This window comes from Callorhinchus milii, unplaced genomic scaffold, assembly GCF_018977255.1.
Source record: "Callorhinchus milii isolate IMCB2004 unplaced genomic scaffold, IMCB_Cmil_1.0 Scaffold2, whole genome shotgun sequence".
NCBI lineage: Eukaryota > Metazoa > Chordata > Chondrichthyes > Chimaeriformes > Callorhinchidae > Callorhinchus > Callorhinchus milii.
The window spans coordinates 62,038,698-62,110,786 of NW_024704743.1; the positions used below are offsets into that span (position 1 = coordinate 62,038,698).

The 72,089-nt window shown below is 41.5% G+C and overlaps 2 protein-coding genes across 6 annotated transcripts in view; one reads left to right on the top strand and one right to left on the bottom strand.

The window, feature by feature from the left end:
* Positions 1-6,379, bottom strand: part of fastkd3 (FAST kinase domains 3) — an 11,486-nt gene extending 5,107 nt beyond the window's left edge. The window contains exons 1-2 of the mRNA XM_042332251.1: positions 6,279-6,379; positions 1,310-2,777 (exon numbers count right to left, since the gene is read on the bottom strand). Coding sequence (XP_042188185.1) covers positions 1,310-2,747 — 1,438 coding nt within the window. The 5' untranslated portion in view covers positions 2,748-2,777; positions 6,279-6,379. The remainder of the gene's footprint in view (positions 1-1,309; positions 2,778-6,278) is intronic.
* Positions 6,380-12,463: 6,084 nt separating this feature from the next.
* mtrr (5-methyltetrahydrofolate-homocysteine methyltransferase reductase) lies at positions 12,464-53,726 on the top strand. 5 transcript variants are annotated; one of them, XM_007905298.2, is made up of 16 exons: positions 12,464-12,527; positions 13,351-13,517; positions 16,534-16,690; positions 17,412-17,565; positions 18,033-18,150; positions 21,054-21,450; positions 23,961-24,086; positions 24,458-24,611; positions 26,521-26,609; positions 27,416-27,596; positions 34,456-34,498; positions 35,525-35,726; positions 37,093-37,211; positions 48,705-48,797; positions 49,337-49,519; positions 51,706-53,726. In XM_007905298.2, the coding sequence occupies exons 3-16, from the start codon at positions 16,547-16,549 to the stop codon at positions 51,848-51,850; spliced, it is 2,148 nt and encodes a 715-aa protein (XP_007903489.1). In that variant the 5' UTR covers positions 12,464-12,527; positions 13,351-13,517; positions 16,534-16,546; the 3' UTR covers positions 51,851-53,726. The 5 variants fall into 5 exon arrangements, with proteins under 5 accessions (XP_007903489.1, XP_007903490.1, XP_007903491.1 ...); XM_007905299.2 differs by lacking the exon at positions 13,351-13,517; XM_007905300.2 differs by lacking the exons at positions 12,464-12,527; positions 13,351-13,517 and adding an exon at positions 13,644-13,888.
* The last annotated feature ends 18,363 nt before the right edge of the window (positions 53,727-72,089 follow it).

The window sequence follows — 72,089 nt, forward strand, 5'->3', positions numbered from 1 at the left end:
GAGTGAAGTAAGAAAGAAAACCAGCACATCTCACTTTTAGATTTGGAGTGGCGAGGGAATGAGATAAACTTTGAGGCAACCTTCCCTCAATCTCAATTTTCCCTTGTTGCTGAAAGTTGCTAATAGAGTAGCAGCATCCGATGGTGTGGAAGCAAGTTGCCAAGTGGTGCAGGAAGACCAGGATGAAAAGCAGCAATTTAATGCAAAATTCCAGACGAGATTCAATCCCTGTTCCCAGGAATGAAAGGACCATCTGATCATTTACAGTGCAATCCAATTCCCACAAGAAACACATCTACTAATGCCATATCTGGCATTCCTAAAGGCCAAATCCTTGAACTTACCTGTAGGGTTTATTTTGTCTTCCTACATTGTGTCATGTACCCTTCACAGGAGATTCTTGCGATCATCTTGAAATTGCAATGATGTGTGTGTGTGTATGTGTATCTCAGAGAGGGGGCTGCACACCAAGTTCAATATTCCCACAATTTCTCCAGAGCTTAGCACTGACTGATATTTTCCAACTTGGTAGGAGGAAGCAATTGTGTGAAAAATGAGGTAGGAAAATGAACAAGAGTGTGAAGCGCTGGTATTCAATGGGACTGAAGGCGATCACTTCAATTACATACAGATATAGAATTCTACACTTGCATTACCCAATATTGTATAAAACTGAAAACTGTCAATCACCTAAAACAAGAAAAAATTACTGTCTGTGTTAATTTTTGTATTCAGAACATCGGACAGCTAATATCCCAAAACACCAGGATATTATAGATTTTAAAACCACAAATCACATTAATGTTATGTAGTGTAAATGCCACTCCCTGCTCTATCCAATTAGAGCTTTGTACATGATATAGAGATACATCAATTAAATAGGAAAGCTCAATCAATAATAATCCTTGCATTTGATATTGATTCAAATTTGATTGCATTTGAATTGACCGTATATTTTGTGGGCGAAATGCAGCAGCCAATTGTGCAAAGCAGTGTCCCACAAACAGTTGTGGATTGAAGTGACCAATTTATTACTTTTTTTAAAGGAATTATTACCCCCGGAAAAGTGATCCGCCAATCAACTAACAACCAGGTTCCTACTTACTGATAAGTAAACAGGCGTGTGGAGTAAGGAAACTTGCCCAACATTTTGTTCCGCCGGGAATCAAACCCAGGTCTCTTGCTTGCGAGTCGAGTGCTCTAACGCTGCGCTACAGGACTGCAGAATTAATAACAACAACATGCATTTATATTGCGCCCCTGACTCAGGGTAGCGTCCCAGAATGCTTAATTAAACAGGAAAACTCACCTTCCAACTGTTGCAGAAAGTAGGGGCTAAAAACTTTAGCTACAAAGTTCACAGGAAAGCGTTCAATCAATATGCATGAATGGAGGAGGTTCAGTAGTGCGTGTGGTTGAAACTGTGAAAAACGTCTCCTCAAAATGTTTTCAACCTTTCGAAAGAGTTGGCCTGCAGTCGACGGCAGGTAGTTCAGCTCACCAAAGGACATCAACTGGAGCACAATTTCTGTGGTTGTAAAATTGTCAGAGTTGTAAATAAAACTCTCTGCAACTGCATCCAAGATGGGTCGTGAAAGGATCCGGCGCCGAATGCAATACTTCATCACCTTGCTGATTGCTTGTGGCTGCATGACAAAGGCCTTTGGGGGGATATTTCTTTCTAACGCTTCAATGAAAAATCTGTCACTGTGTCCAAAGTACATTAAAGCATTCAGGACCTGTATGAGCTCCTGGTCTGAGAAATAGGGAACATGCCTGACTGAATGTTTACATAGGTTGATAACCAAAGGGATAGCCTGAGTTTGCTTGAGGATAACCATTGCATTTAGCACATCACTTATTGCTTTTGGACGCAACTTGTAAACCAACTGAAGAGTGTGGGTGTTCATTCTATTCAGTAGCTGCTGGTACTGTCCTCCTTTGTCAATACTCGCCACCAGCAAATTATAAACCATCAACATCTCTTCAACAGTCCAGTTCACCACTTCCTGTTTCTGAACTTGCTCCATTACTTGATTAAGCATCCTAGAGCCCAGAACTTCTAAGTCTAGCAATGCTTCACCCAGGACACACAGCTCCTCAATGGACATCAGGCCTCTACTGAGTCGCTCATGACTTTCTGACACAAGTCGCACCATAAGAGAGCTCTGGGGCTCCACCTGCAGCTGGACGTACGCGAACAGTGCAGTCACAAGCCCCATGTCACTCAATCTTGGAGCCTCACGTTCAAACTGAAAACACAGTGCCTTGAAGACATCGTTATCCAGAAACTCAACAGGTCTTTTCTGTCCGTTTTCATCTTGCTCAACCTGTGAGATTCTCAGCAAGGCAAAGGCTGCCACAGTGTCAGACATGGAGCTCAATGAACTCAGCAGTTCGAAGACCTGCTTAGAAGACGTACATTTTTGCAAATGTTCTAAGACACTTTGCTCATCAGTGGATATGTGCTCCTTGGTGTCCAGTTTAACACCATCCCCAGCATCTCTATGCAGATACACTGTCCCTGTGGTGGTGCAATAAGGCTGATCTCGACTTACACAGTGGTACGTTTTCTGAGGCACCCATTGATGACAGATCTTTGGCACAGTTGGCAAAACGAATTGAGAAGACAAAATGTTATGAATGCGACGGTAAGGGTACAGCTGATGCTTCACAGTTTGAAGAAAACATTCCGCTTGTATCTTGGAAGAATGAAGCTTAACCAGTCTTAGAAGCTTAAAAGCCATAACAACTCCAGGACTCCAACTTCCAGTCACCTGTTGTGAAAAGAGAGAACAAAATGATTGCAGTTAATAAAATTGCAAATGCCGTGGCTGCCTCAGTCAACGGCTTCAATATAAAAGAGACTTTCTCTTCTCTGGAAGATGTAATAATGATATTAAAGACTTTCGCTAACTCCAGCGTCCAGAGACTAGTCCAGTCCAGACAACAGACAACATTAGAGACTTTCTCCCTCCCGGATTGTTTAATAACAATATTAAAGACTCTATCCTCCAGATTGTACAATAATGATATCACTGACCCTCACTCTGTCTATACACAGTGTAATGATGTTACACAGTGACTATACACAGTGTAATGATGTTACACAGTGACTATACACAGTGTAATGATGTTACACAGTGACTATACACAGTGTAATGGTGTTACACAGTGACTATACAGTGTAATGATGTTATACACAGTGTAATGGTGTTACACAGTGACTATACAGTGTAATGATGTTATACACAGTGTAATGATGTTACAGTGACTATACACAGTGTAATGATGTTATACACAGTGTAATGGTGTTACACAGTGACTATACAGTGTAATGATGTTATACACAGTGTAATGGTGTTATACACAGTGTAATGGTGTTACACAGTGACTATACACAGTGTAATGATGTTACACAGTGACTATACACAGTGTAATGATGTTACACAGTGACTATACACAGTGTAATGGTGTTACACAGTGACTATACAGTGTAATGGTGTTACACAGTGACTATACAGTGTAATGATGTTATACACAGTGTAATGATGTTACAGTGACTATACACAGTGTAATGATGTTATACACAGTGTAATGATGTTATACACAGTGTAATGGTGTTACACAGTGACTATACACAGTGTAATGATGTTATACACAGTGTAATGGTGTTATACACAGTGTAATGGTGTTACACAGTGACTATACACAGTGTAATGATGTTATACACAGTGTAATGGTGTTATACACAGTGTAATGGTGTTACACAGTGACTATACACAGTGTAATGGTGTTACACAGTGACTATACACAGTGTAATGGTGTTACACAGTGACTATACAGTGTAATGATGTTATACACAGTGTAATGGTGTTACACAGTGACTATACACAGTGTAATGATGTTACACAGTGACTATACACAGTGTAATGATGTTACACAGTGACTATACACAGTGTAATGATGTTACACAGTGACTATACACAGTGTAATGGTGTTACACAGTGACTATACACAGTGTAATGATGTTACACAGTGACTATACACAGTGTAATGGTGTTACACAGTGACTATACACAGTGTAATGATGTTACACAGTGACTATACACAGTGTAATGGTGTTACACAGTGACTATACAGTGTAATGATGTTATACACAGTGTAATGGTGTTACACAGTGACTATACAGTGTAATGATGTTATACACAGTGTAATGGTGTTACACAGTGACTATACACAGTGTAATGATGTTACACAGTGACTATACACAGTGTAATGATGTTACACAGTGACTATACACAGTGTAATGGTGTTACACAGTGACTATACAGTGTAATGATGTTATACACAGTGTAATGGTGTTACACAGTGACTATAGACAGTGTAATGTTATACACAGTGTAATGATGTTATACACAGTGACTATACACAGTGTAATGGTGTTACACAGTGACTATACACAGTGTAATGGTGTTACACAGTGACTATACACAGTGTAATGATGTTACACAGTGACTATACACAGTGTAATGATGTTACACAGTGACTATACACAGTGTAATGGTATTACACAGTGACTGTACACAGTGTAATGGTATTACACAGTGACTATACAGTGTAATGGTGTTACACAGTGACTATACAGTGTAATGATGTTATACACAGTGTAATGGTGTTACACAGTGACTATACAGTGTAATGATGTTATACACAGTGTAATGGTGTTACACAGTGACTATACACAGTGTAATGATGTTATACACAGTGTAATGATGTTACACAGTGACTATACACAGTGTAATGATGTTACACAGTGACTATACACAGTGTAATGGTGTTACACAGTGACTATACACAGTGTAATGGTGTTACACAGTGACTATACACAGTGTAATGATGTTACACAGTGACTATACACAGTGTAATGGTGTTACACAGTGACTATACACAGTGTAATGTGTTACACAGTGACTATACACAGTGTAATGGTGTTACACAGTGACTATACACAGTGTAATGGTGTTACACAGTGACTATACACAGTGTAATGATGTTACACAGTGACTATACACAGTGTAATGATGTTACACAGTGACTATACACAGTGTAATGGTGTTACACAGTGACTATACACAGTGTAATGATGTTACACAGTGACTATACACAGTGTAATGATGTTACACAGTGACTATACACAGTGTAATGGTGTTACACAGTGACTATACACAGTGTAATGATGTTACACAGTGACTATACAGTGTAATGATGTTACACAGTGACTATACACAGTGTAATGTGTTACACAGTGACTATACAGTGTAATGTGTTACACAGTGAATACACAGTGTAATGGATGTTACACAGTGACTATGCACAGTGTAATGATGTTACACAGTGACTATACAGTGTAATGATGTTACACAGTGACTATACAGTGTAATGATGTTACACAGTGACTATACACAGTGTAATGATGTTACACAGTGACTATAACAGTGTAATGGTGTTACACAGTGACTATACCAGTGTAATGTGTTACACAGTGACTATACAGTGTAATGATGTTACACAGTGACTATACACTGTGTAATGGTGTTACACAGTGACTATACAGTGTAATGATGTTACACAGTGACTATACAGTGTAATGATGTTACACAGTGACTATACAGTGTAATGATGTTATACAGTGACTATACACAGTGTAATGATGTTACACAGTGACTATACAGTGTAATGATGTTACACAGTGACTATACAGTGTAATGATGTTACACAGTGACTATACACAGTGTAATGGTGTTACACAGTGACTATACACAGTGTATTTGGTGTTACACAGTGACTATACAGTGTAATGATGTTATACAGTGACTATACACAGTGTAATGGTGTTACACAGTGACTATACACAGTGTAATGATGTTACACAGTGACTATACAGTGTAATGATGTTACACAGTGACTATACAGTGTAATGATGTTATACAGTGACTATACACAGTGTAATGATGTTACACAGTGACTATACAGTGTAATGATGTTACACAGTGACTATACAGTGTAATGATGTTACACAGTGACTATACACAGTGTAATGGTGTTACACAGTGACTATACACAGTGTATTGGTGTTACACAGTGACTATACAGTGTAATGATGTTATACAGTGACTATACACAGTGTAATGGTGTTACACAGTGACTATACAGTGTAATGGTGTTACACAGTGACTATACAGTGTAATGATTGGGGTTTTATTGGGTTTTCTCACCAGTTTCTGCTCCAGTGGCGGGTGGCTGCAGTGCGCATGCTCGGGGAGTGGCCGACTGAAGCACCATCCCGGAGTTGACTCTTTGCCGCCAGTGCCCCCCCTCACCCCCTGCCCCCCCGCCCCGCCCAGTGCCCCCCCCCCCCTCCCCCCTCCCCCCTGCCCCCCCCCCGCCCAGTGCCCCCCCCCTCCCCCTCCCCCCCTGCCCCCCCCCGCCCGCCCAGTGCCCCCCCCCTCCCCCTCCCCCCCTGCCCCCCCCCCGCCCAGTGCCCCCCCCTCCCCCTCCCCCCCTGCCCCCCCCCGCCCAGTGCCCCCCCCCTCCCCCTCCCCCCCTGCCCCCCCCCGCCCAGTGCCCCCCCCTCCCCCTCCCCCCCTGCCCCCCCCCGCCCAGTGCCCCCCCCCTCCCCCTCCCCCCTGCCCCCCCCCCGCCCAGTGCCCCCCCCCTCCCCCTCCCCCCCTGCCCCCCCCCGCCCAGTGCCCCCCCCCGCCCCGCCCCCCCTGCCCCCCCCCCGCCCTGCCCTGCCCCCCCTCACCCTCCCCGCCCCCCCCTCCCCCTGCCCTGCCCAGTGCCCCTCCCTGCCCTGCCCAGTGCCAGCCCTGCCCTGTGCCAGCCCTGCCCAGTGCCAGCCCTGCCCAGTGCCAGCCCTGCCCTGTGCCAGCCCTGCCCAGTGCCAGCCCTGCCCAGTGCCAGCCCTGCCCTGTGCCAGCCCTGCCCAGTGCCAGCCCTGCCCAGTGCCAGCCCTGCCCTGTGCCAGCCCTGCCCAGTGCCAGCCCTGCCCAGTGCCAGCCCTGCCCAGTGCCAGCCCTGCCCAGTGCCAGCCCTGCCCTGTGCCAGCCCTGCCCAGTGCCAGCCCTGCCCTGTGCCAGCCCTGCCCTGTGCCAGCCCTGCCCAGTGCCAGCCCTGCCCTGTGCCAGCCCTGCCCAGTGCCAGCCCTGCCCTGTGCCAGCCCTGCCCAGTGCCAGCCCTGCCCAGTGCCAGCCCTGCCCTGTGCCAGCCCTGCCCGCCCTCTGACACTGAGCCCAATATGGCAATCAACTGCACACTATGCTCCTGTAGAACAGAGACTTTACACTGTTTACTGTACAATTAATGCATTTAAAAAGAAACAGTAATAACTTTTAATAACAAAAATGTTATAAGCACTCTTCCCTCTGAGAAGAGACAGATTGTCTTGGACCATATAATCTTCAGGATGATGTTCAGATATAGTGCTTGTTAGAAAATAAAATCAGCCAAATCTGCAAGGAAATGACGCTAATTCCTCTAACCAGATATCAGACTGTTTTATTATAATTTGTTCGTTATTCCCCAATATCCCGATGGGTCAGACCAAAGGCCGGTACAACCAATAGATCTTATAACAGAATAACACCACTATAGATATCTCGAGTTCAAGAGTGCAACACTGTGTCTTTCCAGCACACAAGCTTGATTCTTCATGCTCTCAGTCTTCCTGCTTACAGCTTTCAATCTTCCATCTGATATCCTCAGTCTTAGTGTTTCCATCTCTCATTCTTCCATCTCTGTATCCTTGTCTCCACGACCCGGGACGGCTCCATCTCCCGTATCCTTGTCTCCGCGACCCGGGACGGCCCCGTACACAAAGTTATCGGAACTCTTATACCAATATTCATCCAATCATGGTGTGGATATTAGATCACCTGTCGAAATCATGCCGGGTTCACGTGAACATCTCATGGGGTGTACGTGCCTCACACACACAAACACACTGTCCTTGAGACAGTCCGTTATCTCGTGTACGTGTAGGGAGTTTCAGTCCAGCTGCCCATAACACACTTAACTTAAAAGTTAACCCGTTCGCAACATCTGTTATGATTCTAACATTATACAAAAAGTGTAAATTGTAACATGCTGGAAAAGGGGCCAACCTTTGTTTAAGAGGTTAAAGCAAGGTCCCGTCTGCCTGTTCAGGTCAATGTTAAAATCCAGTGGCTTTATTTGAAAAAAGAAGGGAGTTTCTCCCGGTGTTTTGACCCACAACAATAATAATATACAATATTAATCCTTGCATTTGGTATAGCACCTTTAATGCTGGGAGCACGTCCCAAAGCGCTTTACAGGGTATATATTGTAAAGTGGAATGACTATTATTTTAATTTTATAATACAAAATATATAATACTGTCAACGTCTTGGGAAATCCTCCTGACGTGAAAGGCGCTATACAAATGTAATTTTGTTGTTGTTTATTGCATAACAAGCTTCCGCCAGAGAAATTGGTCATTCACTTTTTAGCTGTTTGTGGACATTGCTGTGCGCAAATTGTCTGTCACGTTTGTGTACAAAATAATAATAATAATCCTTGCATTTGATGAAGCACTTTTCACATCTTCTAGACGTCTCAAAGCGCTTCACAGAATAGACTGTAAAGTGAATTGACTGTATATTTGCGGCTGAAATGCGGCAGCCAATACAAAGTCACTACACTTTACAGTAAATGCTGTGAAGCGCTTTGAAACATCCTCCTGACATAAAAGCTGCTATATCAAATGCAAGGATTATTATTCTAAGAAAATGTGCAGTCATTTTGTTTGTGGGAAACAGGTGTCTATGCATTGCAGAATAAGGTTAAATTCAAAAGACACATTTGAAAATGTTTTTTTCTCAATAAATTCAGTGTGTCCAATTATTTTTTAAAATTTGGTCTGAATGGAACATAAAGAAATTGAATATTTTATAAGTATTGCTGCCCTGGTGTGCTTTGATAAGTGAGAACTACGTCACACACTGTGCATGCCATCAGCTGATAAACAGCACTGCGTATCTGGAACCACAAATTCTGATGAATATCAATTCGCGGATTACAGTCTACGTTAAACTGATGAATGTTTTCTCAGGGAACGCTATGTTCTAAACATGCACCTTGCTATAATTTTGAACAACAACTAGAGTACTATTTCTAAAGTCCAATGACATTTTGTGAATCTCCCCTCAATATGGACTTTAAAGTATGATGTTACAGCAACCCTAATCTTCAACTTTTTGCAACACATTCTGGTTTGGCAACAAGCCTCTCCGACAAAATATTTCTTTGGATATTTGAATCTCAGGCAATTTATTTCAGTTTCTGCATAGGAACAAAAATGGAACAGAAAAATAATAGATAACAGGAATCAAAACACTTAAGTGTTTTCTTTGATCCTCAGCTCTGCTCCAGGCATTAGACTATCTCCTTTGATCTCCAGGTCATGTTCATATTTCTTCCAGAACTCGCTAAAACCCTCATGAATTAGTTTTGAGATTTGATTTCTCCAATATGTTGATGCTGGTGGAATATGAAAGGTGCTGGTATCTTTACTGATATAGCCATATTTCTTAATTTCTAATTATTCATATACAAAATACAGTCACTACATTTTACAATAAAACATGTGAAGCGCTTGGAGACATCCTCCCACTGTAACGAATCTAAGAATTATTTCTCATTTTGTGAAGTCCTTTGAAATATTTGTTTGCCTGTGAGGCATTATATGAATACAACTGGCTATTATATCATTAATATAAATAAAACTTGAACCTATGGAGATTACGATCAAAACATTTTCCTCACTACACAAGATTCCCTCCTATTACAAAACACAGTACAATTACCAGAATATTTTTGTACGTGCGACACTTGGTATGTACTTCCACTATCAATAACAGCTGGTCAGTGAATCTCTTGAGTTTCTGTGATGCATGTAATCTTATCCAACAACAAATATGTTTCTATACACTCTCTTGGAGTAGCTAAGGAGAAAATATAGTCTACTGAGGCACAGTCAAGGAGAATGTATCAATTCAACCAAAAGCTGCAATGTTAAAAACTAGACAAAAGCAGAATTCTCAGTGCCACATTGAAACAGAGTATTTACATGAGAAACAGAAATGTGCACTGATCGATTAAAGCAACAGAATTGGAACCACATGTGATAAGTCACTTTATAGCCAATTTCTTATCCCCTCAACCCAAGTTACTATTTCATCGCTCATGACCATTGTTCTTAGGTGAGAATTTATTGGCAGGCTCTTTAACCATGGTGAACATCAAAGCTAACTCAATTTTCCAAGAAAGGTCAATCCACAGAGAATCGGAAGCTTAACTACAGTCATTTTCCTCCTTCTATGAGCACTTAGATCAATTGTTTTGCCACTACTGAATGATTAACCAGACTGAGACTAGCTAACTCAGTATAGACCAGGATTAGAACCGGCATAGCATTATCTATCTATCTATCTATCTATCTATCTATCTATCTATCTATCTATCTATCTATCTATCTATCTATCTATCTATCTATCTATCTATCTATCTATCTATCTATCTATCTATCTATCTATCTATCTATCTATCTATCTATCTATCTATCTATCTATCTATCTATCTATCTATCTATCTATCTATCTACTATCTATCTATCTATCTCTCTCTCTATCTATCTATCTCATCTTCTATCTCTCTATCTATCTCTCTATCTATCTCTCTATCTATCTCTCTCTATCTATCTATCTATCTATCTATCTATCTATCTATCTATCTATCTATCTAACTAACTAACTAACAATATTCCTGGCATTTGATATAGTGCCTTATCACGTTGTTGAGATGTCTCAAAATGCTTCAAAGGACATACTGCAAAGTGGATTGACTATGTATTTTGTGAGCAAAACGGGGCAGACAGTGTTGCATACGGTAGTTTCCCACAAACAGCCATGTGAAGTGAATGACCAATTTTATATTGCATGTTGGCCTGGACATTGGGAAATACTTCCTTCTTTTTTGAATAGTGCTATAGGATCTTCGGCAAATGGGTTTAATGTCTCATCCAAAAGATGGCACCCCTGACAATGTAACAACCTCTCAGCACTGCACTGGGGGGTCAGCTTGGACTATGTGTTTCCAAGTCCCAATGTGGGGCTTGAACTCACAGCCTTCTGACTCAGAGACGAAAGTGAGCCAGACTGACACTGCAATCTACTGTACCTACTGTCTAAATCCACTTATCTACTGTATTGGGGAAGTTAACACAACTCTTTATATAAAGGTACATCTCATATCACATTAAAGAAAAAATCATGAAAGTCTATGTGTAGCCAGAGAAATATGACACCAAGGAAAAGACAGTTAAGATGTATGTAGGGCAGATGCTCTGACTGGAGAGTGAATATAAGTGCATTAACATTCCACACTGTTTCTCAGTGAAATCGAGACACTGATATTGAGCAGGGCAAAGCTAAACAAGTCTGCTACTGAGTCTACAACAAATGGTGTTGCTTCGATTATATATCTGATGCATGCCAAACTAGCAAAAATAAATGGCTTGAAATTTGACTTGCTGAACAGTCTCTGAAACATAAATCAGGAGGGCCTGGAAATACACTGGGCCAAAGGCCAGCTTGGCTCAGTTGGTAGCACACTTGCCTGTAAGTTAAAATATTGTCAGTTTAAACCCCACATTGGGACTTTGGCATCCAAGGCCAACTTACTCATTGTATAATGCATTAGAGGATTTTTTTTGATTTGCCAAGTGACCAATATACGGAAACCTGTCACCATGTTTAAGAATAACCAAATCAGATCGGGTGTTCCATGTGTGCCACCGACATATGGAAATTCCCAAGTCTGGAATGGAATGCGCACTCTCTCATTTGAGCGATGCATCCCGTTCACCTAATTCTGGAGAGAGTTACTAGGTGCAGTTCTGGAGTCCCCGAGAGCCAGAGTATTAGGCGCGGGTTGGCAAGAGTCAAGCCTTGGGGACCCCAGGGTGTGCTCTGGGGTGCTGCTGACCGGCTACAACTGCACAGCTCGCCATTGAGAGCCCTGCGGGCTGGCAAGCCTTCCCACTTGCTTGTCCAGCCGGGACCAGGGCTTTGGTTTGCGGGGTTCCCGGGAGCTGAGCGGGAAGAATGCCTGTCCGCAGCGACTGACGGGTTTGCCCTGCGGAGCCCGAGCCGAGCCCGAGCCCGAGCCCGAGCCCTGCTGAGGAGCCCAGGCTGCGGCTGCCTGCACTGGGCGGTCAGGGACCTGTCAGTCACCCTCACCCTCACGATCCGGGCCAACATTCCGCGGACTGCTGTCAATCAACTCCGCGTCCCGCCCCCCCCCCCGAGCCGCCCTGCTCACTACGCTGATTGGTCGGCCTCGCCGTCAATCAGGGCGCCGGTGACTTCCGGTGTGGGCGGGGTGGGGCAGTGTGAGGGCGCACGCGGGCGGCTGCAGACTCCGGGTCAGCGGTGGGAGTGAGTCAGGTACAGGCGCGCGCTTTGCGTCTCCAGCTCTGGGAGTCCAGGTGCCCAGGAGACAGTGTGAGGGGTGTAGCTGTACCCTCTGTGTGGGAAGCCTGGCTCAGCCCAGCTCAGCTCAGCCCAGCCCAGCTCAGCCCGGGCTGGTGTTCCTGGGAAGCCCAGGGCAGCTCAGCCCAGCTCAGCCCAGCTCAACCCAGCCCAGCCCAGCTCAGCCCAGCCCAGCCCAGCTCAGCCCAGCCCAGCCCAGCTCAGCCCAGCCCAGCCCAGCCCAGCTCAGCCCAGCCCAGCCCAGCCCAGCTCAGCTCAGCCCAGCCCAGCCCAGCCCGAGCTGGTGTTCCTGGGAAGCCCAGGGCAGCTCAGCTCAGCCCAGCTCAGCCCAGCCCAGCCCAGCTCAGCCCAGCCCAGCCCAGCCCAGCCCAGCCCAGCCCAGCTCAGCCCAGCCCAGCCCAGCCCAGCTCAGCCCAGCCCAGCTCAGCCCAGCTCAGCCCAGCCCAGCTCAGCCCAGCCCAGCCCAGCCCAGCTCAGCCCAGCCCAGCTCAGCTCAGCCAGCCCAGCCCAGCTCAGCCCAGGCTCAGGCCCAGGGCAGCTCAGCCCAGCCCAGCTCAGCTCAGCCCAGCCCAGCCCAGCCCGGGCTGGTGTTCCTGGGAAGCCCAGGGCAGCTCAGCCCAGCCCAGCTCAGCTCAGCCCAGCCCAGCCCGGGCTGGTGTTCCTGGGAAGCCCAGGGCAGCTCCCAGCGGAGCAGCACTGACCCGCCAACCCCAGAGTTAGTTTCCCCCAATCGCCACGGGAATGGTTTGATGTCAACAACTTTTTTTTTTGGTCACAGGTGAAACCTCTCGGCTTCACGTGCTGCCGATCGCTAGTCCTTGCGTTCCGAGGCAGAGTCTCTCGCGTCGGGAGGACGTATCCAAGTGTCTCGCAGGATTTGCTGTAAAGTGCAGTGACCGTGTCTTTTGTGGGCAAATACGGCAGACTGTTTGCAACCGCCACGGGGTGAATGACCAGTTTGATGTGTGGATTGGATTGCTGGCCAGGATTGGAACAAACTACCTCTTCTCTTCGAATAGTGGAATCTTTAATGTCCACCTGAACAGCGCAGACAGAACCGAGGTTTAACATCTCATCTGAAGGGCAGCACCTCTGACAATGTCGCACTCCCCCAGCACACAGTTGGATTGTGTGCTTATTGGACTGTTTTATATTTGTAGCAATCTGCTATACTAAATTATTGCTTTGGAATGTCAGCATAGACTGTGGGTTCAAAATCTTGATAGGGGGCTTGAACCCACAAATTTCTCATCCTGAGGTGAGAGTGCTACCGAAGTGACTGATCTCTTCAAAAGCTTCAATGTAAATCACGTCAGGTATTAGTGATATCAAATAATTTTGCTTATTTATAAGGGGCTGCATTTACAAAAAAAAGACAAAAAAATCTGAATATATCTAATTACAAGATTTACCAAAAATCTCAAAAAGAACATGAATGATTTCAAGACAATAATCCAATTGTGTTCAGTTGTTAAACAGTCTTAATTTTTGTTGTGTGCAAACAAATTGTTACTTTTGCCTACTTAAAATGGTTACTTCTGAATTCTTATTGTATTCCTCCTTGGCATATAATGTTTTTAAAAAAAGGGAGCATTAAACTGCGGTTGTGTCTGCTTGTTCAGGTGGACGTTAAATATCTCATTCATATTAATAATAATAATTTTTATATGGCCCCTTATCACATCCTTGAGATATCCATGCATTCACAAGATATACTGTAAAGTGGATTGACTGTATTTTGTGGGCGAAACGCATTACACTATTCGAAGAGAGAAGGCAGCTTTTCCAAATGGCCTTTACTCCAGAGTAATTTGTAACTCCTCATGAATTTTTGTGTGATTTACTAGTGCACAATGTTGCTATGTTTCCTTACAAATGTTACTACGATTGATAGTAATTACTTGCGACGTGCTTTGGGATGTTTTGATATGATAAGGACACTATGACGTCAATATTTCAAAGTGAATAGTGTCATGGGTTGTTCAGTGTTCACCTTCAGGACTAACATTTAAAACGTGTGAAACAGCAGCTGTACAAGACTGATAATCTGCAATGACCCATTTTCTCCATTTTATGGTACAGTGATCGATGCAATAGGGAAACTTCAATTGACTTCTGTTGTGTTACTGCATTAGGGATGGACTAATATTCAAAATGTGGATATGGAATGCGAACCGTGGCTTTCGAGCTGGGAAACTTCATTAGTTAGTGGAACTTCACTACACTCTACTTATTATGGGCGATATTCTGATGGTATTTCTTTATTGGCAGTTTGTGATGATTAGGGAAATATTGTGTTAGTCTGTTTTGAGCATGAGACATTGCTTTCCAGTTTTCAGTTCAGAGCAGATGCAGACTTTTTTTAGTTTCTTTGAGTTTGCATAATATTTGCTTACCACCGGCAATGAAGTAATTATCTTTATATGTTTAAAAAAAAGTTTTGCTACCTGCTGCCTAGTGTTGCCATTGAATCTTTTTCCTTTCTGAAGAAATGCCTCTTCTGCTGGAGAGTGGTTTTATAGGTGACGATTACCTTCTGGTAGTTTAAGTGGCCATTATACGTACCCTGATGCCTTGACAGTAAGTGCTGAGCCGTGTATTCAGCCATAGGAGAGAGTGCAGTTAAGCCATTTCCTGTTCTCATCTGATATTTACTCATGTACACCTTACAGCAGGTGTCTGTTGGTCGTGATCACCAACAGGAGTCCCTGGCTAATTCCTCCTTGTCCAACCCAGGGATATTGAGACCTATTGTTTCCCCCCCGTGCATATATAATAATAATAATAATCCTTGCATTTGATATAGCGCTTTTCACGTCAGGAGGACGTCCCAAAGCGCTTCACAGAACACACTGTAAAGTGAATTGACTGTATATTTGTGGGCGAATGCGGCAGCCAATTGCGCACAGTAATGTCCCACAGACAGTCGTAGATTGAAAATGACCAATTTTATTATTGTTTTTGGTTTTGGAGGGATTATTATTAGGCGTGTGGAGTAAGGAAACTTGCCCAAGGTTTCGCTCTGCCTGGAATTGAACTCAGGTCTCTCGATTGCAAAGCGAGTGCTCTAACCACTGAGTTACAGGACTCCACAAATGCCATGTTTATACACCAGACACAGAAACTGAGCTCTGGATCCCCATTCTCACTTTTTGGTATTCAATGCTTTTGCTTTAAACTGTTCAGTTGTTTCTTTGTAAAAAAAGTGATTTGGGTTTTAGCTGCCATAAGATAAGTGAATGACAAAAGTAATGTGTTCCTCAACAATGTATTCTTTGAATTTGGTGAATTTTACACTACTGAACAAGTGTAATTCTTTGATGAATTCTTTGGTGAATTTTTATGTAATAACTTGGGTCGTCCATAAGGGTCTAAGGTAAGCAACTTACAATTGAGACAAAAAAAAAGGAAAAAGGGAAAATGTTTTGTAGCTTTTTAAAACTAGGCTTAGTTTTGCTGTCATGTATATTAGTAGTATCCTATTGGATGAAAGATCTTTTAGCTATAAATAAAAATAAAACAGAATCTTAACTGCTCTAAGACACCCCTCTACGTGAGGGGTGCTATTTTCTTACACTTGTCATTATACATTTGCCTGATTTATCATAATAATAATCTTACATTTGATATAGCGCCTTTCAATTTGGGAGGACATCTGAAAGTGCTTCACAGGTTTTACTATAAAGGATTACTGTACTGTATCGCGATTGTGTATTTATTTGTAGGTGATTGTGGCATCCAATTTGCATAAAACAATGCATAAAGTCAAGACACTTCACTGAAAAATCTCTGTTTTGCACTTCGATATACTGTCCAGGCTTTGTTATGTCCTCCCGACATAAAAGGAGCTATATACACACAATTTGTTGTTGTTTGCAGCCAAATAATTTAGAAATAATAAGGTGAGATAGCTGGAGACACAGAACATTTGATGACCAACTGACATTTTTGATCTATCTAGCTGGAGCTGGAAAATGACATTGGAAATAAAACCTCAGTTTCTATTGCTGTATGGCTCGGAATTGGGACAAGCAAAGGCTATTGCTGAAGACATCTTTGAGCAAGCATGCAGGAAAGGATTTATAAGTGACATACATTGTCTGAGCCATCTTGATCAGGTAACTATAAAGTAATCTCGTTTGTACAAATTCTGTGGGCTGCCGTGCTATGTAGATTCCCTCAGACCACTCTCCTAGTGAGTGTCCCCACCTCACTGTCCTTCATAGCCTTTAGTGCCTTAGTTTGAATCCTGTGAGCAGAAGACAGCTTATTCACTATTCACTTATTCAGAATTCAAACAATTACAATGCCAGTCCTGCTGTAGTCTTTACAATTAGCCTGAAATTCTGGCTCACTGGACTGGATCTCTCCCATTAGTTGGCCAGACAGGGTTTAAGTAGATAATAATACTTGCATTTGATATAGCACCTTGTCAGGTCAAAGTGTCTTGAAGTGCATAACAGAGATCTTTCTGTGAAGTGTGATACCTGTATTTGTATAGTGCCCTTCACGCTGGGTAGCGTCTCGGAGTGCTTATATATGCCTTGATTTTTTAATAAAATGTATTTTTGGAAAAAACTTTAGTTACAAAACTAATATCATGCTTATTAAATGTACCTCTGTGTCCCTCTGAAAGTGCATGCAGCCGAAGTGGATGCACTTAAAGACAAAGATGTCTAAGTACCTCTTACACAGGCAAACTTCTACGACATTTTTGTGTTTGTGGTTAGTGTTGGACCACTTGTTTGTGCAGTATTTGATTTATTGAATAAATAAACGTTTTAATTTTATGTAATTCATGAAGATAGCTCCATTTGTCTTATCTTTTAATTGTTTCAGTTTAACTTGGAGAAAGCACGAACTCCAGTTGTTTTAGTTGTCTCCACTACTGGATCTGGTGAACTACCGAGAACAGTGAGGAAATTTGCAGAGGAAATCAATTGCAAATATTTACCGGCTGACCACTATTCACACTTAAGATACGCAGTGTTGGGTAATGGAAGTAGTGATTTCTATTTCATTACAATAAAAGTGCTATCAAGTTTTGTGGAGTCCTGTAGCTCAGAAGTTAGGGCACTCGCCTCGCAAGCGAGAGACCCTGGTTCGATTCCCAGCAGGGCGAAATGTTGGGCAAGTTTCCTTACTCCACACGCCTCTGTTTACCTAGCATTAAGTAGGAACCTGGTTGTTAGTTGATTGGTGGATCCCGTTTCCGGGGGTAATAATTCCTTCAAAAAAATAATAATAATAAATTGGTCACTTCAATCCACGACTGATTGTGGGACGCTGATGTATGCAATTGGCTGCCCCATTTCGCCCACAAAATTTACAGTAAATTCACTTTACAGTATATTTTGTGAAGCGCTTGAGATGTCGCGAAGAGATGATAAGACGTTATCAAATGCAAAGATTATTATTATTGATTCATATGACCAAAATATTGCTTCTTGTTCTGTCTAGCTCTTGGAGATTCTAATTACCTGAATTTTGCCAATGGTGGGAAGATAATTGATCGGCTTCTTCAACAGCTGGGTGCACAGCACTTCTATGCAACTGGATATGCAGATGACAGCGTTGGGTAAGACTGGCGATGAGAGTTCCTTATCGTTTTTTTTCTTTCCCTTAATGATTTTGCTCTGACGTTGAGACCTAACCTACCCTTATCGTTCAGAATACAGATTTGTCAGTAATCCCATTATGAGGATGTGAAGTGATATTTTTAACAATCTGCCCACCAACAGCAACAAAATTACATTTGTATAGCGCCTTTCACGTCGGGAGGACGTCCCAAGGCGCTGGACAAACAGAGTTACGGACCCGACCTGTGGGTCAGGTTGGGGGAGGGTGTAGGGCAGGGGGAGAAGCAGGGAGATTGAAAGCACTGTCGAAGAGGAGGGTCTTGAGGTGGGTCTTGAAGGTGGTGAGGGAGGGGGTGAGACGGAGGGACTGCCGGATGGAGTTCCAGAGGGTGGGGACAGAGTGGCGGAAGGCCCGCCCGCCGCTAGTAGGGCGAGCAAGGCGGGGGACGTGAAGCAGGCCGTAGCTCGCTGAGCGGAGGGACCGAACAGGGTGGTAGGAGGTTGGGAGGTTGGAGAGGTAGGGGGGAGTAAGACCATGGAGAGCTTTGAAGGTGAGGACCAGGATCTTGAACTGTATCCTCTGTGTGATGGGAAGCCAGTGGAGTTGGGCGAGGATGGAGATCATAGGGTCGCAGAGCCTGGTGCGGGAGAGGACATGGGCTGCAGAGCTCTGGATGATCTGCAGCCTGTGGAGGGACGAGTTGGGGAGGCCGACAAGCGATGAGTTTGCATAGTCGAGCCTCGAAGTAATGAAGACATATATGAGGGTTTCAGCGGCCTGTGATGTGAGACAGTGTCGGAGCCGGGAGATGTTGCGGAGGTGGGGGAAGGCAGAGCGGGTCATGGCGCAGATGTGGGGTGGAAAGGATAATTGAGGGTCAAACAAGACCCCAAGGTTCTGGACTGGCTCAGTGAGGTGGAGTGTGCAACCATGGATGGTGATGCTGTCAGCGCCTGAGGTGTGGAGGCACTGACGGGAACCAATCAGGAGAGCCTCAGTCTTGTTGACGTTCAACTGAAGAAAATTAGCTCTCATCCAGGACTTGATGTCCGACAGACATTCTGTCAGGACAGCAGTGGTCCTGGAGTCAAGGGTGGAGGCAGAGAGATAGAGGTGGGTGTCATCCGCATACATGTGGAAGTTGACTCCATGTATGCGGATGATGTCACCAAGAGGGCACATAGATATTGAAGAGGAGGGGACCACGGACAGAGCCCTTAGGACCACCGCACGAGACGTTGCGGGGTCTAGAGGAGAAGCCATTTGAGGAGATGAAGTGCAGGCGGTGTGAGAGATACGATCGGAACCAGTCAAGGACAGCGCCATGGCGGTGAGAGGAGAGGCAGTGGATGAGGATAGAGTGGTCGATGGTGTCGAAAGCAGCAGAGAGGTTGAGGAGGCAGAGGGAGCCCTGGTCGCAGATGGACAGAATGTCATTTGTCACTTTGACCAGGGCTGTTTCTGTGCTGTGGGCGGCACTGGAACCAGATTGGAGGGGTTCGTGAAGGGAGTGGCGGGAGAGGAAGGAGCGAAGCTGAGAAGCAACAACTCGTTCCAGGACCTATTATAACTCCTATTATAATGTTAGACTATTGCTTATTGAATTTTGAAGAAGCTGTATGTCCCCATCCCAAAATGTGTATATTAAATACAATCCAGTTATAACCAGATGTTTGGCATCTATAGTGTATTTGACTGCCCGCGTGCTGGTCATATGACACAACAACAGCTACTTGCATTTACATAACGCCTTCATTCGGTGTAGGGTCTCAGAGCGCTTATACTTGCAGATATAGTGTTGCAACAGATAATGTCATTTAGGAATCAGTATGTTGTATGAAGTAATTAATCACCTCTGTAAGTACTTATCCTCATGAACCAGATATTTATTCAGTCACCACAGAGGTATTGATTTGGAGGGTGGGTGTTTTGCTGCAGGAGGAACTTAAATCAGAGCAAGTGATGCCACTGTACAATTCTCTGTTGCCTCTTAGTGGCTGTCAGAGTAGGATTGGAGGGGGTATGGGAGAAGGTTCCTGAGTCAAACAAGGAGTACAGTAATAGCTAATAATAACCCTTGCATTTGATATAGTGCCTAATCACACCATCAAAACATCTCAAAGTGCTTCATAGGATTTTTACTGTGAACTGCAGTGTGTATTTCATATTTTTTGGATTACATTTTGTACTGGAATTTTGACGATTACTGTGTTAGCATTGCAATTATCATGATCCTGTTTTAATAGCCTAAAAAAGAGCTTTAGTTATGTGGTTATCAAAGAAGCTCACTCAGTTAATTCTCAATTTTCTTTGTTTTACCCTAATTGATGCAAATTATTATTATTAATAAAACCAAATGATTAGAAGTAATAATTTAAATGATTCCTACTAAGTTAATTAGAAACTTATTTTATATTATTGTTACATATAAAACCTTTAATATTGTTTATTAAACAGTTAAAGTGTGTAGTATTTAGTGTGTATCTAGCTTGTAGCGATGTAGTACATTCTGCCGCGAGATAAAGTTGAGATATTTCTTGATGTCTTCTTTTCCACGACTGAAGAGAACAACAGGAACTTCAATAAAATATAATGCAATTATTAAGGCATTCTGCTCCTAGAACCAATATAATAATAATCCTTGCCTTTGATGTAGCGCCTTATCATGATGCCATTGAAACGTCTCAAAGTGCTTCACCGAATATTTTGTAAAGTGTAAATAGAACTGTATTTTGTGGGCGAAAGGCGACACCAATTGCGCACAGCAGTGCCCCACAAACCGTCGTTTCGTGTATGGTTTATGTGCATATTTTATTGCCAAGATGACGTGCAATGTTTTATTTTATGCTGTAAGTCCATCTCAACAGTGTTTGAAAACTAATGTTATTCGTTCTTATGTAGATTGGAATTAGTTGTGGAGCCGTGGATTGAAGGCCTTTGGGCTGCCTTGAGGGAATCGTGCTTGTGCAATATGTCGGTGTGTCAGGAAACAGAAGAAATGAGCACTGCGGTAAAGAAGACGTCCGAAACAAATGACTCTACAGGAACCAGTGAAATTGAAGGAGCACAAAATTCTCTGATCACGGAAATTCAGTTGATGAGACTGGAAGATCCAAGGACTGACGCTTCAGTTCTTTCAACTTCGTGTACTGGACAAGATCAAGTGGCGGCTGAGATGCACTCTTTTCCACTTCCTACCTGGGTGAGATCTGAACAACCACTGTCAGAGTCTGCTCTGAATATCCCTAATCTGCCATCAGAGTACCTCCATGTGGAGTTTCTGGAGAATACAGAGCAGGTAGGACTCTGTGAATACATTCTTCCTGATTTTATTTTGCGCTGTTTGGTTGCACTTAGTTAACTTCTATTGAAAGCTTGGTCCAAAGCCATTCGACACATTGAGCTCTTCCTGCCAAAACCCTTGTCGTGTTTGTTGGATTCTGCCCAGTTTAATTTCTGCTCAGGGAGTTTAATAATTGCAAGTAAATCATTGCAAAAAGTAAATTAATCCCTGTGGCAAAGATAATCGAATGAATTTCCAAAATGTCAATCCATTGTTAGAAACTGCATTATTTGATCTTGATCAAAGTGCATTACCATCACTGCCACTTCCACATTCCCACAGCCCAGGAATTTAAAAAGTTTCATAAAATAGTTTATCCCAATGAACTTATCTTCATGAACTAGATATTTATTCAGTCATTGATTGCTGTTGTTGAAGTCTGTTCCAAGTGTCTATTCCAAACATCTATTTGCTCTGTTTGTTGGGGGTGTAAGAAGTGATCTTCTACCATTCTCCACTGTTTGAAGCATGTTCAATTTTTTATTCCTGTCCTACACTTCTATACACATTGTTTAACATTGATAATTAATGACATTTGTTATCCATGTTTTTCAGGACATCAGACCTAGATCCTGTCACTGAAACCCAGTTTAATTTTTTGAGAGTTCAGTACACCACAGTACATTGCCTCAGTAACTTCATGGAAATTAGACAGTGTTATAATTGTGTTATCAATGCAGATCTCTCTTGGCATTTCAAGACCATGAGAAGTTACTTTCAGTCAACAGTTAGAAGATACATGCGTTTTAGCTGAGCAGAGGAAAGGCATTTGTAAATCAACTTCGAACCATGAATTCCCAGGGATTGTAGTGGATGTCAGCCATTTCAAGATTTGGACCTAACCTATGTGAAGCACTTTTATAAGGGGCATGGACTAGGGAAGGAGCCAACCCTTTGGGGGCAGTGAATAACATTTGTGTTTTGGGGAATCAGAAATTATACAGTAAATGGATTGGATATAGTCTATTGTAATGTTTTGGTTCCTCAATGAGGAGTCTGTTTGTTGTTTGCGCTCTTCCATTTTTAGCTCTTGCTAAAGCACTTTGGGGAACAGTACTTAATAATAATAATCCTTGCATTTGATATAGCGCTTTTCACGTCGGGAGGACGTCCCAAAGTGCTTCACAGAACACACTGTAAAGTGAATTGACTATATTTGTGGGCGAACGCGGCAGCCAATTGTGCACAGCAATGTCCCACAAACAGTCGTAGATTGAAAATGACCAATTTATTATTGGTTTTGGTTTTGGAGGGATTATTATTAGGTGTGTGGAATAAGGAAACTTGCCCAAGGTTTCGCCCTCTGCCTGGAATTGAACTCAGGTCTCTCGCTTGCAAAATGAGTGCTCTAACCACTGAGCTACAGGACTCCACTTACTAGTGTTTCTGGGTCTTTAAATCATTGCCGAGATTCATCCGTGTCTACAGATGTCCTGGCAGCACAATTCACTGGATTTCATATTTCTAAATAATTTCATGATAGCGGTGTTTGACCTGAGGCATTGAACTGAGGGTAAGGAAGGCGGACACAAGCTGCAGATCATCCAGAACTCTGCAGCTCGTGTCCTCTCCCGCATCAGGCTTTGTGATCATATCACCCTCACCCTTGCACGGCTTCACTGGCGCCCCATCCCCCAGAGGATAGAGTTCAAAATCTTCGTCCTCGCCTTCAAAGCCCTCCATGGCCTTGCTCCTTCCTACCTCTGAGACTTGCTGACCCCATATCAACCTGTCCGCTCCCTCCACTCAACATGCTCCGGGCCTTCAGCTTCTCTGCCCCCACCCTTTGGAAATCTATCCCACAGTCCCTTCATTTTGCTCTCTCCCTTGCCTCCTTCAAAGCAAGTTTCAAGACCTTCCTCTTCGACCGCTCATTTGTCCACCCTCCTACCTCTACCCTCCCTGCTCTCTACCCCTCCTGATCCCAATCCCAATACTAGGGTCCAAATGCTTGGTCCAGGACCTCGGGACGTCCTCCTGATTTGAAGGGCCCTATACAAATATAATTTATTGTTGTTGTGGACAAAATGGGGGGGGCAAAAGAAGGAGAAGCGATGAACATTTCACCATATTACAGATCAGCTTGTTTTGAAGCATTGGCCCTCTTGGGCTGAAATGGAGATTGGGGGATAGGTGGGAATTGTCCTGGTGGCAGAACTGATAGGATTGGGTGGAGAAGCAGGTTCAGCAACCATGTGGATGCAGTAGATATCGTTCACTTCTTTCTTTTTATTAATAATTTGCTTAAATTTTGTGAAATGATTTTGATGATACTGTGTGTTTTGGGCTGTTTATAATAATCCCTGCATTTGTATAACGTCTTATCGTGCCTTCTAGACGTCTCAAAGCGCTTTGCAGAATATACTGTAAATAACTGTATACTTGTGGGCGAAACATATATTTATGTGCTAGAATAGGTTGATTTTTCTGAATGTGTTATTCTCTTCTCGCTGCTTAATCCTTAGGTTTGCGTCCTGGAGTGCCTCCCTATGATACAGCACACTGTGTTCCAGGTACCAGTGACTCGAGTCATGCGCCTTACCCGGGAGGATGCAGTGAAAACCACATTACTCTTAGAACTTGACATTTCGGTTAGTCCTTTCCTGGTATTGTTTTGTAGTCGATTGTAATTCATTAGCTGTTTATGTAGTTTCCTCACCAGTAACTATACGATGGATTGTTCCAGGAGAGGGGATTATATGCTTCCCATGTGCTTTCAGAATGTCTCCTCTCACTTCTTGCTTTCCTTTTTGATTAATAGTATTAATCAATGTTAATTATCACCCCTCTAACTAATAGAGAATGGATAAGATGTCTAAAAGGGAGCTGGATATTAAGGGATTTGGAGAACAGCTGGGAGAAATTGGATGAAAAGATCTGACATGATCTAATAAACTGTTGGAAATGGTTTTCTATTTTTCCTATACAAATATAATAGAAGTATATTCCCATTATTTTCCAGAAAACATCATTTACTTATGACCCTGGGGATGCTTTCAACATTCTGTGCCCTAATAGTAGAGATGAAGTGGAAGAACTGATTCAGAGGCTTGGACTTCAATACAAGAGAGAACATTGTGTCTCCATCAGTATCCGAACCAACACCAAGAAAAAATGTAGGAAGGAAATAAAGGAACTAATTGCTGTGTTAAGTTTACTCGTCAAACAAATTATAAATTGCAGCAATATTTTAAAAAATAGTGTGAATTGAATCAGAAAATTGTGATTTTATTTGACTTACTTCCTGATAAGATCTGCTGTTATAGGATCAGCTATTATGTTTGATGTGTTAACACCAGCCCAGGCTGCCACGACCCTTCCTTCCGCCCGTCTCCCAGATTAGGGAGATGGAGATTTTCATCGGGTTTTTTGTTTGAAACAAAAATGTTTTATTTTTAGGAAATTAATTTTGTTAGTAGCAGATTGGATTTTCAAGTTTTTTTTTACAATATTCAAACGCTATTTGGGTCAAAGCATCACCATAAGGAATACTCCATGAAAACCTCTGTGTGATCAGGCATGTAGCTGGAATTCCTGTAACTTAAATATAGCAATAGTAATATCCACATCCCCATTAGCTAGAATTGGCTGGATTTTGTTCAGTGCACCTTCCAGTTCTCCAAGCTGTGTTCATGCTCATTTGTTTTGCTATTGTTGGGGTAAGTGGAGATGGTGCTAACTTCTTGTCCAAAGGCACAAGTCAATGAGCCCGAATCGGTTTGGAAAGGAATCCATTAGTTGGCAGTGTATTCAAAGTATGAGGATCTGTTTGGGGTAAATGTGATCTTTAACTTTAAGATCATAAATTATTATTATGAGAGGAACCAAAATTGGGAGGGGGAGATTTTGATTAGATTATAGGTGCATGATCATTTGCTAAATTATTGCTTATTCCCTGTCAGTGAAAACCTGTTTAATTCTATGTATCTTTAGTTCTACGTTCATTAAACTTTGTTTAAGGGGAGTGGGATATCTGCATCAAAATTGGTTAAATTAAACTTCAGTTCGTTTTTTTTGTCTTGACATTTCAAGATCAAAGGAAGATTAAGGTAAGTAACTTCAATACTATCTTGCCTGCACCAGCAGACTAGATATAAAAGTGGAGTTTGTTACACTGTTATACTGACAGGGATCTGAATGTTTTTTGTACATCCTTCTGAACTCTGAAAATTCAGCCCAGTAATACGATTATAGGTTTTTGTCCTTACAAAAAAGTAATGTCCTGACAGAGTTTTCTGAAGTATGCTGGCAAAACCTTTGTCTCTGAGGGGTGATAATGGTAATAATAATAATCCTTGCATTTGATATTGTGCCTTATCATATCTTAGAGACGTCTCAACGCGCTTCATAAAATATACTGTAAAGTGAATTGACTTTATATTTTGTGGGCAAAACTCAATTTGAGCTGATAGTATTGCACAAGAACCATTTTGTCTTAAATATGTTGTTTTTTTGTAGCACATTAATACAAATATACTGAATCAGCCTAATGACAACACTGAAATTGTGTTATTAGATTGGGTAAGTGGGAGCAAATGAGTGACGGGATCAATGGGGCACCAATATAGAGAACAGCACCAATACGTCTGGAATATTATTGCTATACAAATCGATTGACAACATGGCATTGCAACCACGACTATTGGAAAGAAAATCTCTTTGGTTGGCACAGGCTCTCTTCAGCCTAGCCCTTAAAATTGCTGCCCAGAGAGTTGGCCATTAGCAGGTTTATGTATTTGGTGCAGTTATTTACACATTAACAATTGAGAGTCATAACGTTCAGCTCAATAAATCCATTAACTTATAGGAATACTTTGAATTGAGAATAGTTTAAAGTTTAAGACATAATGATGGGACATTATGACAAGATACTTTGGTGCTGTAATATTCCTGAGAGGTTGTTTTGTGTTAGTATTGAAAACTGTAAATGCACGTTTACTAGAACTCTTTTGTCTGTCCTGAGACAAATTCTGAATTCTTGTTACATTGGAATGATTGTTCAAATATTTTTTCTGTCTTATTAAGGTGCTAACCTGCCTGAGTACATACCAGAGAGAAGTACCCTACAGTTCATTCTAACCTGGTGCTTGGAAATACGATCCATTCCTAAGAAGGTACAATCAGATCTTCTGGGATTTTGCTTATAGACTTTGGATGATTGCCAGTGGCACAGTATAATTTGAAGGAGATGGCTATAGTCCTCCAGAATGCCACTTTTTTCATTTCCCCTGTGTGTTAATGGTGCTCTTTTGCAATGCTGAGTTTTCCAGCCTATTTCTTTTCCATTCCTGTACATTCATTCCTATGTATGATTTTAGCTGGGTAGACTCCAGCAACACCCTAATGCACACTCTCGGGTCCCCAAGCCCTGGCTCTTGTCAACCTGCGCCTAACACTTTCCAGAAATAGGTAAGCAGGAATGTGTTCCTCCAGGGAGAGAGTGCGCATTCCATTCCAACAGTCTATCTCTGTGATTTCTATGTGTAGGTGGGATAAATTTTCAGCTTGGTTTGGATATTCTTAAGCATGGGGATGGGTTTCCACATGTGTCAGACACCCGGCTGACCCCTCCCCTCCAAAAAAAATCCAATGTGCAAATGGCTATAAGGCATTGATCAAGATTGGAATAAGGGGCTCGAAGTAACTGGAATTTTGTTCATTTACTTTTTTGGCCCTGATAGCCCACTTCTGTACTCGTGTGCATAATAAAATAAACGAGAAACCTGCCTAGGCTACTGGCGTGGAGATTGACCTGGTTGTAAGTGGAAACCAAGGAGTTACGAGTGTTACCTTTATGTGAGTACAAACAATCATGCTCACTGTAATGTCGAGGGCAGGGGTGTGACGAGGGAAAGTTAAGGGAGAGTTACGAGGCGGCTGTCTGATAGCGAGTTCCTTACTTTTGTGTATTTAATTGTAGGCGTTTATACGAGCACTGGCTGAGTACACCTCAGACGCTGGCGAGAAACGACGACTACAAGAGTTGAGCAGCAAACAGGGTGCTGCAGACTATAACCGCCACATCAGAGACTGCAGGATCTGCCTACTTGACATTCTCCATGCTCTCCCATCGTGCCATCCGCCACTAAGCCTACTTATAGGTCAGTCATTAACCTCTATTTTGGTGCTTCTGCTATTTTGAGATACCGATTGCTGCAAATGCACAGGCAGGTCAATTAACATCTGTATGCGAGATTCATTTATCGGCTGTGACTCAAAAAGTTGACAATTTAATTTTTCTCAGATTTTGCCAAAGGGCTAGTTCAGATATTCACACTCAAAACAATCTCCCCTTTCCTCCCAGGTACTAGTTGACCTGCTGTGCACATCCAGCATTTCCTGTTACTCTCGCAAATTGTAAAAGCAAGACCTGTTAATTGGAGTGATGTGTTCTTTAAGCATTCTACCCTGTGGTTAGTCGACTTTGACAATATTAACTTTTGAGATGTTTCAAATGAATTTGATAATTTGTCCTCATTGAAACCCCTATTAGAAAGGTTCTATTTTGGGGTTTGGGGAAGTTGTTGGGGGAGGAGACAGAACAGTAGAAAGTTTAACCGTTTGGTTTAGTGTTGGTGCTATAGTATGGTAACGATATAGTTGTCTTATATCTGAAACAAGGTGTTTAAATAGAAGCTACTGATGATGGGGTGGGGAGGAAGAGAGAGAAAAGGAGAAATTGGACTAGCGCATTCATTTGTAATGAAGCCAGTCGCTTGACACAGTATCTCCTCTTGGCTCAGTTGGTAGAACTCGTGCCTTTTGGTCAGAAGATTGAGGATTCAGGTTCCACGTCAAGTCAGCATTGTTTTGTTGAGACATTACACTGAAGTCCTAAGTTCCTGTTCAGGTGAATGTTAGATCCCATGATGATCCCAGTGCTATGAGACGCTACTCGTGTGAAGGGCACTATATAAACACCAAGATTTTGGTGGTGGTATTCAAACAGTGCCTCTCCTGGTGTCCTAGCCAACAATATGGTCTTCTCATGCTTGGTTGTGAGTCCTTCCTGACACGATGGCTGTTATGTTTCCTACAGTCAGTTCATTTAACAGCAATTGCCTTGTATGTGGAGTGTATACTTGCTGCCCGTAGGGTGCACAATTGCTTCATGGTGCTTGTATAACTATTATCAGACTAAAAGTTTGCTGCTTTTCTAAAGTTTGCTGAGTTTGCCCCTTGAAATAAACTTTTGCTCATACATGGAAGATGAGGATTGCTGTTAACTGGTGTGAATACCTAAGGGATTCGTGTTTGGAGTAACTTTTGTTAGAAATTCCTACTTGGGAATCAACAGCATTTAAAAGCAATAAACTCTACATTTGAAGATAAAAGTGAATGACACAAGGCTGCCAAGCAATAAAATAGCAAAGCATTTCACATCTAGAGATACAGCATATGAAAGTTGGTTTCATTTGAGAGTTTGATAAATTGTGCAATTTTATCTTTAAGCCTGTTGGGGAAATTGTGTAAAGTATTGTTTTTGTATCTCTCAGCAAGTCCCTCTGAGTGCACCAGTAAATATATATTCTGTAGCTGCTTTGAAACTCTGATTACTGGCTTCTGCTGTTGTGTGGTCTTCCAAGAACCGCTGTGCCTCAAGCAGAATTGTTTTTTAATCGTTTTTATTTTTCAGCTGNAAAAAACATGCATTTCAAAAAATTTTTTAGGCAACTGTGTGATTTGCCCGCAAACTATGCAGTCAATCCATTTTACAATATATTCAGTGAAGCGCTTTGAGATGTCTCAATGAGGTGAAAAGGCTCTATATCAAATGCAAGGATTATTATTATATAGTATATTATGAACTATTTATGATGTATAAAATATTGTGGTCCTAAATGTGCACCGTTCTACAAAGAACCTCTTAAATTATCAAACCACAAAATAGCGAACTTTCAAAGTTAAAGAGCCAGAGAATTTATTTAGACAATTTTCAAATGTCTAGTTATTTGAAAGCCCTTTTGTCTTGGCTTGCTCCCTTGAGAGGTTATCATCCCAACGTATAGCTGTGCTGCCTTATGTACCCAATCTGGTGATGAGTACTTGCCTTTAAAGCAAAAGAACCAAAAGAGGGCAGCAGAGTCGAGCAAAAAATAAGTACTGTAGTCATTGCTTGCCCTCACGCATTGATGCCTTGTTGCAAAAAAATTAGTTGTTTGAATAAAATTTGTTGTGTCTATTATCTTTCTCAGTCGCAGAATCCATTAACTGGCCCTTTTGAGCTGACCAGTTGTTGGTCTAAATTAATGCTGTTCACAATGGACTGACTATGTGAACGATCAAGTTTACATTAGATCAGTAGCATTTTGTTTTGTTTTCTCCTTTTCCTGGAAGGGGGAATGATATGGTCTGTGGGACATAGTTACTTGGGTATGACTTGCCCTTAGGGTAACTAAGTATTCCGAGACATTATTCTACATTAACGGCGTTATATAAATGCAAGTTGTTGTCTTGACTAAGCAGCTATTCTTTATGTGTGAACCTGGACAGTTTGGGCAAGTATTATGACAATGGGGTAGACATCATAACTAAACCATCGCTTATCTCAGGTTCACATGTGTGTACATTTCACTGGAGGTCATTGAAGAGCAGTTAGGAGAGAGAACTCTCTTTTTCATCTCCAAAAGCCCTGAAGTACTGAGGTCAATTGTTGCGTCCCACCACACTATTTGTATCACCACCCTCCTCCTGCAAGAGAACAGCTAACTCAGCATATACCAGTGATTGAACCCAGGACTTTTCAAATTTGTATAACTCAATACTGCACAGGGCAATGCATTGTCACACCAGTTTATCAAGGGAACCACAGTGCATTCTACATTGGGAGAGTTGATGTGCATTTACTTGTGTTTGACTCCAGTAAAAACGTACATTCTTGGAAGAACGCAGAGGCATTTTTTTTCAAAGGGGAATTCGAATAGAATAGGTGTGTGTGGGGGGAGGGGAAACGGGAGCGCAGGCAATATTGGCTGAAAGACCTGTTTCTGAGCTGTAATATTCTAGGAAGTTACATTTTCTGTACATCCAGTCTTTGTTCTGTAGATTTCAGTTGAAGAAGTTGCTGGAGAAAGAACAATTTCTCTTTGAGCCACGATCAACATCTCCTTGGCCAATTATTGCAAAGCCCAGATCAGAGTTTAGTAGCTCACCACACAGTCCTTCAATCCAATATCCACCGCCACCACCGCTCTAGTTCCCATCGCGGTCTCCCTGTTTGCCTCTCTAATCGGCGGTTCTGCCCAATTAGCGCTGAATAATCTGTGTGTTTGTGCATTGCGGCAGCCCAAACCAACAGGGATTTTGCCTAAATCCAACTGTAAATAAGCCAAAGAAAGAGAGAGAGACAGATACTTCTAGTATTTTATACTCTAGCCAATAAATTTGTGTAGGGTGAAACAGAATTTACTGGCCGATTGGTTGGTTTCTCTAGTATAGATACATATTTGTGGGTATCATTTTGCATCCAGGATACAAAATTTCTGTTATCTCTTCACTGTAATGTTTTTGTTGTAGCTATATACAATGATCAAAGGGAGTTTCATTACACAGATGTCAGAGAAGAGTACCAAGGATGTAAAATCAGGTCATTGGGCTGTAAGGTAGGAGAAGAGCTTTGTTGTCACTTGTGTAAATACTTGATCAGGAGCAGGGCTGGGTGGTTTAGAAATGGTTGTAGACTGATGAGACCTAATACTCTAATGGGATATGCGTGGTTGGGTGCAGGACATTGGATATGACTTTATAAAAAGGCAGGCTTGATGGGTCTTTTCTCATTCCATGATATTTTTCAATATTTAACTTTGCTCTGACTTTAGTGTTGAATCTTGCTTTCTGCCCCCCTCCCTCCACCCTTTCTTCCACGCTTTGATCCAGTGTCCTAAATAGTGTTCAACAGCAGTAGAAATTATGATTAAAGACCCAGTCAAAATAATAAAATCAAAATGTCAAATCAAATTTCTTATGCATTATGAAGAGTTTCAATGACATGATAAGGTGCTATATGTAATCCTTGCTATACAAGGATTATTATTATTGACTCTCAGAATTTCTGTCACTGCTTCACAAATCTCTTGCCTTGTTCATCCATTCTGGGGGATTTGTTGGTTTTCAGCCTCTTGAACCTATCTTGTTCCATGTGTTGCCTGCAAATACGCAGTCACTCTACTTCACTGTAAATCCTATGAAACGCTTTGAGACATCCTCCTGAAGTGAAAGGCACAATACTAATACAAGGATTATTATAAAATTCTGTATCTGCGAGATGTTGGGAAGCGGGTTTAATGTCATCCTGGTTAAAAACAACAACTTGAATTTATATAGAATTTATATTCACATAGAATAACATCTCAGAGCGCTGCAAAACATCCAGAAAATAAATGTTTAATATATTTGCTCTCTTCCATTCATTTTCTTTCAGAACTCCCTTGTACATCTCAGTGATACAGATCTGGATAATATCCACTAAATGTTCTTTAGATTAAACAATACAATTTTTGTGTTGAATGCTGAGTTTATTCTGTTAATTTAGTGGCAGACTGTGCTACAGTTTAAAAGTTCATCGATCAGTAGCTATAATATTTCATAGAATGTCACTGCATGGTAACAGGCCATATGGCCCAACTAGTTCAAGCCGGGCTCATGCTCATGAAAATGAGTATAGGATTTGACCGAGTTTTGAAATGAAGGGAAATCATTGATAACATTAATGGAGGCTGGGATCAAGACTTCTTAACCTTTAGGGCAGGAATGAGAACAATTGGATCTTCCCATTAACAGAACCTTGTACTACAAGTTTTTGAATGGTCCAGGAAAGAAGTTTACTCTTACAAATGAGAAGTCTTTAGTGATCAATTTACAACATTAATCAGGGAAGTGCAACTCTTCCAGCTGGGAGAACATATTGTGTCTCTGTGAAGAAATGAGAAACGACTTGTTTTGTTTCACTTCAGTAGTTTTAATGTATTTGGGAGTATTTTATGTTGAAATTACTGTATTTGCTTCTGCCGTCCCAAGAAAGTATTGTTCTCTTTGGTTGTTCCAGGGTTACAACTATTGAGGTTCACGTGTGAAACAGGGCATGGTAACAGAGGGTGTCTGGAGCCCCTATAACTATGCCTCTAATACTCAATTCCCTTAAGAGAGAAAAGGAGAAAATTGCTGGGAGTGTGGATATAAGGTTCGGATTTCGAAATGCCTTTGCTGAGGTTTTCCCATGCAATACTGGTTGAGTTAGGAAGCTAAACATTCCTGGCTAATGGGTTATCAGGTCATCATCAACATCACTTCCTGTTTTGTTCACGTTCGTGGTGTCGGCGTAGTCCTGGTAACCTGAAAGTTGACNTTTTTCTAGCGTAGGAAGCAAGCCAGCCGGCTGAGCACATGAGCAGTGAGAGCAGCTATTGTGACCGCATTATAGTCAGTGTCCGCCTGGCTCGGTTGGCCACACTCTTGTCTCTGAGGCACAAGGTTGTGAGTTCAATCCCTGTCGGGATCTTGAGCTCACAATCTAGATTGACGTTCCAGTGCAGTGCTGGGGGAGCATTGGATTGCCGGGGTTGCCATCCTTCGCGTGAGATATTAAATCGAGGTCCCATCAGCTTGTTCAGATGCACGTTAACTCAAGACAGAAGTAAAGCACAGTCGTTGTTTGTGTCCTAATCCAAGTTGCACAACAATTCAACTGATGTGACTGTAGCAGATCAGGATTTTTTCTGAAATTACTGCTTTGGTATATTAGAAAACGTCAGTGCACTGATCCTTGTGTAGATGCTGTGCTGTGCAGGTCGGAAAGTTGTTTCCTAGCAACTGCATAAATAATCGCCACTGTGAAAAAAAAGCCACATTTCATGGCTGTAGTTTGTCAAGGTACAGTATAATTTCAGCTTGGGAAATCTAACTCCAGTCTAACAGTGAATATTAAGAATATTACTCATTATCTAGATTACCAGCTTTGGCTAATAAAAAGTGCATGGAAATGATTCTTGCATGTGATTTATCTTTGAAAATGCACATTTAATTTCTCAAAATATTTTATTGAGCCAAATTTCTGCCTATAGGTTCTTCATTTTGGAAGTTTACATCAATATCAAAATATTCTGAGGAAATTTTGGAAAGTAGGCAGACTCCCATGCCTTCAAAAAGTAATTGCTGGAGCATGTTTTCATAGAATTAATGATGCATATTCACAATGAATGTGCTACTTTATCACTAATTCCTTTTGAGATATATCCATTTCTTCAGAGTTCTTTGCAAGTAACCTGTGTTACTTAAAAATAACTCTGGAGTATTTACAGTATGGGGTCTGCAATGACCTTAAATTCTCCTATTCTAAACCGTTTTATACCTGACTGATTGATGTGAAGCAATTCCCTTTCAGCGGCTTGTGTTTTGAAGGATAATACAAATGTTGTAGTTTGTACTAAAAGTTACCCCATTTACTGAAATCTTGAGGCGTAAGGCAGAATTTTACTATCTTCTGCAGTTTGTATTGGTGCAGAAATCCATCTTGTTTAGTTCTGAGTCTGCACTGGTTTTATGTAACGGTGATGAAGTTCATATGTTACTGTGCTGCCTTTTGGGAGCAGCTTGACGTCACAGTTAGATGGCTGCACTATCATTACTGAACCAACAACAACATCAACAGCAACAAGCTTTGATATGCAGCAAGAATGGTTTCTTTCAAGTCTTTGTATAAATTGTTAGAACTCACTTATCTATAATATAAAAGCTATTGGTTATCTAGAGTGGCGAGTTAGGCGTATACTGTATATCAATACATAAATAAATGTGGCCGGGATATTGACAGCAATGATGACTTGAGTGTTAATGATCAGTTAAGCCAGGGTCGAATTATCAGAAGTTAACATCATATTTGTTGCTTCTCAGTGCATTCCCTTTCAATCCCAGCTTTATATCTTTATACCTTTATATATCTTTATAAATGCTTTTCTGTTTCAGAGCATCTTCCGAAGCTACAAGTCCGATCATATTCAGCTGCAAGGTAACAAATACTGTATTAGGTACTGTGATTTAGATTCAAAACCTACTTACACCTCTCTGATAGAAGCAAATATCATATCAGCTATTTTGTGAAAACTCAGCTCGGGTCTAAATCCCTCATCATCCAGCGCCTTGGGACGTCCTCCTGATGTGAAAGGCGCTATACAAATGTAATTTGTTGCTGATTGCTGTTGTCAGTAACCCGAGCCTAATATTCTCAGGAATTGAGTAAGCAGAGTCATCAGTCCTGCAGTGCAGTATTCATTCCATATGGGAAATTTCCATGCGTAGGTGGCATACATATCTGCAAATCTATCTGGTTCAGAATAGGTGATGGTTTCTGCATATGTCAGACAACCAGATAAACATCCCCAACCCTCAACCTGGTGTTTTTTTAATGGGGAGTAATTTTAAATTGATGGTTATAAAAATTATATATTTGGATGTGCAATTTGTTGTAATTAAATATGCGAAGTCTTAGAATTCTCATAATGGCTCAGTGATAAAATAACTGGTATAGCAATGATCCAGCCAGAGCAGGCAGGAATCAATGGGGGGAGGATGGATGAAGCTACAGTTCTGATGCTGGGTGGGGGGGGGGGGGGGCGATGGGCAATGAGCTGGGCTGCCTGATGTTCACCATTGTCCAGCAACCTTCATTGGAGAGTGTTCACATGTGGATGTCAGTTGAGAATAGGATTGGACATGGTTCTCTTTCCCACCTACCACCACCTCTCCCACCCCCCTTACAAATAGCTTGCTAAAACTGCAGGACTTGTATATCTTGTATATCAGTGTGTATATAAATAATGTCAACTTAACAAGCTATCGGAGCCCTGGGAACCATACCCAGCTTTCAGGCATTAGCAATATTGTTGATTAAAAATTTGTACCTGCCGAAGAAGCCTGAGCTCTGTTTAGCGCTCAATAATAAGTCACTTGCTGAGAGTAGATGCTAAGCTTTGTATAACAGGCAGAAATAAATGCTTAGTGCTTCATAGTGTGTTCTTAAACATTTGTTTTTCAGCTCTCCTAATTTTTATCCTGGCAAAATTCACTTTGTTTTCAATATTATTGAGTTCCCATCCTGCCCGGAGCGCCCTGTTGCCCGAAGGGGGGTTTGCACAGGTTGGCTTGCGGAACAAGTCACGCCAATGCTTCAGTATCAAGGCAAGCCTGTAGAAGATGCCAATGGGTTGCAGAATGGGTTAATAACAATAATGCCACAGGTATGAATCTGAGAAAAAGGTGGAACACTTTCTTGTTCCATTACAGCAGCCTGGTTATATCAGTAGTGCATTATTCAAGTTGATGTTTTTTAATATTGTGCAAAATGGTATTAAGCTCACCTTGTCTTTGACCACCTCCATGATTACCACCCCTTTCCCCTTCATCTTCCCCCCACGACTGTGATCAGCATCTGACCATATCACTGAAAATGCTCCCAAGATTTTATTCTACGTGAAGAGTTCTACATAAATGCAAGTTGTTGTAAAGTGTTCGAAATTAAATAGCAAGTGGAAGCTTCACCTTCCAGAGGAATACTAACACATTCATTTTGGGAAATTTAAGAAGGAAAATACACAATTAAAAGTCAAAGCATTTTTTGAAGTTGGATTCGTAGAAGAAGTAAATCAGCCAAAATAATGGATGAGAGATGTGGTCGGGTGCAAGCGAGGACAGGCTGAGAGCACAGTATTTCTTGTTTGGCAGGTTAGCTATGAGGGAGAAAGTAACTTTACAAAACAAATGAAGATACAACAGAGGGAAAAAGAAGAGGACAATAGGAATTGTTAAATAACATGATGCTGCCCTGTCAACCTACAAATCATTACATTGAGTTGAAGATGATAAATAGATTTCACCAATGACATTTTTGATGCCTGATGGCTAATGATTTGGAATATGGATTTATTTTTATTCCAGTTTTTGTGACCACATAGCTTTAAATACAGTGGAAGCCCCATAGACCAGACACACAGGGGCCGGGCGTTTTGTCCAGCTTAAATGGCGTCCGAGGTTAACCAAAGTTCTCTTACCTCTTCCCACCCAGCAGAGGAGCAGCAATGACGCCACCTCTCTCTCATTGCCGTTCCCATTGGATGGGAAGGGGACCAATTAGCAGTGAATCAATCGGAATTTGACTCCTCCCGTAATCAGACGCAGAGGTGACCCCACGTGGGAATAGCTAGATTTTTGTCCAAATTAACTGTCATTTAAAACTTCTAAGAATACAAATGCATCGGGGCTGGGCATTATCTCTGTTTTACTCGGAGTCCGAGGTTAACCAGTGTCCAGGGGAGCTGAGGGTGGGAGGGTTGCTGAGTGGGAGGAGAGGGGCTGAGTGGGAGGAGAGGAGCTGAGTGGGAGGAGAGGAGCTGAGTGGGAGGAGAGGAGCTGAGTGTGGGGAGAGGAACTGATGGAGGGGGGAGCTGAGGTGGGTGTGGGGTAAGATGTCTGCAATTGTGACCGAAGAGGTCAATCTTATGGCAGGTTTTAAGTCTAAAGAGAGGAGGGGAGCTGGAGGGACTCTAGGATACAGTTCCATGAAATATGTTATTCTTGATTTTCATTAAAAAAAACTTTGTTTTATAGATTTCCATCTACAGTCGTCCAAATGCCTTTTTCCATCTGCCAAACGATCCTGTGGTTCCTATCATTATGGTGGGCCCTGGTACTGGTCTCGCACCCTTCATAGGATTTCTACAGCACAGGTAAATGATTTATTGATGTCAAGTCGTTACTGTACACACATTCTATTTCTGTGTCAGTTATTTGTATTTTGGCAAGAGTCAACGTTCTCTTCGCTGTGAAATATGATTGTTTGCAGTATCATTGTACAGTCGAACCTGTTCAAGCAGTCACCTCCAATCAGCAACTGCCCCCGTTAACAACCACCCTGGAACAGCCTCTTCAGTGTAGTTCACACACCGATGAACCTTTACATGAAAGCGATCCTTATATAAAGGCCACTTTGGCCCAGTTCCCTGAGAGATTGCTGAAGACAAGCTTGACTGTAATTACAATTTTGAACTCAAAAGATTTCATCAATGTTCGAGGGTCATTCCTCAACACTCAAATTTGATTTGTAAACTGGATGCCTTTGCAATTTTTCAGAATTTATGGATGCTACATTGGTTAGATGACAAATGTAATCATTCAGAGTCTGTAGCATGGTAACTCTACTTTGTATTGCAGAAATCGTGTTTGGAATGTGCTTCAAGTTAACTAACATTTTTAGAATCATGTATTCAATATTATGAGACTGAGGAATGTAATGCCTCAAAAGGCTATAGATACCGAGTCAATTGAGAGAGAGTATTGATAAACACTTGGTGAGTAAGGATATTTAGAGATCTAGAGAAAAGAAAGGAATTGAGCTGCTGCTTTAGGCTTAATGGTATATAGTCTTAATGGTCTGAGTAGTCCATTTCTGCTTCCATCTTCTTCACAAACCCAAACCCACCACCTGCTCCCTTGATCCCATCCCCACCTCTCTCCTCATCTCCCAGCTCCACCTTCTGGCCCTCTCCTGTCCGATGTCAACAACCTCTCCTTGTCCACCGGTTCACTTCCCAGCCCCCTAAAAACAGCCATCATCACCCCCATCCTGAAAAAACCTTCCCTGGACCCATCCCTCCTCTCCAGCTACCGCCCCATCTCTAACCTCCCATTCCTCTCCAAGGTCCTGGAACGAATCATCGCGTCCCAGCTCTGCTCCTTTCTTTCTTGAGATTCCCTCTTTGAACCCCTCCAATCCAGCTTCCACGCTGCCCACAGCACGGAAACAGCCCTGGTCAAAGTCACTGATGATATTCTGAACATCCGTGATCAGGGCTCCCACTGCCTCCTTGTCCTCCTCGACCTCTCTGCCGCCTTCGACACTGTCAACCACTCCATCCTCATACACCGCCTCTCCTCTTTACTTAATCTTCACGGACCTGCCCTTGCCTGGTTCAACTCCCATTTCTCTCACTGTCTCCACTCTGTTGCCTCTAACGGTTTCTCCTCCAGCCCCCACACTGTCACGTCTGGGGTCCCCCTTGGCCCTCTCCTCTTTAATATCTACATGCTCCCCCTTGGTGACATCATCCGCAGACATGGGGTCAACTTCCATATGTATGCGGATGACACCCAACTCTATCTTTCTGCCTCCACCCTCAACTCCAGGACCACTGCTGTCCTGACAGACTGCCTGTCGGACATCAAGTCCTGGATGAGGGCAAATTTCCTACAGTTGAATGTGAACAAGACTGAGGCCCTCCTGATTGGCTCGCGCCAGCGCCTCAGCACCTCAGGCTCTGGCAGCATCAACCTCCATGGTTGCACACTTCAACTCACCAGCCAGTCAGGGACCTGGTGTCTTGTTCGATCCTCAACTGTCTTTTCTTCCCCACATCCAAGCCATGACCTGCTCTGCCTTCCCTCACCTCCGTAACATCGCCCGACTCCGCCACTACCTCACCCCTCAGGCCGCTGATACTCTTGTTCATGCCTTCATCACCTCCAGGCTCGACTATGCAAACTCTCTGCTTGTCGGCCTTCCCAACTCCTCCATCCACAGACTGCAGATAATCCAGAACTCTGCAGCCCGTGTCCTCTCCCGCACCAAACTCTGTGAGCCCATCTCCCCCACTCTCGCCTGACTCCATTGGCTCCCTATCCTTCAGAGGATCCAGTTCAAGATCCTGGTCCTCACCTACAAAGCCCTCCATGGCCTCGCCCCACCCTACCTCTGCGACCTCCTAACCCCCTACCAACCCGCCCACTCTCTCCACTCAGCTGGCTCCGGCCCTGCTCCATGTCCCCTGACCCACCATTGGCAAGAGAGCCTTCAGCCACCCTGCCCCCAGCCTCTGGAATTCCATCCCCCAGTCACTCCGCCTCGCCCCCTCCGTAGCCTTCAAGTCCCGTCTCAAAACCCTCCTCTTCGACCATGCCATCGGCCACCCCCCTTCCCCTCCCCTCCTTTCTCCCTCCCTTCCCAGCTTGGGTCTGAAATGCTGTAAACTGTCAAGCACCTTGGGACGTCCTCCCGATGTGAAAGGCGCTATACAAATGTAATCTCCTTCTTGTTGTTATAAAATGGCTGTAATCTCCAGGAACGCATAACACAACAACTCCCTTGATGAATATAATGATGAGTTTGGATTCAAACATTATGCAACACCAGAATTCAGACTTTGTTCAAGGTACTTATTCTGCAGTAATATATCTGAGGTTTGGATGTCTAGTAACTGCCTGGATCACGATGCGTCAGAGACATGTTTGAGGGGTCAATTTCTTCAGGACAATTTCTTCTGGGTGTTAAATCTAAGTTCTTTTTGCATAATTGACAAAGGGTTCTCTTCCCAATAGAGTATACGTGCAAGCTTCGCACATCCACCAACCCTATGCACTCTGACATCAGCTGCCGTACTTGTCAGTGTTTAGTTTCCCCTTGGCATCAGATGCCTCCTTCAGAAAACAAGAAGGGAAGCTTCTATTTTCCATTCGGGCAGGAATTTTGCTGTGAGTTGCAAGAATTTAATTTCTTGCTTTGACTGTAACAGCCTGCAGGGCTTTAATAAAAATGAAGCAGATTTCAATTCTTAGTCAAAATGGTTTTGCAGCGTATGCCATGCAAAACCCATTTTTAGCAGAAATTCAAAACTAATGTTGCAATGTATTGCATTGGGTGGGGGGAATGTTGCATGTTGGGATCTTGCAGTGTGAGATTGCCACACAGGAAGCACAAGTGGTACAGATGAAATCAGACCTTAAAATCGTGGTTCATGACCACCCTGAAATTCACAAAGCTTTGATCCTTCTGAGTGTTTCGGATTAGTAATACCAGGATCAATTCTAGCGAGCCGGACTGATTGCGAATGGAAAGAAATTTCAAAATGAAGTGCAAAGCTAATGATAGGGAAGCAGGGCAGGATTTTTTACTGTGTCCTTGGAGTTCACAGATTTGAGCATGTCTGGTATAAATCATTTGTTCCATTTGCTTTCAGACAGTGTGAAGTGGGGAATGTAATACATATTTTGTTCCAGAGCTGAAGCTTTCTCTGTCTTTAGCTAAGTATGTAAAATCAGATCATCTGGCAGCAATGCTGTGTGGCGTGAAAAGCGCAGATTTTCACTGGCAGAGGATTTGACTTATGCTGATATTCTTTCTGATTTAAATCGGCAGGCGTGACTTTAATATGGTTACTGACTGTGACTGAGATCAGTCTTAATGTTTTGGTCAGCGAATGCTCTGTAGATAACAAGGTGTACGTTTTTCCTGTTGTATGAGTTCTGGGGGAGAAGCCAATAAAATAAATTCCAACTTTTATCATGGCTAATTTTGCATATGCCTTTGGCGTTGTGGAGCCATTATTGTTTGTTCTTTGAAAAATTCTAATGTTCCAAGTGGGACAAACAATCTAAACCCAATATCACCGATTTACTCACTGAGCCCAGACCAGGGCTTGAGGGTCAGTAAGTATGGAATAATTGACAATACGAGATAGGCCAGGTTTTAGTGAGGGCTCTTTGTTGTTGTTTTTATCATTGTTAAAATTGTTACAGCACCAAAAGTGGCCACTGGGCCCATCAAATCTGCGCTGGTGTGTCTATAATAACAATTTAATAATAGAATAAAATCATAGAATATTACAGCACAGAAGGAGGCCATCCAGCCCGTCGTGCTTGTGCTGGCTCTTTGGAAGAGCTACCCTACCCAATCAGCCCCGCTCTTTCCCCATACCGCTGCAATTTTGTTCCTTTTCAAGAACTTATCTAATTCTCTTTTGAAAGTTGTTATTGAATCTGTTTCCACCACCCTTTCAGGCATTCCATACTCTGTAATAAAAATTCTCCTCATCGCCCCTCTGGTTGTTTTGCCAATTATCTTAAATCTATGTGCCCTGGTTACTGACCCACCGGCCAGTGGAAATAGTTTTTTCCTATCTACTCTATCAAAATACCTCATAGCTTTGAATACCTCTATTAAATTTCCCCTTAATCTTATCTGCTCCAAGGGGAGCAATCCCAGCTTCACTGGTCCATCTCCATAACTAAAGTCCCTCATCCCTGGTACCATTCTGGTAAATCTCTGTACCCTCTCCAAGTCCTTCCTAGAGTGTGGTGCCCAGCATTGGATACACTACTCCAGCTGAGGCCTAACCAATAACTTATAAAGGTTTAGCAGTACTTTCTTGTTTTTGTATTCTATGGCACTATTTATAAAGCCAAGGATCCGATCCCATATACTTTTTAACAGCTCTATCAACCTGTCCTGTGACCTTCAAAGACCTGTGTATCTGAACCTCCAGGTCTCTCTGCTTCTGAACCCCTTTAAGACTGTACCATTTTTTGTATGTTGCCTCTCCTCATTCTTCCTCCCAAAATGTATCACCTCACACTTCTCTGCATTAAACTTCATCTGCCATGTGTCTGCCCATTTGACCGATCTGTCTATGTCCTCCTGAAGTCTGATACCATCCTCCTCATTGTTCCCAAGTTTTGTGTCATCTGCAAACTTTAAAATTTTGCTCTCTATACCCAAGTCCAAGTCATTTATGTATATCAAAAAGAGCAGTGGACCTAATACCGATCCCTGGGTGACACCACTGTATCCTTCCCTCCAGTCTGAAAAACAACCATTCACCACTACACTCTGCTTTCTGTCTTCCAACCAATTTCTTATCCATGCTGCCATTGTCCCTTTTATCCCATGGGTTTCAGCTTTGCTAACTCGTCTATTATGTGGCACCTTATCAAACGCCTTCTGAAAATCCATATACACTACATCAACTGCACTACCTTCATCAATCCTCTCCGTTATATCATCAAAGAACTCCATTTGCCTTTAACAAATCTGTGTTGACTGTCATTAATTAGCTTATGCCTTTCTAAGTGAAAATTTATTTTGTTCCAGATTATTGTCTCTGGAAGTTTCCCCACCAACGACGTTAGGCTGACTAGCCTGTAGTTACTAGGTTTATCCTCTCCCCTTTTTTGAACGGGTGCAAATTTGCAACCCTCCAGTCCTCAGGCCCTACTCCCATAGCCAAGGAGGATTGTTGCCAGAGCCTCCCTAACTACCCTCAGCAATCTAGGATGCATCCCATGTGGACCGGGTGACTTTTCTACTTTGAGCGCTGCTAACCTTTTTTAAGTACCTCCTCTATTTTTATCCTATCCATCCTTGCATTTCATATACCACTTTATCACAACATAGCACAAAATATTTTGCTGGTGAAAATTTATATTGTAAAGTGAATTGACTTTATATTTTACTTAACAAAATGTGGCAGCCAATTGGACACAACAGTGTCCCACAAGACATTTTTCTCCTTTTTTTCATTTTTCTGCACTGGAATCACCTCATTGAATCCCACTTTCCTAATTTCTCCCCATACACTTCCTTATGCCTCTTTTTGAAGCATCCAGCCATTTCTCTTTTGGAAATAATTTGTGGACAACAGTTTGAGGCTCAGAACATGCTTAGATGTTCAATCTTACAATTCAAGCACAGTTAATCATCTGTTGGTTTCTGAGTCTCCAAAAAGTAAATGGAGTCAGGAAAATGTAAATCAAGAAATCGATGCTTCCAGAATAATAAAGGAGTGGAAAACCATGCTTTTTCAATTTTACAAGTGAAAACTTTTATGACCCATGAAGCCCATGAGGTATGCAGATCTCCAAAACAAGCGAAAGGAAATTGCTGTTCTGTTCGTGACTGTTTTCATAATGTGTAACTCTTCTAACGAAACAGTATAAAAATAATGAAGTATGTCCAGCTAGTGAAACAGTGCACAGATCTAATGCATTCGCACCAGTGAAATATTGTTCCTTGGCAACATTCCTTTTTAATGTTCAAACCCATTCAATAAATATACGAGGTTTGCGAGGTTTATACAATGAGCTTGTAAAATCCTGCAATTCACTTATGAAACCCACACAGGAACGCACTGAATTTGATGATTAACTATCTGTTAATATTGAGAGAATCTTTATTTAAAAACACACATTTGACTATTTAGGAGTAACCGGTACCTGCTATAGATGTGTTTGCATTGGCTGCTGACAGCTGATATTAATGGAGTGCTGCATTTTGATTTTCTTCATGTGTGCAATACTAATATCTTGTGACTGGTCGAAATCTTTGAAATGTGGGACTAAAGCTAATGATTCTTTGAATAAAAGGGATATTTAATTAGTCTAAAGTTTACCTTCTGATATGTTCAAATAGCATAATTTGCCAAAATATACAGTCACTACGCTTTACAGTAAAGCGTATATTTATTTTATAAAAAATATTTTATTTTAATAATATAAAGTTTAATATGCTTTATTTATATATAGATATATATTTCTATATATATTAATAAAGAATTGGAAAGTGTATTAGATGACCTATAAAGACTTTTGTTAAAAAAATTCTTAAAAAACATTGCCAATTACTAAAAAAGAACAAAATCCTTGCATTTGGTTTTGCGCCTTTCACATCAGAAGGACATCCCAAAGAAATGGAGTGACTATAAATTTATAGATTAATGTGGCAGCCCAATTTCAAGTCCCACAAGCAGTAATGAAATGAATAACCAATTTTATTTAGCGGGTTGTTGGGAAGGACATGGGGAGAAACTCCTCTTTTTGAGTAGTCCACCTGAACAGGGAGATGGGACCTCGGTTTAATGTCTCAAACAAAGGACGCCACCTCTGACAATGCAACACACCCCCAGCACTGCACTGGAGTGTCAGCTTAAACCATAGGGGTTCACTGATTATAGAACTTACAGCAATGTTCTGTGAACTTGAGATATGTATTTAATTTCCACTTTTGGTGAAGAATTGAATCATTCTCTGGTGCTGTCGCATTTTATGTGAACAGTAATTGCTTACCAAACATCCTTCCTGTAATGGAATATACTGATTTCTGATGTGTGAAATGGTTATTTAGCCCAAACATTCTATGATGGAGCTCCACCTGATCATCCTGTTGACTATTGGTTTTGCGCCTTTCACATCAGAAGGACGTCCCAAAGAAATGGAGTGACTGTAAATTTATAGATTAATGTGGCAGCCCAATTTCAAGTCCCACAAGCAGTCATGAAATGAATAACCAATTTTATTTAGCGGGTTGTTGGCAAGGACATGGGGAGAAACTCATTATTTTACGTAGCATTCACTGTACTTTAAAACAACTCTTTAAGTGTTTTAAGACATCTTGGTATCATACATTACCAAAGGATGCCCTTAGCAAAGCATCCGGTTGTCAATGTGACCAGTTTGCCTAGTTTAGTTGTTGACGCTCTGGATGTAGTGAATGGGAGATCCTCTGCTATTTCCTTCCTCCACAGGGTGAGCCTGGGCACCACCTTACCACAGCAACCAGTTCATCAGCAACTCACTCAAATACTGAGGTTAAGACCTCTAGTTGTACCCATGAGAATTCATGTCAATGTAAGATGGAAAGTGTAAATTTCATTTCACACTCATGGATTAATCAACATGATAATTTATTCTTTCATTCTCCCTCTCCTCTCCCCCTCCACCCCCCGCACCGACACACACACATAGTATCTTGAGGAGTGAATTCCCTCAATTTAAAGAGCAAAATATGCACTTTAGTAACACTAGCACCTGGACATCTGCTTTATTGTTAGACATCAGACATCATTCTCCTCTCTTCGCACATTACTACGATTTATGATGCTGCACCTTTTTAATGATTGTTATTTATTTTGTGGAGTGCCGATATTGCAGACTGTAACTATGATTTCTTTATTTTATTTGTGCAGTATACATTGCCACCCTTGACTCTTTATTTTATGGGTGCCTATAATGATATTTCAGTCAGAGGTAAATTGGAACAGCTTTTTATTGTCAGTTCCTTGACGGTTTCATTATTAGATAGTGTAGATGACAAATCGAAAACAGAGTGTAAACCTAGTAAATTCACCTTCTGTTTACTCTCTTCTCTCCACCCCCTTTGCCATCAGTGGCTGAAATGCTTCAATGTGTGAGGTAAAATATATACTTGCATTATCACATTGCAATATCTCGAAAGTGCTTTGCCTGATGAATCAATCACTTTGAAATACAATGACTTATGTTAGGCAAACATGGTAGCTAATCTCATTGCTGTTTGTTATTCTGCAAACAGCAATGAGGCGAATGACATATTTAATGTCTCGGGTGAAATTGGAGGGAAGAATATTGGTCTTCCTTTAGAATCTGATTGAAAAGTTGAATAATGCAGGGAATTGATGAGCTAAATAGAGGACAATTCTTTGCTCTGATAGAAGCATGCCATCACCCTGCACCTGAGTGCTCCTCTGTTCTGCACTAGAGTTGTTGGGCTAGAATATGAGCTGTTGTCAAGGCTAGGACCTACAACTTTTGGACAAGAGGTTAGAGTGCTGCCCACTGAGCCAGACTGAAAACAGTCTCTCTGGTGATGAGAATATAACTTCTGATCCCTTGGCCTAAGTCTGGTGGTTTTCTATGCATGCACCAATCTAATCCCACTTTCCTGCTCTATCTCCACATCCTTTAATATTCCTCCTCTTCAAGTATTTATCTAACTTCCTTTAAAAATCTATGGACATTACCTCATTTATGGTTGGTGACAGAGAATTCCATATTCTCACCACTTCTGCACTCCATGTAAAGATTTTTTTTAACCACTCCTTTAATTTCTAGTGAAAATAGCTTAAAATGTGTGCTCTCCAGTTACTGGTGGAAATAACCCACGACTACTTACTTACCTTGATGGGCTTCTTCCTGATCGTATTTTCTGTACTTCATGGCCTGCTAGATGATAAAGCTCTCTACGTTTGGTGAGATAATTCAAGAAAAGTTTACCATAAATCTCTTGATTTAAGAAACCAAAACACCATATTTCTGACAAGACTTTTGTAGCTCGACTATGGGTAGGTGAAGTCCAGAGATGTTATCTTAAAATTCAAGATTGCACACAATTTTAGAAAATTCTTAAATTTGTATTTTAATTTGGAAACTGGTTTTCCAAAAGGTTTATAAGGAACTACTTCCAAATTAAGAAGGATTTGAAGAATAATCCGCAATTTTGTGGCATTCTAGAGTTTAAAACAAAATAGTCTTACAGGCTAAGACCAAGTGGAATTTTGTTCCTCTGACCTTTCCTGAATTTAACTCCTCTTGAAGAATGATTAGCTGTACCAGCAAGTGGACAGTTTGTTAATTCATACTTTGAGTTCCCAGTTTCAGTTCTATAGCTTGGGACAGCAACAGTGGCAGGCATCTGACTAGTAACCTTAATCTCAGAAGTGATCATCTACGATGTAGATGTAGTTCTTTTAAATGCTACACTTCTCTGTGAGTGATGTTGATGAAAAGAAATCCGTCCTTTACTGTCGACATGTCTTCCTGAAAATTGGAATGGGATGAGATGGATATTATAGGAATTAGTTTCCTTAGATTAGCTGCACCCTAGAGAGAAGGGAAAGGCTTTCGCCATATCTCTTCACACTGATGTTAAGCCTTCTCTGAGCTTGCCACGCACATTTTATTTTCAATTCTGTTGATTGATTTTACAAATCTCTGATCCTTGGAAAGAGATTGCACCATTTTTTTAAAATAGACTCGTGGATTTTAACCCAAATCAGCATCTCTGTCTGATAATAATTAATAGAATTTCAACGCAGAAGAAAGCCATTGATCATCTTCAATATTCCATACTTGCTCCCTACTGGTGTTATTTTACTGTAATTCCATTTGCCTGCTGTTTCCCATATGCTTTCTTATATCGTTATTTTGCCAGTATCTTATCCAATACCTTTTGAAATAATCTGTTTCAATTGTCACTTTTTGTAACGTGTTCCACATCTTAATAAACCTTTGAGTACTAAAAAAGTAACCTTTTACTTTGTGTTTCCAACATCTTCATCTTCTAGGATCAATCTTGGGTTTATATCCCCTCGTAGCAGAAATAACTGTCCAGCTGGGATATATCTCATAGGTGGTTCAGCCATGTTAAGAGGATTTTGGGAGTTGCACCAGGGATACAGTTTTTAAAATTACTTGCTTGTGTTCGTAACTTGTTTGATCAAGTCATCTGGAATGCAGAGGAACCAGCCAGATACTCTAGCCTTTTCTTATTTTGAAATAATTTACAATCTTTCCAAGAAGTCCATGCGTCTTTCTCCTAAATTTAGCTCAACTTTATTAATAATAATACTAATAATCTTGCATTTGATATAGCGCCTTATCACGTCTTTGAGACATCTTTATTCACTATAAATATATATTTTGTGGGCAAAACGCAGCAGTCAATTGCGCACAGCACAGTCGTGGATTGAGTGACCAATTTATTATTATCATTTTTTTAAAAGGGATTATTACCCCCAGAAAAGTGATTATTACCCCCAGAAAACAACTGGGTTCCTACTTACTGCTAGGTAAACAGTGCCATGTGGGGTAAGGAAACTTACCCAAGGTTTCGCCCTGTCAGGAATCGAACCCAGGTCTCTTGCTTGTAACGTGAGTGCTATAACCACTGAGCTACAGGACTCCACTTATTAAGTGACATTACCCACCCCCGTTGCTTAAAGGTGCAAAAAAACAAGAAATGGGCACAGGCTTTCTTATTAATAATAATAATACTTGCATTTTGATATAGCGCTTTTCACGTCGGGAGGACGTCCCAAAGTGCTTCACAGAACACACTGTAAAGTGAATTGACTATATTTGTGGGCGAACGCGACAGCCAATTGCGCACAGCAATGTCCCACAAACAGTTGTAGATTGAAAATGACCAATTTATTATTGTTTTTGGTTTTTGAGGGATTATTATTAGGCTCTGTGTGGAGTAAGGAAACTTGCCCAAGGTTTCGCCCTCTGCCTGGAATTGAACTCAGGTCTCTCGCTTGCAAAGCGAGTGCTCTAACCGCTGAGCTACAGGACTCCACGAAAGGAAAAGTTAATGGCTGTTGACAGACTGTTGATTTTGTTTACTTTGTAAAAATATTTCCCCACTTTAACTGAACAGTGGATGAAAGCAATTGCTCCAATTTGATTATTTCTGGTTACTGAAGTAGCATAAAGTACTTGCTCATTTGCTGCAGATGGAATGAAAGGTGGTGTGCTGATCCTGCACTCCCTTCAGGAAGTCACACCCCAGCTCAGGCAAATATCAGTACAGATTGTGAACCAATTTCTGCTTCCTCTGACTCTTCACTCCTTAATTTTAGACAAAAACAAAGGGAACAGAATCCTGATGGTTCTTTTGGGGAAACCTGGTTATTTTTTGGCTGTTGTCATCAAGATCGGGACTACCTGTTCAGGTAAGTACAACAGTGCTGATATGTTTTCACTTGCATTGACATAACTTTCGTATTTCTGTGTAGACAAAGACAAATTTAAGCAGGATCTTGAGACCGAATGTGGGTGCCTTTCTTTTCATTTCCTCTCCCATTTTTGTACATTTACAACATGCACAAGAGTGAATTGAACACTTCAAATATTTTTTTCTCTCTATTCCTCATTTCCTTTGTCACCCAAAATGTATCCATTGTCTCTAAGCCGAGTATTTAACATAATCAGATCTTTGAACAGCGCATACATTATTCACTTGCATCTTATCTTTTTATTCTGGTGCAAAAATTCACCTGCACTCCTCAAAAGGATTATTCTAATTACCTATCTGAAATATCAGCACTTTCAGATGCACTTAGTTTTTTTTTAGTCTCTGCATGATATCCCCAGTTAAATCATTTTGGAAAAGAGAATTTCTCCATCCTTAACATAAACAGGTTCAGTTCAGGCCCATGGTAATTTTTATCATGTGATAGATAGAGGGTTTAAGGTATTTCTTGTTCTGCAGAGATGACTTGAATGAATTCCAAAATAACGGTACCTTAACCCACCTGAAAGTCTGTTTCTCAAGAGACCTCCCCAAGGACGCAACAGAAGAAAAGCCAAAATACGTTCAGCATAATCTTCAGCTCTTCTCCCAAGATGTTGCAAAACTCTTACTGAACGATAACGGTTGTTTTTACGTCTGTGGGTAAGTAGAGATTGTTCGAAGTAATGATGCATTTAGCCGTATAATTGCATGTTACTGAAGTGAATGACTTGGTTACCAGTGCACAGAATGAAATGTATAATCCTTTTATGTGATAAATATACATGGTTGCAGTGTCTGGGCAGTGCAGTATTCCAAACCACAGACAATCAAGAAATTTATCAGCAAGTGTTTGTGTATTCTGTCAAATTCATTCACTCTGAGATGTTGCAGAAAACCAAGATTTAACCTGTCAAGACTGTTTTGTAATTTTATTAGAAATTGGAGCTCATATTTGACTCCCAATTTCCCCAAATTTTCTCATTATCCCTTTATACACAAAACAAGTGCTTTCTTCTTTTTCAAGTATCCAGCTTTTTCTGCAGGTTCTACCAATCTCCCTTTCAAAGATCACAATTGATTCTGCATCTAGTATCCTGTGACAGTGCATTTTTACATAACCCTAAAACGTTCTGTGGGAAAATGTTTTCTGCTTTGATTTTGATGTAAATGGTTTCATTTTGATCCCGAAATTTCTGAAAGATTAGATTAAATTCAGATTAAAAACCCAGATTCTCTCTCTCTCCCTCTCCGACCTTGTTAATAGCAGCAATTTTTAAAATGTTATACAAGTTTTGTTACAAATCGTAAAACTATCTAAATGCAGCAACTTAGTGATTTCCTAATTGGTGTTATCTATTGGTAGTCATAATACTATAAATAATATTTATCCCATTCTACGTATTAACTTTACGTGCTGCTCTTTTCCCTGGTTTATATCTTAAACATAAGATACATACAGTTTATAATCATTGCACTTGACTCCACATGCATTACTTCACCTACACGGTGGTCCCCATTTATCTTCATGCAGTTTACCGATAATGTCCTGACTGTATGTATAAAGTTTACCTATGTTGCATATTCTGCATTTTTTTCGGAGCTCTAAGTTTTTTCTGCTTGTCTCATAATTGAGCGTGCAAGGAACTTGATAACCTATTATGAGTTGACAGTGAAGGGGTCTGGGGTTAGGAGAACTCGTCGAAGCATATAAAATATTAAGTAGCACAGGTGACAAAACCTAGACATTTCAATGTCCAACAACAACAAAATTACATTTATATATAGCGCCTTTCACGTTGGAAGGACGTTGCAAGGCACTGAAAAGTAAACCAAAAAGTAAGGATCAGAGGACGTAAATGAGGATATATTTCACTTGTGTCCTCTGATCTTAGCTTTTTGAGACTGCTTATTTAGAATGGATATAGACCATGGCAAGGTAATCAAGGCGCACTCATTAGTCATTTAAAACGCATTTAGATATCACAATGGCACAATGGCTGTACGCTCTTGAACAGCGGATAATGAAGGATGATCTGATCAAGCTGTAGGTGGTGGTGGTGGGGAAGGGGCTGCAGAACTACAATGCTTGTGTTGGAGAACACCAGGAGAAACCCAACCCGGGTGGGGGGGGCTCCAATTGTTGCTCCCGGCTGTTATCCTGTCTGAGATCAATAATCTCAGCACAGAACAATAATCAAACCTGAGACCATGTCAGTATGTACGGCTAAACTATTCACTGAATAAAATCACCCAACCATTATTTTTTTCTTTAAAATCTGTCAAATTGTATCTTGTACTATTGAACTAGATATTAATAAACAAGAGATTCAGACTAGAAAAAAAAGCCAGCGGTTTGCAATTGGATTTGCTAATACATTGTTGCTAATGGAGAATTCTGCTGGTAACTAACTCGCAGGAACCACCTGATCGGCAGAAGGTACCTCGAGGAGAGTTTGCCGTACTTAGCTCCAGGATTCTTGGTCAATCGCTGTTTTCCATTAGTCAGTCCCATTGCTGCAAATAACTGTTTTTGACTCTGTTTTGTTTAAATTTCAAAGTGTCAGCAACTGTATAAAGCTCTGTATCGTGGGACGGTGAGGATGACATTGAATTAATATCTCATCTCGTGTCATGTATCTGTTTAGAATCATTAATAATTTCCAAATAGATATCTGACTACATAAACCTCCTTCCCTTTCTATATCCAGTAAGAGAAGTGAGGAATGAGTAATTGCAGTTTTGGACATTTGTTAAAATAACACCTGTCAAGGCCAAATGTACTGTTATATCTCGGACTCCTACAAATGTTATTTTTACTTATTTTCTATTTTTTCGTCTTTAAACAGAGATGCCAAGAATATGGCTAAAGATGTAAACAATGTACTAACTGAGATTGTGTCGAAAGAGATGCAAGTGGATACCCTGGAGGCTATGAAAATCATCGCCAGTTTACGTGACGAGAAGCGATACCTGCAAGATACCTGGACTTAAGCGTGTCCAAAGAGGCAAAAAGAGCAACAGTAACCTCATTAAGTGTTTGGGTTTTGTTTCCTCACCAGAAGCTATACATGTTTTACATGTATTCGCTATTATAAAGTGGGGATAAATGGACACTGTATTCATCAAAAGGTACTGGACGATTTGTTTTGGGAGAGGTACTCAGATTTGTCACATTGCTGTTGCATGCGTGACGTGACAGCATGAAGTGACGGTTCATGTTTATGCAATGTGCATATTTGCATTTGTTTTGGAATCATAGGGAGTTTACAGCCCAGGAGCAGACATTGTTCAGTCAATTAAGCAGTTGCTTGGACTCTTTCATGAGGACTGAGGCCCTTTAACTGCACACTTCAGGACTGTCATTAGGAGTGGCCGCTACTAATCATTTTTACTGCTCTTTTAATGCAAACCAGTTGTCCTACATTTTATTTGCCTAAATGCTGGAATGTCATGACTTTTTTCTGCTGTGTTGGACTAAACAATGTAAATATATTTTAGACTATGCCTTTTAAAAACAATTCTATAGAGTTTATGCAATAAATAATATAATGAGATAATTAATGTGCAAACATGGAAAATTCCATAGAGCTAATAATTCCTGTAATTTCTTATTCTGCCCTTTGGTGCCAGTGCTGTGCTAAACTGCACTTTTGTGACTGCTGGAGCTTGGAAATCGCTGGCTGATACCATTGTAATATGGGCAGGTGTTGCTACAAATAGTTTGTAGTTTATTGAGTTAAAAAGTAACATGCAGGTCCATCAGTCTCCCCCTCACGTCAATTACTGTTTAAAAGTCCTTTTACACTAAATGTCTCAGGAACCTTCAGTGTACTGGTTATGCCTGCTTATAATATATATGTATTTTGTATATTTACAAGGAATACAATAATCATGAGCATTGCAGCTGATGAAAATACATCTCTCCCCAAATCATCGATCACTGCAAAAAGTTACAATGTTCATCATGGGTGTGAAGAATTTACGGGTTAACAGAAATATCCCAGAAAATAGGAGAGGAAATCATAATTTCAGGCTGTTGCACCCAGTTGCCAAAGTTAAGTAGCAAGAATATAAAGAAAACGAGATGGGCAGTGGAACGGGGGACCCAGAAAGGAGTCCTAATGATGGTGTGGATAGAATTCCAGTTTACTTGTCTCACTTGGACTACTTGGGAATCTAAATTGGTCCTGAACTTCCCAGTTTCTCATCCCTCTTCAGCACCCTCTTTTGTTTGTGCTCATGTGTGACCGATAGGTGAGCAGAGTTTGGCTTTGCTGTAACTCACTATTGTCAAGTCGCCTGCCGACACTCACTGCCAAGATTCACACCTGAATAATGACCACTTGGCAACGGTAACCAGTGCCGAGGGAACCAGACCCCATTATGAGGCGGCTGGAGACGAGGGACACAGAGGCAGATGCCAGTGAGAAGAAAACTAGAAAAATAATTGGACACACTAAATGTTTTTTAAAAATATTAAATGCTATACAAATTTACATTTATATAGCACCTTTTATGTCAGGAGGACATCCCAAGGTGCTTAACAATCCAAGCTTGGCACCGAAGCTAGGGGTGGGAGGCAAGTGTGAGGGAATCAGTAGGGGAAAGAGACCTTGAACAAGGTGAGGGACGGAGCAAGTCGGAGTTCCAGAGAATGGCAGCAGACTAGCTGAAAACCCGTGGGAAGGTTGGGGGACATGAAGCAGGCCGGTTCCCGCTGAGCAATGGGAACGTCTGGGTCGGTACAGTAGTTAAAGAAAGCAAGAATGACTGAGATAAGTGCCCATTGCCAGATTTGCTTGAACGTGAATGTTTGCTGTTAATGAAAATCTAATTTTCTTTCTTAAATAAATTGGTCTTCAGCAGAGCAATGGGCAATTTTTGCAAATTTTATTTTCTTGCTTCCTCATGGGTAAATTTATTTATGAGGTCTCATTATATTCATTAGGTCTCATTATAATTCATTATAAGAACATAAGGAATGCTAGACGAAAGAAGACCAAGGTCCATCTAGTTCTCCTTCCACCCTCCTGTGCGTGCACATATGTCCCAAACTACCTATGTACTGTATCCCATAATGTTATTTCCTAAAAGAAAATTAGAAAACTATCTAATCTGTGTTTGAAAAAATCAACACTTCCTGCTTCAACCGTCTCCCTAGGGAGCCTGTTCCACACGCTCACTATTTGCTCACTGAAATAGTATTTACATAGATTTGTTCTGAATTTACCCCCATTATGATGTTGGAAGAGACTGTTGATAGTATTGTACTGATCTGGTAAAATTAGATGAAAATGCATCCAAATTTCTCAACTAAAGGTGTTCACTGCTTACCCCACCTCGCCCACCTGCCTTTTTCCCACTTTAACTCTTTGAATTTTAGGGTTGTGTTCATTTCAAATAATATTGGCCCGGGTCAGAGATTGTGAATTCAATCCCCATTTTTGGACTTTGAATTCACCAAGCCTACCCTGACACTACAATGCAGGGATAGAGGGAAGTTGTATTGTTGGAGGTGCCATCCTTCAGATGACACATTAAACCAAGATCCCTTTTGTCTGTTCAGGTAGATGTTAAAGGTTTCATGGCAGTATTCAAAAAGAGAAAGGAGTTTCTCACCATGCCCTGGCCAGCAATCCCCCAGATAAAATTGGTCATTTACCTAATTTTTTTTTTATGGGCCATTGCTATGTGCACATTGATTGCTGTGCTCACCTACAAAATATACAGTCACTACATTTCGCAGTAAATCCTGTGAAGTGATATGCAACATCCTGGAAAGATTTGCAAGGCTATGGGGAAAGAGCAGGGGAGTGGGACTTGCCAAGCGCTCTGGGATGCCGCCCGGTGTGGTAGGCCCCTATGTAAATGCAAGTTGTTATAGTTGGCAGCTCTTTCAAAGAGCTGGCACAGGTATGATGGGCTGAATAACCTGCTTCTGTGTTGTAAGATTCTATGAAGTGAAGGACGTTATATGAAATGCAAGGATTGCTATTTTCTTGTCTTTCTGTTGCTAGAAAGATCACAGGAGATGAAACTTGTGTGCAAACGCTGTACAGATGAATCCTGACTATTTAAATGAAAGAGATTCTCTTGGTGGATACAATGAATCTAGTTTTCATTCCACAGCACAGCCACTGCCTGCTGTAGGACTGGAAGACAGACTCTTAAAATTGAGTGGTTGGCATCAAGTCAACAATAAAATGCCTGTGATTACCAGCCTGTTAATTCTCACTCTGCCAGGAAGGTCTGAAGCTCTTAATAAATATGCAGTTGTCTGATTTGTACTTTTAATCTTCAGCCAACTTCATCAGCCAGAACTATGGTTGAAACTTCAGAGCTGGGTTTAATGTTGCCTCATTTTGTGTCAGAGATTTTCTTTCACTTGGAACAAGAATTCCTCTTTGCGAAGAATTAAAGATAAGACATTTTTAAAATCCAATCTTATCGAGGAAGCCTAAAAGTTGTTTTTCATTACCTCCCATGCAAGTTTACAGTTTAGTTAGCGCTAACTTCCCAACTGGAGCTCATTGTTATGTCTGGTAGTGCTAGTTTCCCAACTGGAGCTATCTATTCTAATTCTTTTCTCCTTATATAATTTCCTCAAATATTTGTCCAATTCCCTTTTATTTCTGTTGTGGATTTGGGTTCAACAGCATTTTGTCGTAAGGCATTGCATATTGCACAAAGTATTCCATTTATGACTCATAATCTAGTTCTAACCTCTCTTTTCCCCCCTCCCTGCTTCCCATGCACTTTATTCAATACTATTCCAAACCTGCCATTTGCCTGCCTTAAATGCAGAAATCTGCATAGAAGATGATGCTGAATTTGTATTTCAATACAGTGAAGATTTGTTAGCAGTGAGTATGTATTTGGAACTTAGAAGAACCGAAGATTGATGAGCATTGATGATACAAGGCAACCCTGTTATAAGACACCCAGTTGAGTATAAGTTTGATTATAGTACGGCTCCACTGTGCTCTATACAGGAAGGGTAGTGCAGCCAGGGTTTGGCACTGACCGGCAAACAATGTCTGAGTCCCAGGTCGTCAGTTTACTGCTGATATAGCCTGCGGATTCACTGTGAACAGGAAATGCCACTTATGTCACTTCCCACGAGGTGCGCCTATGTGCTATGTACAGGAAGTGCCACTGACATCACCCGATGTTTCGGAGGTGTTTTTTGTGTCTGAGCTTATAGACGCAGATCACCACCAACCAAGCACTAACTTGCACTTATACAGCATCTTTTGCATGGATAGTGTCTCGGAGCACCATATTGAAACAGCTCCATCGTATTATCAATACAATACTATGGAAAAGGACAAAAGTTGATTGATTAACGGGGATAGAAGTGGAAAAGGTTCACATCAGATTTACAAGTTTTTCCTTGTTCCTGGTTCAGGAATATAAGATGATGATGATAATAATCCTTTGATTTGGTATGGTTGGATGGATATGTTCGTAGATAAGGAGACAACGGATTAACGGAGCATTACGGAAATTTAGAGGCTGTTGAATGGAAAGTAAGTAAATTTGGCATCAAATAGCTTCTTGGAGGCAGATTTAGTAAATGGAGATTTGAGATCTGCAAACAATGAACAAATGTCAGTAGGTGAGATTGCATTAACAGTGAGGCTAGGCTGGAGGGGTAATAGCTGTTGGTTTGACTTGGTGAGAGAAGTTGGAGTTGAAAGAAATACGATTGATTTCTCCATTGAAAGGTGTTGTGGCGATCAATATTTAGTAATTCAATCATTTCAAAGCAAGAGGAATGAATATGGCTTACTCTGAGGGTAAATAATCTTCAGAAAGGTGATGAATGTAGTGTGAAATCATCAGCAGGAGAAAGGATAGAGTGGGTAATGGGAAGATCATTGATCTGCTGTCCGCGAGTCGAGGCCTGGAAAACCTTAAGTCAACGGAAAAAATTAGAGGAAGAAAATTAGCTGCAGCACAAATAGAGTGGTGAGAGCAGAGACTGGATAATAATAATAATAATCCTTGCATTTGATATAGCACTTCATGTCTTTTAGACATCTCAAAGCACTTCACAGAATATACTGTAAAGTGAATTGACTGTATTTATGGGTGAAATGCGGCAAACAATTGCGCACAGCAGTGTCCCACAAACAGTCGTGGATTGAGTGACAAAATTATTATTGTTTTTTTTCTTGAGGGATTATTATCCCCAGAAAAGTGATCAACCAATTGACTAACAACCGGATTCCTATTTACTGCAGAGTCATGTGGAGTAAGGAAACTTGCCCAACATTTCACTCTGCCAGGAATCAAATCTCGGTCTCTCGCTTGCGAGGCGAGTGCTCTAACCACTGAGCTACACTCCACTACAGGATAGTCACTAGTATAACTCTTAAAATCCATTAGATAGCCACTTGGTTTGTAGTGCATAATGTTAAACTCTGTCAAAGGATTCAGACAAATACAATGGGAAATCTATCACATCCCACGTTGGATGTATTATAAAGTTCTTGCTGTGAATAAAGTAGGTAAGATCATCAACAGTGGAGCTACCATTGCTGGCAAGGTATGTTTAGATGCACAGTCACTGGGGAGAATATGAGATCTACCATGAGGACTAAAGACCTTTTTTTGAGGATGCAACTGACTTGAATGTCACAGATCAACATTTCTAGTCATAATGGTAGAAAGGGATGGATCACTAGCACACGATTCTTACCGTGACTGAGGAGAAAATGAATAAAAAAAACCTCAGTTTTCACCCTAGGAGTCAGGAACAGAAGTTTTAAGACAGGTGTGCTTGTAGATCGAATGGAGAGAAACATCAAGAGATGATTTAGACAAGTACTAGAAACATCAACTTGCTGGAAGGAGTGGAAAGATGGACTTTTTGAGTAAAACTGCTTAGCCAACTCTAAACAGTAATAGTTTTTCTATTGTAAATGGCTAAAGAGTTTTACTGCAACATATCTATTGCAAAACATTCTAGTAAATGTTATTGAAAACTATTGCAAGGTTGACTTTTTAAAAGTCTATTTGGAGAAATGTTAAGTGGGAATGGGCAGTGGATGCTGAAGCTTATAAAAACAGCTGTTGCATAGAATCAATGTGTTACCCCTAAAGTTGCAACTGAACAGAAGTCCATTTGAGCAAAAATTCAGAGCTCCAGCTCACAGAAAACACATTAATGAAGGTGAAGATTTGTGCCTATAAATACTATAGTACAAAATATAATTGGGTTTGTCAGACCAATAAATCACAAAAATGGAAGTACAGCATTTTATTCTCTCTGCTTCCCCCATTCTATTTTCTTTCTGTTAGTGGTTTGGCTCATTTTCTTTTGTGAAGAGAACAGAAGTCTGTCACTATGCGGTCTTTCTAACAGGTCGTTTTTGAGGCCAAGAACAACACCAAAATCCACTCCCCTCCACATCCACTCTCAAGCACCCTCAATCCTCACTCTGGTGCCAAGTGCGAAGAGGATTTATAGAGATTAATCTATAAGATAAATAATATCTGTCTGGCTGCCTCCACATCTTTCCCCCACCATCACCCAGATGAAGCCCACCACCTGCTGTCTCGACCCTCTCCCCACCCAGCTTCTGATCACTCAACTTTCCCTCCTCTGCCCACTGCTGGCTGACACAATCAACCAGTCCCTCTCCTCAGGCTCTGCCCCACTCCCCCTCAAAACCGTTGTCATTACTCCTCCTTAAAAACCTACCCTCGATCCCTCCCAACTTCATAAACTTCAGACCATCTCAAACCTGCCCTTCCTGGCCAAAGTGTTGGAATGTGTCGTTGCAATTTCGTTCACGCCTCTCCCTCCACTCCCTACTCGAACCCCTCCAGTCCCGTTTTTGCCCTACCCACAGCACAGAGACAGCGCTCATCGGAGTAACAAATGACGTCTCCTCTCTCTCTCTCTCTGAAAAATACTCTTTCTGTCTCCTCATTCTCCTGGACCTCTTCATTGCGTTTGACACAGTTGATCACACCATCCTCCTCCACTGCCTCTCGTCCCTCATCCACTTCAATGGGAGCACACTGCGGGGTACCCCAAGGCTCCATCCTTGGTCCCCTTCTTTTCCTTATCTACATGCTCCCTCTCAGTGATGTCATTTGCAGACATGTGGTCATCTTCCACATGTTTGCAGATGACACCCAAATCAACTTCTCCTCCAGCTGCAACTCCCAGTCCGCTGATGTCCTGCCAACTTGTTTGATGGACATCAAGGCCTGGATGAGTGCAAATTTCCTGCAGCTGAAGGTCGGTAAGACAAAGCCATATTCTTTGGCTCCTCAGTGGCTTCTCTCCTGCGGGTCTGAACTTTTCAACCACCCCCTGGCTCTCCCTCAGACTCACCGAACCCATGCTCAACTTAGGCGGCAGGTTTGATCTCCAGTTTTCCTTTCTACCCCACATCAGTTCCCTGACCAGGACTACTTTTTTCCACCTCCGTTACATTGTCCGCCTCCGTCCGTACCTCACCACCAATGCAGCCGAAACCCTCATCCACTCCTTTGTCACTGGACTATTTCAATGCCCTCCTCGCTAGTCTCCCCAGCTCCACCATACACAAAATACAATTAATTCAAAACTCCGTCACCCGGATACTCACCCGTACTCCATCACACCAGTCCCTGTCAGGCTCCACTGGCTACCAATTACTGAATGGATCGATTTCAAGATCCTCTCACTCGTTTTCAAACCCCTTCATACCCTCGCACCAATCTGCTAACCCCCAATTCCACTACCCGCTGCCTTCTTACGGCTGGTTCTGGTCTCCTAATTGTCCCTCGTCCCACCCACTCCACCATCGGTGGCCGTACACTTCTGCCATTATGCCCCAAAACTCTGGAACTCTCCCTCAATCCTTCCACCTTGCCCTCCCCCTTCCCACTGCATAAAAACCTTTTTTGATCATACTTACGATCACCTCCCTCCTCTCCCCCTGGCTTGTTGTCAGACTCCACCACTGTCAAGTGGTCCGGGAAGCTACTCTGCATGAAGGGCGGTATATAAAGGCAAGTTGTCGTTGTTATTAACCCTGGTAGAATTGAGTGTGTTTGATGGTAGTAGGATATCATTCAACATGTATGTTAACAACCAGAATAGTTTAAATAGATTTCCCTGTGGAATATATAATAAGCATCCTCCAAAAAGCATGCAAATACTTTATTTTCATGGAAATGAAATGGACTGTGCCTTTGTTTAAAGTGCTTGCATCTGCTAATTTAATGAATTAGCCACAACATTTGCAAGAATTATGCCTCTGAAGCTGCGACATCAGACTCAAGTGTTCTGTACCAGCGCCTTGGGACGTTCTCCCGACATGAAAGGCACTTTACAAATGTAATTTTGTTGTTGTTGTATAAGCATTTTTTACCACAATGTATGGAGCATTAATTAACACCTAAATAAATCATCCTCTTATCCAGATATAACTGGGTTACTGTCTATTTAATTCTGTTGAAATTCTGTTCAATTTCATCTATTTTAATTTGGTCTAGGAAAATAGGAGGGGCTAATGGGAAGAGAGACGTTGTGCCAAGAGCTAGGTTTATGTAGGTGGGATTATCTGTGCCAGTCATTTCACCCAGCACTGTGCAGAATAATGTTTGATATATCCTAGAGTTGCTTCTAACTTTTGTAGGACCAGATCCTACCAGAAGCAGGGAAACATCGTGGTGCAATGGCATTTCCAAGACGAGCTGTTCTATGGAGTTGCTGCAAGATCAGCTTGTCTGTACTTACTGTCAGGCAGACACAGCTTTCAGTAATGTGTGGTTATCTAGAAACTAAGAACAGTACATACAATACAATTTACATATATATAGTGCCTTTCACGTTGGGATTTTGTCTCGCAGTGCTTGCATATGTAGACACCAGCAAAGCTGGTAACTTTACCAACCAGTGGAAATGTCCTGCTCTCAGTGGAAAAACCACATAGAAGATCAACTTGCTTGAATCATACTTAATTTTTGATCAAGGAATGAGACTCAATATAGTTAGTTAGTTAGTTAGTTATTAGTTAGTTAGTTAGTTAGTTAGTTAGTTAGTGAGTGAGTAGTGAGTTAGTGTAGTTAGTGTAGTTGAGTTAGTTGAGTGAGTGAGTGAGTGAGTGAGTGAGTGAGTGAGTGAGTGAGTGAGTGAGTGAGTGAGTGAGTGAGTGAGTGAGTGAGTGAGTTATTGTGTGGAGAGATGAACGCAGTTTGTGTATGATGTCTAATAACTTTCAAGGGGAGAATATAAGAACTACAGCGTTAAACTGAATTGAACATGATGAGGTTGTTTAAATTCTGGGGTTGAAAAAGTGCTTGAATGGGAAAACTGAATAACACCTCAGGATGTAAAGTGCTGGGAACATCATACATGTTAGTCACAACAAGGTAAACTTGGGTCTGAGTGGAGTCTTTTGGGTTAATGTGATACATCAGGGTTTCCTGCACGTGAATGAGCATCCATATCTCAAAATGCTTTCCCTGGCATGAGTTTTTCTAGTTTTAGTGTATTTGTGACCCCATCAACAGTTATGAAGTGGCTCTAATGGCTTTTTTGTTTCAATTCCTTAGCTGATACAAATGATACAAGAGACTGAAGCGAGGAAAGGGAAGACTAAACTGAGATGGTGTAAGGCCCAAGAATAACAATGTCTGCATTGATGATATGCTGCAGAGTTGCTCCATACGTTCTTTGCAAATAGGAATGGAGCAAAAAGAACTTAGCTTGCTTTCCTTCAGATTGTGCCCTGTTGATGGCTGACTGAGGGCAAGAATTACTGTTCATGACAGTGATTGGAGAGCTACTGACAGTTCAAAGGTGTAGCCTGCAGCTATTGTTTTCATCCTTACTGTTTGGTGAGATTAAATATGTGCAACTGGACTGAAGCCCCATGCAGGGTCTGAAACTGATTTATAGCTGGCTTGACCTAGCATGTACTCTGATACTGTTTGCCAGTAAAAATGTGTTGGTTATCTGCCTGATTAATTTAAAGTGCAGCTTGATTAGATAACTTAAAATAGTAGGGCCTGGTTTGAGGATGATAGGTAAGTATCACCACATACTGTACATCTTTATTCCAGATACAGCAGCATCTGCCTCCAACAGACACAGTTAACTTCATTCTGTGGCCCTGAAATATTTTTAAACCCTTGAGCCCTGAAAAGAACTGCTGAAACTCGAATGTGTTTGAACTCTATGGATTGTGGCAAATCAGCCTTACTTAGGCAGCAAATCACTGCCGAATTTCCTATATAAATGGGGGCTAAGCCTATTGAGAATTGAACAATACATTGGACAGGCTGAGAATTGTCAACAAACAATTTTAGTGGGAATGTGCAGGACTGCAAAATGCTTCCACAGTCCATCTGTTCGGTTGCACTTCCAAATACTATTTGGAATACTTCTCTAACATATCCCCTCTCAATAATAATTTATCCAATTCCCTCTTGAAACTGTCCACCCTATCTGCTTCCCTGGGAAACTTGTTCCACACAAAATAATAGTAAAAATCCTTGCAAGTATAATGAACAATGCATTGGACAGACTGAGAATTGCCAACAAACATTTTAGTAGGAATGTGCAGGACTGCAAAATGCCTCCACAGTCCATCTGTTTGGTTGCACTTCTAAATACTGTATATTTTGTAGGCAAATATGGCAACACATTTGTACACAACAATGGTGCATAAACAGCCATGAAGTGAATGACTAATAACTAACTATTACTTTCTGGAGGTTTTTGTTTACCAGTGAATAAATTGAAAATCTGACGTCCAACCTTCAGTAAACATTGAGCTCCAAGATTTTGATATAAATGAGCTTGACATTCTTCATAAGGTCAAGAGGCTGAAAACCAACAATTCCCTGGAACAGAAGATCTGTACCCAAGGGGACTTAGAGGCAAGACAGGAGATTTGTGAAGCACTGACAGGCATTATGAGGGAGTCCTGTAGCTCAGTGGTTAGAGCACTTGCTTTGCAAGTGAGAGACCTGAGTTCAATTCCAGGCAGGGTGAAAATTTCCTTACTCCACACGCCTAATAATAATCCCTCCAAAACCAAAAACAATAATAAATTGGTCATTTTCAATCTACGACTGTTTGTGGGACATTGCTGTGCGCAATTGGCTGCCGCGTTCGCCCACAAATATACAGTCAATTCACTTTACAGTGTGTTCTGTGAAGCGCTTTGGGACGTCCTCCCGACATGAAAAGCGCTATATCAAATGCAAGGATTATTATTATTATAATCACTGAACTTATGAGATTCCAACAGACTGGAAGCAAGTAATTGCTGTTCCTAAATTCATGAACAGTGGTAGAACCATAGCTGGCAATTACAAACCCATTAGAGTGCCGTCAATAATTGGAAATCAAGGAGACAATCAAAATGTAAGATTACTTATAAAACTAATCTAATAGGTGACAGTGAGCAGGATTCAGAAGGGATAGATCCAGTCTGATCAACCTCATAAGTTTTTTTTGAGAAGGTAACATTCCAAATTAACTGTGAGAAACCATGTGGCATAGTCTACCTAAACTACCAAACAGAAGTTTGACAAAGTACCACATCAAAGATTCCTTCACCAACTGAGGTCACTGGGTATCAAGGATAAACATGGAGATGGATTTGAAATTGACTTATGGGAAGGAAAACAGTCATTAGGGAGAGTTAGGTCGAAGTGGGTAGGTATTGAATTGGGTGCTTTGGGTTTCTGTTCAGGGACCTCTCCCATCCTTGTGTACATTAATGACATAGAGTCACATATTCAGTGCAAGGTGGCTACATTTGCAGGTGACATAGCGGAATCAGAAGAGCAAGCAAAGCAAAGGTCTCATAAAAAGAGCTGGATAGGGTATGCAATGGGCTGCTCACTGGCAAATCAAGTTCAAAACAGAAAAATGCAAGGTATGACAAATAACAATGTACTGCATGGATGAGAGAGAATTTGCTGAAGGGGAAGCTGAAGAGATTTAAGGGTATTGAGCTGTTATGGCTCAAACATAATAAATCAGATGATTGACTAGAGGGCAAAGGACACCTGTTGATCTGTATTCCAGTGGAAGGTAAAAAAGAATCAACCACCTTCACTTTTAACAGAAGGAGGAGGCAGGGGAGAGAGTGGGTGAGTAGCTAATTATCTAGATAGCTAACTAATTTTACCTTTATGTCAACGAGGACACTTCCTTCTTTCTAATTGTGTAAATGATTGCTGCACAGTCAATGTTTCTAAATAAATGCATCAGCCTGCTTTGTGTTTCAAAATAACATCAAGCCTCTCTTCTCAGAATAAATCCAGGGATTTCAGTGAGTAAAGAATAGAACTTCAAATTAAGTTGTTCTTTTTAGGTGCATGGATGCACAGAGTTTGTTCACTTACAATTATCACATCAAACTGTCTAATCTCAGCATCAGAATCTGCAAACTCCTGTTTGGTACAGGTTATTTGCTATAAGGAATAATCAACATGGATTTAGTAGCAATTATATTTAGTGTCAGCCAACCTCAATTGGCAACAACAACAACAACAAGATTCCATTTATTGAGCGCCTTTCACGTCGGGAGGACGTCCCAAGGCGCTGTACAGTTGGGTCAGGACCCGAGCAGGGGGGAAATGGTCAGGGTGAGGGGAGGGAAGGGAGGGAGCGAGGAGGGAGTAGAGAGTCGAGAGGGGAGCTGAAGGCACGGTCAAAGAGAAAGGTCTTGAGACCGGCCTTGAAGGAGGAAAGGGAGGAGGCGGCGAAGGCACTGAGGGATAGAGTTCCAGAGCCTTGGGGCTGAGAGGCTGAAGGCCCGGCTACTGATGGTAGGGCGGTTGGGGCGGGGGATGTGGAGCAGACCGGAGCCAGAGGAACGGAGGGTACGGGCAGGTAGGTAGGGGGATAGTAGGTCAGAGAGGTAGGAGGGAGCGAGGCCGTGAATGGCCTTGTAGGTGAGGGTGAGGATCTTGAATTCGATCCTCTGGGGGATGGGGAGCCAGTGGAGGGGAGCGAGGGTGGGAGTGATGTGGTCGCGAAGCCTGGTGCAGGACAGTACACGAGCTGCAGAGTTCTGAATGACCTGCAGCTTGTGGAGGGAGGTGCCGGAAAGGCCGGCGAGGAGAGGGTTCCCATAGTCCAGCCTTGAGGTGACAAAGGCGTGGACCAGAGTTTCAGCAGCGTGAGGGGTGAGGTAGTGCCGTAGTCTGGCGACATTCCGGAGGTGATGGAAGGCGGTGCCAGTTGTGGTGCGGATATGAGGGAGAAAGGACAGCTCAGGGTCGAACAGAACGCCGAGGTTCCTGACTGGCTTTGAGAGGTGGAGAGTGCAGCCTTGGACGCTGATGGTGTCGGCGCCTGAGGTGCGGAGGCGCTGACGCGAGCCAATCAGGAGGGCCTCAGTTTTGCGCACGTTGAGCTGGAGAAAGTTATCTCTCGTCCAGGACTCGATGTCGGACAGGCAGCTGTCAGGACATCGGTGGTCGTGGAGTTGAGGGTAGAGGAGGAAAGGTAGAGTTGGGTGTCATGTGGAAGTTAACCCCATGTCTGCGGATGATGTCACCAAGGGGGAGCATATAGAGGGTGAAGAGGAGGGGACCGAGGACAGAGCCTTGAGGGACACCGCACGAGACAGTGCGGGGGCCGGAGGAAAAGCCATTTGTGGAGACAAAGTGAAGACGGTGGGAGAGGTACGACCTAAACCACTCAAGGACAGGGCCTTGAAGGTTTAGGTGGGAGGACAAGCGGTGGAGGAGGATAGCATGGTCGACCGTATCGAATGCTGCCAATAGGTCGAGGAGGACGAGGAGACAGAGGGAGCCCTGGTCACAGATGGTCAGCACTCTTACCGAGAGAGAAGGTTTTGAGTTCAAGCCCACATCAGAACTTTGAACTCAATCTCGGCTGATACATACATGCAGCGTTGGGGGGTTATATCATTGGAGATGTTAAATCAAGGTCTTGCCTTCTGGTTAAGGTAGACGTTAAAGATCCCGTTAGGACTATTCAAAAAGTAAAGAGAGCTGCTCCTGGTGTCCTGGCCAGCAATTCTTCATCTAAAATTGCCACTTCATGGCTGTCTGGAATATTGATGTGCACAAATTGTGCCATGTTCACCTACAAAATCTACAATACGCTTTAATACTGTCACTGAAATTTACAGTAAATGCCATGAAGCGCTTTGAGATGTCTTCTTAGCAGTTATTTCAAATGCAACCATTATTTTTATTAAAAAATCATGTCCATCTCACAGTCCGCCCTCCTCGCCCCCTCCCTTGCTTCCTTCAAGATCTGTCTCAAAACCTCCCCTTCGACTGTGCCTCCGACCTCTACCCTTTTTGCCCTCGACTCCTGCTGATCCCAACCCCAGCTCAGGTCCAGCTTGACCCACAACTCTCTGATCAAGAGTGAAAGTACTGTGGCAGATTGTGAGTGAAGGAAGAGATAATTAAGCTGGAAGGTTGGGCAAAAAGGTGGCAGTTGCAGGTCAATGCTGAAAATGTGGAGTAATACATTTTGGTAGTAAGAATTAGGAAAGGAGAACATCGTAAAGATTAAATGATAAGATCTTAAATGGAGTAGAGGAGGCTTGTAAGCAAATATACAGGTCATTAAAGGGGACAACAAAGGTTTAAAAGGCCAATGGAATCGTTAGTTTTCTGTGGAACAGAAAGATATCATTATTGCCACATTGTCCTACAAAATACACAGTTACTTTACATGTAGACCCTGTGAAGCGCTTTGAAACAATTCTTCTGAATTGAAATAAATAATAAATAATAATAAACCTTACATTTGATATAGTGCTTTACATGTCTTCTAGACATCTCAAAGCGCTTCACAGAAAAATAATAATAATAATCCTTGCATTTGATATAGCGCTTTTCACGTCGGGAGGACGTCCCAAAGCGCTTCATAGAATATACTGTAAAGTGAATTGACTGTATATTTGTGGACGAAACGCAGCAGCCAATTGCGTACAGCAGTGTCCCACAAACAGTCGTGGATTGAGTGACCAAATTATTATTTTTTTTAAGTTTTTCGTGAGGGATTATTATCAGGCCTGTGAAGTAAGGAAGCTTGCCCAAGGTTTCGCCCTGCCAGGAATCAAACCCAGGTTTCTCTTTTGCGAGGCGAGTGTTCTAACCACTGAACTACAGGAATCCTGAAAGGCGCTATATCAAATGCAAGGATTACTATCATTTTATATTATTTAATGATCTCAAATTTACCAATTTTTAATTTAAATTTTGTGGCCGCCAGAGGTGAATCTTAAGGGATTTTTAAGCAGTCTCATGAATTCCCGACTCAAAGACCAGTGGGAATACAATAGTTTATTTCTCCTGTTTCTGTTTATCAAAATACTTTGTAATTTTGAACACCTCTATCAGATCTCCTCTCAACCTTTTCTATTCCATTTAAAACAATCCCAGTTTCTCTCGTCTCTCCTCATAAAGTCCCTCAAAAAGTTATTTTTTCTGTTGAGCTGTGAAGATTACAGGCAATCTAATAGAGAATAATAAATTTTGCATTTGATGTGGTATCTTATCATGTCTTCAAAACATCTCAAAACGCTTCACAGAATATACTATAAAGTAAATTACTGTATATTTTGTGGGCAAAAAGGGGCTGACAATTGTGCCCAACAGTCGTGGATTGAGTGACCAAATTATTATTATTTTCTAATTATTTTGAAGGGATTATTACCCCCAGAAAAGCGATCCGCCAATTGATTAATAACCAAGTTCCTACTTACTCCTAGGTGAACAGAGACGTGTGGAGTAAGAAAACTTGCCCAACGTTTCGTTCTTCCGGTAATCGAACCCAGGTCCTCTCGCTTGCAAGGCAAGTGCTCTAATCACTGAGCTACAAAATTTTGAAGATAAACAGATAAATAGTAATAGATTATTTACACGGTCAAAGGTGAGTGAGTAGTAAGAGCAACAACAACAACTTGTATTTATATAGGCGACATTCACGCAGGATAGTATCTTGGAGCGCTGCACAGTGGTAAGATTGCATGTTCAGCAATCGAGAAGGAGGAGGTAACCCGAGGTGAGGTTGAAGAGAAAGACGATTACAAAAAGGAAAGTTGGAAAAGAAATCTTGACACAGTGGGTGCTTGAAATTCTCTGCCACAAACAATGTAGTTGTTGAGGCAGCGTTCATAAATTATGTAAATGCTTGACAAGGATGAATATTAAAGATTATGGGGAGCTGAATGGTCTCTTTCGGTGCTGTAACAATCTACAATTCTCTGAATTCATTGAGGAAGCAGAGTCCCAACTTTTACCCCTTTGGAATACTACAGCAGCATTTTACAATGCAGTAAAACCCTGGCTTACTTCCGCAGCCACTCCGGGTATTCTGTATTCATACCTAGCTGAGCCCCGGCCTGATACAGAAAAAAAATTTCTGCGGCCCGTGCGTGTATCGACCACCACTGCATGGTACTATGCCTCCCTGGTGTTGCTGGCCTTCAGCGACCACGGATATCGAATTTGATTCAGTTTGAATACTGAGAGCAGAAGGTAGCTTATTTGTTATCTTCTGCTGGCTGGATTCAAACAATTACAATGCGAGATTAGCATTTACTGGTATTTTTGGCTCTGAAAAAGCCGGCATCGAAAAAAAGGTGGTAAATGCCAGTGACAGCATTACAATTACACTTAGCTAGAAATTCCGGCTCACCAGACTGGATCTACCCCATTGGTCTGGCCAGCCGGTGTTTTTGTGTATATTGTATTTTGGGCTCCTAACATTCACAATAATAATAATCCTTGCATTTGATACAGGGCCTTGTCACCAAGCACATATGTTTTGTTCACAAAATATACTGACAATTCATTTTTCAGTATATTCTGTAAGCTCTTTGAGACGTCTCGAAGACGTGGTAAGCCGCTATATCAAATACAATGATTATTATTATCACAAATGGTGTAAAGGCACTTCACAGGATTTACTGTAAAGTGTAGTGATTGTGTATTTGTAGGTGAACATGGCAGCCAATTTGCACACAGCATTGTTCCGTGAACAGCCATTCAGTGAATGCCTAATTTTATCTGGGAGTTCGTTACCTAGGACACGGGGAGAAAGTTTGTTTTCTTTTCAAATATTGCCATGATATCCTTAATGTTCACCTGAATGGAGAGATAGGAATTCAGTTTAAGGTCGCACATGAAGGACAGCACCTCTGACAAAGAAGCACTCTCCCAGCATTGCATTGAAGTGTCAGCCTGTACTGTGAGCTCAAAGTCCTAGCTTGCGGCTTGAACCCACAATCTTGTGACTCAGAGGCGAGAGAGCTACCAAATTAGCCAAGCTGACTCATGTGTCAATTTAAGTGGTTACGTCGACAATCACTTACAAACAGTTATCATTGTTGATTTGGTGATATTTTTGCACATGTCATCACAGGCAGAATATGGATAAAGATTGCAACTTGCCTTACAGAATTGTTCACTGACAAGGAAATGCCTCTTTGAACATTTTTTTAAAAATTGCTATTGACGATTTAAACAAAGGCAGTACAAGTTAATGGTCCTAATAGAATTATATTTGACATTTGTCTCTTCACAGTGTGATCACGCAGATCTTTACTTTATTAGTTAAATTATTACTGATGTTCTGTAATTTTGTCGCTAACACAAATGTGCTTGATAATCTGCCCTTCTTTGCAGAGGAATAACAATGCAATTCCTAACTGTAATTATGTATTCTGGTCTCATACAACACTGGGGAGTGAGAAAGCAAGTCAAATTTATTCTGACCATTTCAGGTGATTCAAACTGACTGAAATTATATCAAAAGAAAATAGCAACATGTCAATCAAAATGACTGCAACCCAGTTTATTTTCAATAAAAACAGCCTTCATGTGCGGATGGTCTTACTTGAGGGAACCAGAGTAGAATTATATACATAATTAGCAGTGAAAGACACCGCGGAACACAATATATTAAATAAGATTGAAAATACAATTCAATTTCATCTCACTTTATTGAATTACTGAAAGCAGTTAATTCGTTTTCTTTTATACAAGCTGGCCATATATGGCAATACCAAATGAGGAGAAGGGGTTCTATAATCTGATCTGAGTATATTAATACAATAATATTCTTTTGCTGGAATCGCCCAAACTGATCTGAACTAGCACACTTTGCATTTATATAGAACCTTTCACATAGGTTGATGTCTTGGTGCACTTCACAGAGATGCTGTTGCGGAGATGGGAAGTGGGATTTCAACCTTCTTTTGTATGAATAGAGCAATAATGATCTTCTGATCTCATAATGGATTCAAATACTGCAAACTCGGGAAATGAATCAGTTAAAATGGCTGGAAAGTTTCACACAAACCGTTTGGGGCATTCCATCTTTGGGCTTCTCAAGCCTTGACTCTTGCCAACATGCATCAAAATGTTCTGGAACTTTGTGAGAGGAACGCATTCCTCTGGGGAGAGAGTACACGCTCCATTTCTGACAAAGGAAATTTCAATGCTCATGTGGAACTCTTAGTTAGTTTAAAGACCCTTGTTTCTGTGAGTATCAGACAAGTGACTAACAAAAAAAACCTCAGGGACATGGCAGAGATCAGAATGCCCAGTTTTGAATCATGAGTGTTGTCATCAAGTTCTGTTGAAAATGGACATGGTCTAAGACTGAGATGATCTTGCCCCTACAGAAGAATAAGGATGCATGATGCTAAGCGATGTTGAAAAGGGGCAAAATAAGAGATATTAATAGGAATATTAATAGAAATGCAACATTTCTTAGAATGATTCCTTAATAAGGATTCCTTGATAAGGAATCCTGCTAAAATTCTTATCAACTTCTGGAACCCAGACAGAATGTCAGATGGAGATAGATAAAATCAAAGGGACAGATATAATACATTTGATAAAGCTTATCATGTCATTGAAATGTCTCAAAGCACTTCACAGGATTTGCAAAATTGTACATGTAAGTGAATATTACAACGAGAGTTAGAGAGATACAAACTCAGAAATAGAATGTCTGAGAGAAGGAAAGCCAGAAGGCGAAAGAGAAACTAAATAACTACATCCTTTAATCATCTACCCTTTCATCAGACGGTAGGTTAACACAATCATATTGCTAATTGTGGCTGCTATAATTGTCTCAACAAATGGATAGCTTTTACTAAATTGCAGCATGGAAATAAAGTGGATATCCTTCATGTAGCTTAAAATTAACAATAACTAAACTGGATCTTATTTCTATCATAGCATTTAGAATGCTTGTTTCCAGCAATGAGTTCCAAGTTTTCACTCCCTCTGCAGGAAGTTGTTCCTCCTAAACTCCTTCAACTCCTATCTTACATCAATGCCCTCTAGTTTTGGACTCAAAAGTGGAAACAATCTATCAACAGCCAGCTTGCCAAATCCTTTCATAATCTTAAACACCTCTACCAGGTCCCCTCTCAATTGTCTTCACACTAGAGAGAAAAGCTTCAAAACTGTCCTATTGCTCTCAATAGCTGATTCCACCCATTTCTGGTAACATCCTTGTAAACACATGTTGCATTTACCCACAGAAACACATATTTTTTGTATGGAAGAGTAAAACATTATTGCAGTCCTCAAAGGGTTAAACCCCACCTGAAATCAATTGTCAGTGAAAGTAAAGACATTTTGTTTTGTCTTTACACAAGATGAGAAATACTGCCAGGTTTTGTTACTTCAGTTATTCATCAGTCCTTCATTAGAGCAATCTCTGATATACCATCAACTCTTTCACAACACACATTGCCTTTCGATTCATCACTTGGTTGGAAACAATATAAAATACACTCTGTTACCAAGCCCATCCATTCTATATAACATAATTTTGGTATAGCTCCCAAAGACATTTGTATAAAGACAAATTACTCTAATAGTTTTTTTTTGTCTAAGTTGCCCCTATTATGTCTTAAATCATCCTAGGATTGGTCTTGTTAAAATCATGGGGCCGCCACAGAACAAATTAGAAAAAAAAGTCACAAATCTGTAATGGATCCAATTTACATGCAAAGTGTAATTTCCAATGGAATTGAGTTGTCTGTGAAGGGCATTGTCACTCAGCTTGAATTACCCAACCTGGACTGCATAGTGTAACGTATTGGAGCACTCACCTGTTTACAGACCTGGCAGACATGAAATTATTCTTGAAGGGAATTGCCATGAAGAGCAGTTGACGGGAGATAAATATTTGCTCCACCACTGCTGGCTGCACTCACTACGTATTTAACAGACAAAATGATGGGGAGGG

What these genes read in the sequence shown, in the direction of transcription:
- mtrr (XM_007905298.2), top strand. Translation starts at nt 16,547, where the DNA reads ATGACATTGGAAATAAAACCTCAGTTTCTATTGCTGTATGGCTCGGAA. An exon ending in GCCACTAAGCCTACTTATAG is followed by an intron (nt 27,597 to 34,455) that starts GTCAGTCATTAA and finishes TTTCTGTTTCAG; the next exon opens with AGCATCTTCCGAAGCTACAA. An exon ending in ATAGGATTTCTACAGCACAG is followed by an intron (nt 37,212 to 48,704) that starts GTAAATGATTTA and finishes CCTTAATTTTAG; the next exon opens with ACAAAAACAAAGGGAACAGA.